This window comes from Sylvia atricapilla, chromosome 1 (assembly GCF_009819655.1).
Source record: "Sylvia atricapilla isolate bSylAtr1 chromosome 1, bSylAtr1.pri, whole genome shotgun sequence".
In the NCBI taxonomy this organism is placed as follows: Eukaryota; Metazoa; Chordata; class Aves; order Passeriformes; family Sylviidae; genus Sylvia; species Sylvia atricapilla.
Genome location: NC_089140.1, coordinates 45,644,215 through 45,716,081, shown reverse-complemented (window position 1 = coordinate 45,716,081; position 71,867 = coordinate 45,644,215). Strand labels below are relative to the sequence as shown.

Here is a 71,867-nt window from a genome sequence, read left to right as displayed (position 1 = left end):
TGGAACAGAGGGTTTGGCTGGCCTTCCTGTCTGTGAACCTTTCCCCATGAAATGGTGTTACTAGGGCTGTTGGTGGCGAAAGGAGAGTCCCAAACCCTTTCTGACTGGTGTTTGCCCTGTCTGTGCAGCAGATGTGGGTCTGTATGCCTACACCAGGGTTGGGCGGAGAGGGGTCGGGAGCCAGGGATCCTCCAATTTTTTCTGCACAGCTCCACAGACTACGGCTTTCTACTCGGTTTGAGGTTGGGTGGCTTCAGTCCTGGGAAGATGAGGCCCGCTCTGAGTTGTGCTAAACTGCGTGGGGCAAGTCTCTTGACTTCCTCAAAGTTCATTCCTCAAAACCAGCTTAGATGCAGTGTATTTGTTGGAGACACAGTAATACTGTACCTCTTTTTCATCTACCAGTCTGCAGGGTTGCTCACAGCAAGTCTGTGGGGTGAGAAGGCAGGAGCTGCCAGTCCAGAACTAGATGCCAGCTGCTGCTGTGCAAGCATGCAAAGAAGAAAGATTTCTTCTCTCTTGTTTGAGCAGACAGTTGTGTAGCTTGAAATATAATTTGTTGTATACTTTCAACTGTTTAGCCTTATAAAAAGTTGTTTCATTTGCCTTAGACATGATTAGTCCAGCTGAAGTTTCTAAAACCAAAATATGAGCTCAGTGACAAATATTTGCAATAGGAATTCCCATTTTTTTTTGTCAACATCGATGTATTTAATTTGCTAGGAACGCATGAATTTGCTTGGGGCTAATTTGGTGTATTTGTCATGTATGGTGGAAATGACTGGATGAAAAGTCCGGAAGGATTAAATTCTTAATATTCCCATATTTTTTAATTGACAAAAAAATAAAATAAATGCATGCTCTATGTGTATGCCGTCTGGACAAAAAGACAGGGAGAAAAAGATTGACAAACAGCAGAAATAAATCAAGATTTAAAAATTCTCCATGTTACTAAGCTGCCTCTACGCCCACTGTTTCTCCTGTTAATCCTGTTGTTGTGGTTGTCACTTGAGTAAACATTGCAGTTGCACTGTTTTCAGAAAGTAGAGGATCCGGTCACTGTGGGAACTGTTCTCTTGACCTGTTGATCCAAAGGGCACCTGCCCGTGTACACCTAGTTTAGAGAGCCCCTGTTTTCTTTCCTTGATGTGTAAAGCAGTGTCATTTCTACCTTGTGCAAACTCTTGTCAGACGCTTGACATGCTGGAGAGCAATTCTTTGCCTATCATGTCCTGTGTGACAGAGACACCTTTTCATACTGAAAGGCAGGGCTGGCAGGAAAGCATGAAGATACTGCTGACACCCTCTCAAAAGAGAAATGTTCTACATATGAAATAGAATTCATAAAAGTTGCCATGCTAGGGAATAATGTCATCTTTTGAATGAGATGTATTTAGGCAGAGAGTTAACACTTTTTACCGGAAGTTTTTCTGGCTTTATTAATTCATGATGTATAGTCCTCACTGTGGTGCAGGTAGCCTGTGCTTAAACTCAAGGGTGGAATCTCCTTTTTGCTTATCTTTGGTTCACCAGTGATGTGATATTGGGTTTTTTTCCTGAACTGCATCAACATAAACAAGGGAATGGTGTTAGTGTCTGAAACAGGCAGCTTCAGTTATTAAAGGCTTATTATTTTGCAGTTCTTGCTGACATGTAGCAGGTGGCACCAAAACTGGTACAAAACGGCTTGTTTTTCTAACTTCTATCAATATCAGCTCGAATAGAAACTTTGTGAATAGATAGTGGGACACTCAGAATATTTTGCTTTTTCGCTTAAAAAAACATGACACATGAGAGAGATTTTCTCACAGTTACTCTATAAATACACTTGTAACTGGAGCTATTATTAAAAATCTGCTAAGACACAAGTGTTTAGAACACAGGGATGACATTAAACAAACTCCAAAGGCAAATCTTGTCCAGAATACAAAAAGCTGCAATGTTTTCAGGGAGTGTTGATCTCAGACACAATGTGCAAAGAGCCCTTGTGGGCTAGGGAAGGTGTTTCCTTAGATCACAGTAACGATGCGCATAAGCGTGTTCCCTTCGCAGAGACAGACCAGTCCGTGTTTCTGTGCCTTAAAGAGGAGTTTAAGGCACAGCAGGGGATCACCTGCTGTACAGGCTTTAGGCTGGATCTGACTCTCTGAACCCTCGGGTTTCAATGGGGTGGCAGCAGGGCTTCTGTAAAGAACAGACCGTGGGAATGCACTATGCAAACTGTGAGTTTTCTTCGGTCACTGTTACACCTAACATCAGGAACTCTGCTCCTGTAGCTGTGGCTGCTACTGTGACTCTTAAGTAAACTATAATTTTGAGTAACTTTTGCCTTCATCCGTGGGAATTTCACGTGAATGCAACCTGGAAGAGGCGAGCCCAGGGCAATGTGAAATGATACATCTGCACGCCAGCTAGTTTAGGATTGCAGGTTTAGACGCTGAAATGTCTATTTCTTTTCTTCTTGCCTGAGAGTGGAGCTTTATCTCTTAGCTGGAGTTAGTTCTAAGCCATTTTTGTTCATTTGGATTTATTTTTAAGACCACTTGGTAGCAGAGTCAGCTCGAGAGCAGACTAGTCACCATGTATAATCCTTTATGTACTCAGGGAAGGGCATATATTTGTATATATCTATCTACATATGAGGACTCACTGTAGAACAGAAAGCAGAAGTCAGAAAAGGGATGATGAGAAACAAATAATACTGAGGAAGTACTTCACTATTTGTTGGATCATGTTTCCTGGTAAGTTATCCTGACTTTATTTACATATGACTGTTTGTTGGAAAGCAAGGGATATCTAGGAGCAGAGGGAGTTTCTTGACTTACTTTTTAAAATGTAATTCAACCCTATTACATATTTTTGTTTTCATTCCAGGAACCAGGAACGATCTCAACATTCAGCATTAGAAGGTACTAGGCTTGTGTTCTAGTGTTAGACTGGTACAATTTCTTCTGTATATTCAGAACTCAGAATTTAATCTCTCACCTGTTTTCTTAGTTATGTTTCACAGATGTGTTAGAAGTGGAAGTATACAGAGGAATATGTGGTTTTAGCATGGACACAGTTTTACTGTTAGTGCCACATTGATTCCAATAATAAAAATTCAAAACTGTAGTACGGTGTAATAATAGTTATATATTATGTAAGCACACTGTTGCTCAGTAGGTTGTCAGTAATCAAGCATTTCTGTATGTCAGGAAGTATTTGGATATTTGGGGCAAAATTGCCATACTAGGTTAAATCTAGGAGTTGTCACTTATCCAGGTCTTAGTCCACCAGTGCTTTTGATGATTAATGCAACAACAGGACTATTTGTGCAGTGAATGTTACTCAATATGAGTAAGGGCTACTGAACCCGACCCTAAAAAAACCTAATTAAAAGCTCTGGTTGGCTGAATAAGTATTACTCATCATGACATCTGCCTGCTGAATAAAAGTATCTCCAGGGCTGATAATGCATGATCCCAGGGGCCGAACAAAAGCCTAGTGAAATCAAATAGTTAATTGAAGTTTTGTAGGACTGGAGATCAAAGGATTTATTTTGAAGAGAGAGATATATAGATGTAAGGGTGGGTATGATGTTCCTGTTCCTTTTTGGTTTTTATACATGTAGTTTATTAATCCAAAGCCAGGATTTCTCAGTCCAAAGTTGGGCCTTGCTAGTTTGAAAGTTGGCTTCTTTCTGAAGCTAGTATGAAAATGTCAGTTATTTTTCAAAAAATTTTACAGAATAAATGTATTTTTTTTCTCCAATCTATTTCAGGGAGAGGCCTTGACTTTGCAAAAAACATTTGTAATGATTCTGGGAAAACATGTAAATATCAAATCCCAAATGTATTCAGATTTCAAATGATAAAAAAATCTTTTAAATCAGTAACTGATTTTTAAAAGCATATTTTTAAACAAAACAAAAAAATCAGTTTCCATTTTTCCCTCAGAAGCTGAACATTTCAGTGAAGAGCAGAAGTGCATTTGAGTGTTTCATGTTGTGATTTTGTATGTAGTTTTTTTTGTGGAAAAAAAATTCTCTTCAGTGATTTGGAACTAATAACAGCTTTTGACAGATAAGTTATTGTACTTTTTGTCCCATCTTCATAATAGTTCTGGTTAAATAAGTTGTCCAAAGTAATTGTAAATCATCATCATAATAAAAAGTAGCTTAGCCCATTTGTTGTGTTTCTGTTCTACTGTGCTGAGGAAGAAAGCAGTCTTGTATAAAATTTAGGATATTAAAGATGTTTATTGGAAATATCTGGGTGGTGTTTAATTAGATCTGTGGATGGGCTTCAGTGTCACAATCACATCTCCAACTTTATAAAAAGTTTGGGTTCATAACTGCGTGTAGCAGTTTGAGCATTTATATCAGAGTCCCTGGATCCGCACATTTGGAAAACCAGGATCCAAAATATTATCTCTTATCTTGTATTATCTCCGCAGGTTAACAATGTCAGAACAAAACAGAGCAAAACTAGAAGATGCAAATATCCTATGAAACACTGTTTGTTTCTGCTTTTTTTACTTGTTCTTAGCTGTTGTAGAAAACATCAGCTTAATGAGACCTAAATAAAGTGATCAGTGCCATTCTGAGGAAGTGAATTCACTAGGAGTGTGAAGTAAAATTATATTTGTGTTCCTTGTAAGGTGAGACTTGTTAGTGAGTGGGATTGTACCTTGTTGGTGTCATTCTGGGTGTTGCTAAGCAACATGAAGTGGTTTAAATGGAGATACAGCAGAAGATCGTGGAGGAATATAAAAAAAAAAGACATAGAAAAAGCACAAAAGGGAATGAATGTGCCAGCACATCCTGCAAAGAAGTTGCAAAGTACCAGCTGGGAAAAAGACAGCATTTAAGATCATAGAGAAAAAAGAAAACTGACACAAGGTGAATTAGGAGCTTGATTACGTACTTCCTATTCAAACTTTTAATTTCTTTGCTTGAACAACTTATAGCACTTTCGGCCCCAGTGGCACACCAGTGGCAAAAGAGAATAAAAGCCTGGAAAGAAACGTGAGGCATAAGAAAAATTAGGAAATGACACCAGCATACCATTAATAAAAAGATATTTCACACTCTCTGTTGCTGGGAGCTAAAAAATGAAATGGCAGGGCACTTTCATGGATATGTTTTCTATCCTACCTCAGGGAAGTGGTCATGGCACCAAGCCTGACAGAGTTCAAGAAAGGTTTGGGCAATGCTCTCAGAGACATGGTGTATTTTTTGGGGTTGGTCTGTGCAGGGCCAGCAACTGGACTTGGTTGTCTTCCTGGGTCCCTTCTGCCTGAGCATGTTAGGTGATTCTACTCTAATTTTGCTTCCTATGTTCTCTGAGGTTGTAAGGAAAACATGCTAAAATACCATTTTTATGGAATGGCTATGGTTCTTCCATCACATCTTGCACTATCCATACCAAAAATATGCTTTTCATTGTCTAACACGAGAGTGTCCATCATAACTGTACAAAGGCTTTCCACCTGAACTGAAGCAATGCTGGTTGTGACTGCATGTCCCAGGCTGGGTCAGGTCACTGCTGCAGACAAGACTGTGTGATGGAATGCTGTGGATGGCATTCTGATTTATATTGCAAATACCTTCTCGCTCAAACACTTTAATGACTGCCTACAGAATGTTCCCCTTTTTTGTTTCTATCTTCATTGTTTCCAATGTTTCTCTACATTTGTCTTCTGTCATTGAAAATTAATCACTCTTTAGATTTCTTCTTTCTCACTTGATTTGTCTCTCTTCCCTTTTCTTTTTCCATAGCATGTATTTATCTTGACCTTTTCTGCCTCCAGATTTCCCACCTGTCTTTCCCACAGGTATGTCTTTTTTTATTGAGCCCTAAAAAGTACTTCAGGAAACTGTGCTGTCAGTTTCTTCTGCTTTTCCACTCTGCCTCCCACACGTTCAGACTGTACCTCTCATGCTTTTGGTCTGTGACACTTCTAGGGCAAAGATGAACAGGAAACCTTGTGTTGAAGGTAAAGCTCAAGTGTATAGTTGTCTCTCCCACCAGTCCTGTCATCACAGGACTTCTTCCACACATCTGCCCCAGACACTGAGCAAGGGACCTAAGTTATTTTGTCTTCTGGTGAGCAAAAAGTAGACCTATTTGAAGAGTTTCTTCCTCCTTAATTTCTCAAAGTCCTGTCTCTGAATCACCCTCTGCTACCTGCCCAAAACCCTATCTCGTGCATCATGGGAGCCCTCACATGTCGGTTTTCCCACGTATCTTCAATTGAAATATTAGGACGTGTCTCATCCTGCCTTCTGCTCTAACCAAAGAGCTCTGTCTCACAGCCGGAGCAGAAATGATCTCAGGAGTGGACCAGCATTGAAAGTTACACTTGGGTCACGTATGCAGCCACAGGGCCAAAAAAACATTACTTTTCAATTAATCTTGTATGCTGCAGAGAGTGATCACTGTTGCCCTGGATTATGGGCGATGGGAAAGTTGTATGAGCAACAGATCTGACAGACTTTTCAAGTGTTGGTCTAGTAGCCTTCTGGCTTTATTAGTAAATGGCTGAGTGGCCAGGCTAATTCACCACAGCCCTCCTTTTATTGGATGATAAATGTGTACAGCTCAGACAGGGGCTTGTGAGGTTCAGGCCTTATGAAAACTTGTCTGTGTCCGTTTAGCTGTGGACAAAATAATATTTATACTTTTCATACTGATAGTAAAGGATTAATGAGGTAAATCCCATATGGCATTTTGAGCATGTGAAGCACAATAAAAATGCAAAGCCTAAACATGATTTTATCCCTTCTGTGTTTGTTTTTGCACTGAAGGGCATGTATAGAGCCTTGTGTTTTTAAATTAAGGTATTCTACACAATTTTGACCACAATTTATCCAGGCAATAGCTGTACTCTGGAAATGTTTTTCCCATTGATAGGTGTTGCTGTGAGCAGATATATTAAAACAAATCATTACTAAGTGATGAATGTTACTGGAAGAGAGTCTAATTAATCCAAAAGAATATGAAAGAATCCCCCAAAGTGTAAGAAATGTTTTTTAGGACTTGAATGTATGAAAGATTTAGTGTGGAGGTAGCTGGTGGAGATTTAATCATGGGGCTATTTCATTTCTTTTCTTGCACTTTGTGTTTCATCACATTTTCTCTGGAGAATATGAGCTGTGCCTAATTATGCCAGAAATGTAGTTGCTCCTAAATGGAAACTGGAAAGTACTTTCTTCAGGCAATACTTAGTATGAATTCTTGATTTTTTTTTTTCCTTTCCTCCAGGACATGTAAAGCATTTAATAATGCAGGGTCGCATCATTTAGTTAACACAGAGAAACCCACTTTTGGGGCATGATGTTTATATGCAACATCTCATCAAGTCCCTAAGATGTACATTTCCCATGGCCCGTCAATTCCTGCTATGTTTATGTAGGGTTGCTTAGGGGCTGAGAACATGAAGACTGATGTCTTATCCCTTTGTATTCCACCCCAGCCACACATGACCTTTCCTTCTTTCCTGGAAACACAGTTATGGTGGATATTACTGTGAATAAATTTACAGCAAGCCCATGCAAGCAGCAGTTTCTCACAAAAAACTAAAATAGCAGTACTGGTAGCTCTTCATGGAGAGGACCACCTCCAGCAAACCTCATTCCTCTTGCTCAGTTGGTTGTATTCCATGCCTATGGAGTGCTCCACAGTGTGGTGGCTGTGGACCTTCCTTATAGGACCATGTGGGGAAGATAAAGAAAACCATATCCACTGTTTTGGAGGTGAAATAAAGCTTGGCCTAAAAGTAATTTTGAGCAGAAAAGATCTTAGCTGAGCTGCCAAGCAGTGTATGTGCATTACATGAGCCATGTACGGAAGTCTTGATCCTATACCCACAGTTTTGCAGGCTTTTTTGCTTGCTTTATTATTTTTTCAGAGTTTAACTTTAATTTTTTTTTTTCAGATTTGACTGTTACTTTTTAAGAATTTGTAGATACTACCTGGGAATACTTCTTTGCCCTGCATATAAAATGTAATTTCCTAGGCTTTGCTTTAGCTATCCTAATGTTAGAGTGTACTGCCTCTGACAAAACCCATCCTCCAAAATGTCACTTGCTTATCTCCATTTCTGAAACAGAGACTCATCTCCTCTCCCCATGAGATGCCTGTTGTAACACTTAAAGGCATCAGCCCATGCTGGGCTAAGACAGAACAAGACAACTCTTCTTTTCTTCCTGCAGCTGGAATTTTTCATGCTTATGACAATTCTGAGTTCTCTGAATTCAGCCAGTGAGATTGATAATGGTGATGCCCAATGCTAACTGAAGTGCCGTGGGTGGAATGGGTCAGAGAGATTTACTCTCCTCCCACACACGAAGTGCAGAAGGAAAACAACATTGGCTAATCTGTTTTCCTACATGTGCAGAGCACAGTGGAGCAGAAATCAGACACTTTACCCATGTAAGAAAAACAAACCCCCTGAAGCACAGACACTGAATGATCCAGTTATTCAAAAACAAAACAGGAGCCTTTTTTCTGTGCTTGTAACTCCTGCCGATTGCCATGAGAACAGCCCCCTTAGCTGCATGAACAGAAAGTCTTTTAACATAGTGACAGGAATATGATCACTTTTTGAACATTTCCTAATTAATTTCATCAAATTGCCTGTGATTCATCTGATAACTGCACTATCTTTAATATCTTTGTGTCAATCAAGTGGTCTCTATTGCTATATTTCTTTTGTTAAATATAAAAAGATAATGCAAAGCCTATGAGGATGAATAGTGTAAATTACATTTCTGACAAAAAAAAAACCTGCATAAAATCACAGTTAAATCCTTCTAACAATGATATTCAGAGAGCTCATGAGCTGAAAAACACCAAAGAGTTAATAAATTTCTGTAATATATTTTAAATACCAGAATCTTCAGTGTTGAGGGCTACAGGTTGACAGTAGCAATAGAAAGCATTCGCAGCAAGTTCCCAAGCATGTTTTGTGTGCTAATGCTTGGCAAATAATCATTGTGTGTAGCTGCTTCCTAATATCTTCCAGTCCCACAGTTACAGTAAAACCAGATGCTCATGACAATGCTCATAAAATATTTTCATATTACTACTCTGAGTTCCTCGATGATACCAACATATTTCATCTGCCTATAAGACTATCTTGATTATTAGGGTTTAAAAGGTTCAAAATGTTCCTTTGCTTTTACCATCTTCATTTTCTTGCCTTTGGTTTCTACAGCTGCTGTACTGTCTAGTTTTACTCAGCATGTTTATAGTTGTAGTTATTCAGGAAGCAGTGGAATATGTGAGCAATTCAGCAAAAACTTTCTTCAAGCAACACTAGGCTTGGAGTTAGCACAGGAACAGAGTGTGCTGGATGTTTCCTTACGCTGCCTGTTGTAAAAAGTGGAGTGTGACTTCAGAGAAAAATGAAATCAATGTTTGCTGCAATGATTTTAAGAAATTGATCTTTATTTGTCAGTTCAAAGCACTGAGCAGTCATTCTGGATAAAGCATAAGGCAAGGAGGATATATCAGCTCCTCTGTTTTGAATTTGAGGGGTTTAACTTTCCATATTTCCATAGCTTTTTATGTTATTTCAGACAACTGAAATGTAGGGGGTTGAGTTACTTCAGAGAAAATATAGAATACATATATATGTGCTGACAAAATGAACCCCATTATTGATGGGAAGTACCACACATCAGCCTGTGCCTTGTATTGACTCACCCCATGTGCTGCAGTTAACCACACTGAGCTGACACATCTGAGTCTTCTCTTGGAGGGGCAGAGGGTGAAACTTCTGAGAGAGGGCAGGCCAAGGGCTGAGGGCAGCAGTCACCATTGCTGAGGGAGGGTCAGCCCTGTGCCACCTCTGAGGCACAGCTCTATGTGTGCCCATGAGCTGTGGGCATGTAGAGCAGAGCGCTGGCACAGGTCTGAGGAGGTGCTTTCCTGGTGTGGCCGCCTGGTGAGAGCTGCCACATGGTGCTACCATGGCTGTCGGTGTGGGTGCTGCTTCAGACAAAGCAGCACAATCACCATGTGTTCAGGCTGGTCTAAAGAGGCACACATAGCTGCTCTGACTAACTCTAGTTTCCAGAGAATCATAGAATTGTTTAGGTTGGAAAAGACTCTTAGATCCTCAAGTCCAACCATTATCCCTGCATGTCCCCGTGTTCCTCACTACACCATGTCCGTAAGTGCCACATCTACACATCTAAAAATACCTCCAGGAGCAGTGACTCAAGCACTTCCCTGGGCAACCTGTTCCAACACTTAACAACCCTGTCTGGGAAGAAATTTTAATTAACATTCAATCTAAACCTTACCTGGTTGAGGCCATTTCTTCTTGTCCTGTTGCTTGCTACTTGGGAGAAGATACAGACTCTACCTGGCTACAACCTCCTTTCAGGGAGTTCTAGAGGGTGACAAGGATTCCCCTGAGCCTCCTTTTCTCCAAGATAAACAACCCCAGATCTTGCAGCTGTCTCCCATAAGACTTGTGCTCCAGACCCTTCCCCATCTTTGTTGCTCTTCTCTGGACCCGCTCCAGCACCTCAGTGTCTTTCTTGTGGGGAGGAGCCCAAAACTAAACACAGGATTCAAGGTGTGGCCTCACTGTGCTGAGTACAGGGGGATGATCACTGTCTTAGTCTTGCCATATTCAGTCATTGTTGTCATGTATTTGATTTGTTAGGTACTTGTGGGAGCCAGAATTTTTAAAAGTGTTTCAACTGAGCAAGATTTTCTGAAGTTGTTTGCACCTTAAGGTGCTGTGCAAGTGGAATCTGAATGTCATGGCTGAAAGACATTTGTGTTTACAATGTTTCAGTTCTCCAGCTTTCTTCCATTTTCAAGGTTGTACACTTCCTTCCCTAAGTTATTTTTCCCCATTGGGGGTTTGGCTGCTAGGCCCCACCATGACTTTGATGGTTTCCTGTTTTCCCTGACACACATATCAGAATATTCTCTGTACAATGTCTTTGAGTAAAACTATATTCTTGTAATGTATTTCATTGCATATCCTGAATTTTCATTTCTCTGGGCGCCTTTTGAAGATGATGGCAAAATAAACCAACTATCACAGTGTTCTTACAGAAGAATCCATTCCCGTCTCTAACTTTGTTAGAGGTGAGCATTGCTTGTGCCCAAAGGTCTGAGTGATTATCAGTGACATGACTGGTTTTTTAATTCAGGAGTACATCTGGTTATGGTCTCTGTGCACAATATTTATGCCTCATGTCATTAATAACCAGTAATAGTAATAGTGTTTAATAAGGTTAAGTTTATGTATACATTATACTGAGAATGGCATTTAAAAAAAAGGCTATGCCTTGTCTTAAAGGTCAAAGTTGTAATCAGATCGCCTTCTGCATATTGAGAAATGAAAAAAATTAATGTTGGAGATGGACAGCAAAAGCATGTGTTTGAATAATAATTGGAGGCAGAACTAATGAAAGCCCTGTAGGGAACTATCCAGTATATGATTGGTAACATGATTTACATGCAGTTGACCTGTGAGAAGATGTAGACAGTGCATGACTTTACTACAGGCTTTCCCATCCCAGCATGAGTACACCTTTGTGTAAACTTCAGCCAGCCCATTCTGATGTGCTGCACACATAAGCCAATACCAAAGCTGTGTTCCAGTGGCAAACTCTGCCCGTGGCACCTTGATGGTTCCTCATAGGAACCCCACTAAATCTTCAGCTGCATGCTTCCAACTTACCACAGTGCAGCTTAAGAGGTGCAGTGCCATTGCTGCGCTGCTCTGAAGGAGGTCTCTGACTACCTCACTCCTTCTCTTGCTCCAAAATGTCAGGGGTATTCTGAGCCAAATCTGTTGGTCCTGGACAGTCGAGCTGCAGTTGGTCACCAGCCCCTAGACTGTCCTTGGGGGATTGCTGGGATGCCCTAAGTTTGCTTAGCTCAGCTCTTGGCTGCTGTTGTGCTCCAGATTCTTGCTGCTGGTCGTTGTTTTAGTTCTCCTGCTTTTTGGCTCTGTGTGCTGCTTCTGCCTCTGAACACCTTAGCTCTGACCTGTCTCTCTGTTCTCAGCCACTTCACCTGACCTTGCTTGATCCCTGACTGCATCCTTCACTACCTCCTCTGGCCATCCCATGCTCCTGACCTGACCCTTGGGATATGAGTTTTTCAGATGGGAGACTTGAAGAATGGAAGGACTTGCTCCTTTAGAACAGATAGTTGTTCTCTTCTCTACCTCATCATGACCCATGATTAATTTTGAATGTAAATAATTCATGAAGTTAAAAGTAGCAAACAAGAAAATTCAGGTAGCTACTGCAATTAAATGAGTGATTTCTCTAAAGTACATCAGAGAAAAATGGGACAGTATATATCTTTCTTTCACGAGGGAGGCAGGGACAAAAATACAGGTATTCACAAGGCACATCTTTGTTTGCTCTACAAAGATGGGTATGTGCTTTAACACCAGCGTGATTTATGATGTAATCACAGTCTAATGATGCCATCGAAGACTGGCCTGTGCAATGAGCAAAAGTGACTCATTGGCAAGTTAAAAAGCAGAAAAGGAATGAAAATGTGCAATCACCACATTCACCAGTTGTCCCATTAATGCACAGTGGCGTAAAGCACCATCAACACCTCAGTGTATGCAGGCTCATCTTACCCAAATCAATTTTATTATCTCAGTGTGTGTGTGCTTTAGCCTGCATACCAAATCCCTGTGCCAGCTTTTCCCCCCCAAGAGCAGAGCTGTCCTGTCATGCTCTGCTGGCTGCTTCCCTCTCCACACACTCTGGCTGCCCACATGGCTGGGTGCCATCCACCCCATAGCCCCTGTGCACCTATCCATGATTATCCTGTTTCCAAGACAGCAAGAACAGTTAGGACAATAACTATGTCCAGAAAGTATCACCTGTTTGCCTTTAAAGACCTGCTTTTTAACTGTTTGTAGTGAATTAGGAAAGGATAGATGTTGTGTATTACAGTGCTATTAGCCTAGTAGGAAAGATGTTAAAAATTGCCATAAATCATTTGTTATGTAGTCCCTTAGCCTCTGGAACAATCACTACCAAACATTTATTTCTTTAATGAAATGTCCTTTCTTCTCTGGTTGACTCTTTGTAACACAGGAAGAATTGAATCCTCTGTGTGATCAATAAATAACAAGGAATTATTCCCTTGTAACCACTCTGCTTCTAATGCTGCAACCCCAGTGGTTTCAGCATCGTTTCTCCTGATTTGCACTACAGAAGTTGAGGTCAGGACCTTTTTGTTCTTTAGCAAGTAAGAGAAAGCTCTTCCAAATGTAAAATCAAGTACTCCTGGGTGTCCCTAGCAATTGGTAAAATGTCAGGGCACAAACTGGCCTGGCATCCTGGGGCTGGCCATGAAATCTAGAGGGGAGGAGGCTGGTGGGCTCCTGCAGCCACATATCCATTACCCTCCCACAGCAGCAGCTGGCTGACCAGGGCACCTCCATCTACAGGCTGGAGAAGGATTGGAGGCAGTATGAAATTACTCCTGGGTGCAGGCAGACCAAGCTGAGCTATAAATTAGTCTCTGCAGCCTGCCAGCATAACCTGCCTGCTGATAGCTTATAAATAAGTCAGCTGCAGAGCAGGGTTAATATTTACCTACATGTCTCAGACAGGTGGTGTTCTGAAGATAAAAAGTGTTACAGAAATGCTAAAGTAAGTTATCATTAAGCCTCTGCACTGGCATATTTACTCACCTCTAATAGCTTACAGAGTTGCAGAAATGCAATTAAAACAGAAGAGATCTATATTTTCTTGCCTCCTGATAACACCTCATCTTCCCATGTATTGATTTAATGCCTGTGCTGGTGGTGTAACATGTGCTTACTGTGTTTTACAAGTACCACTGTGCTGACCTGGTTTCTGTGTACTGCTTATGGCTGTTTCTTTGCTCCTTTGGATTGTGTTTATTTATTTATTGTTTCTGATGAACCATATGGAAGCTTACCAGAGAAAGGCAGGGTGGCTTATCCATAGCATAGGAGCATATCTGGAACAGAACTCAATATGTTGAAGGGAAGGTATTGTTTTGAGAGTAATTGAATTTATTATCTTCTGACAACTTAAGCTGTAATTCTTCTTTGATTATGTAGAACCTGGTCATCAGACAATAATTCTCCATGTCTCAAAAACCACAATGCTGCACAGACATCTGTGCTGCGCCTTCAGCTTAGAGTGCAAGAGAAAACCTGCCCTTCACCAAGGTAACATTCCCTCTTCCTTTCTTCTCCTTGGTCCTTATGAAAGGATTCATAGGAAGAATGACCCAGGGCCAATTCCCAGCACAGGACAAGACGAAACAGGGACATTTATATCCTTCATAAACACGTGGTCTTTCTAACATGGCCATTGGCACTCAGAGGGATGTACTACAACTGCAAAGTATGATCCTGGTCACAGCACTAATTGGATGCAGCAGTTCAGCCTGCTCCAGGATTTGCTCTTTGCCTTATCAAATGAGGATAAGGGGGGTAGCAGCCCCTGGCAGTTCATCCCACATATGTGGTTCATTTGCAAACTTTAGCCTTTATAGCTGCCAGAGCAGGAGCCAGTTTGGAAGAGCTGGATGCAAGAAACAGGTTGCTTTGCTGTGGATGAAAAGCACGAGGTGTTGTGAAAGCACTATTTTAGATGTCTATTTTAGGATGAGATGATCAGTGCTCTGTAAGTGACTCTTTCTTTCCACGGATGAAACCTAATAGAGTATTTGCATGGTAGATGTCTGTGCTTGCTTAGATGAATCCTACCCTTAAAGGCAAATCTTAATGTCACCAGGTGTAATTTAAACCCACTATTCCCTGTCCTTCTAAGCACACCCTTTCCCCAACCAAACAATCCCTTTCTCTGTCACTCTTCCGTGCCCTCTTTGGCTAAAAACCTTCCATTTCTCATTGCAGGAGGTCTTATTTTCTAGACTTTCAAATTTGTGTCCTCAGGATCTCCTGTGCAGGCTGGCCTTCCCAACCAGTCCATCCTGGGGTGTAACATGCTCTGGAGGTTTCCTGCAGAGCTGTGCTTACCCTGGTGAGGATCCTGCCACTGTACCTACCCCACAGCCACTGCTGCTTTTGGAACACCCAAGCAAATCCCTTGACCCTGACTGCCACAGGCCTCCCCCCGACTCTCTATGCTATTTAATATAATTATATGAAGAATGGAGTAGGAATAGATATAACAGGAATTATATCCTGTGAAGAACAAATCGCCTCCTACAAGCTCTGGATTCAGAAGCACGTTACATGGAGATATGCCTTTTGGAAATGAGAGGAGGTTCATCATCAGACACATAAACATGCAGAATATTCTGTTTTCTCAGCATCTAACTTTTGTTGGATGACCCCATCTTGAAAGTCCAGATTTTATCTCTTCTGTTCTAAAACAGCCTACAGCAAAGCACTAGAAGAAAATAATTGGTTTGGCAGGTCTATTTTCATGCCATACTCAGTTCTAGCATTTCCTGAAGGGTCTTTAACTAATAGTATCTTAATTTTATACCGATTACTTAAAAGGGAAGGAGCTGGGAATAGTGGGTGTCCTATTGGTGTGAAGTCCCGCAGACATCTAATTACTGGACTGGAGGTTTTCAGAGACCTATTGTTTGACCCATGAGGACACTGAGAAGTAATTTCTTCCTCTAAAATTTCACTGGTAGAGGCAGGAGCCTTGCTTGAACCTTGGAAACAGCACATGTAATACCTGTGTTAAACTCGTTTCCATGGTAACAATTTCATGTCACTGAACATCATTAAAGACAATAAGAAATATGAACTATTCCGTTTGCTTGTGTTTAGAGTTCTGTTGACCTCCCTTTCTGAATAACTGTTCTCCTGGAAGAAAAGACTCGGGGCAAAACAACGGATGCTGGAGGTGTAGTTGCTTTGCTGTCACATTATTATCAAGCCTTTCCTTTGATTTTTCAGCTTGGGATTTCAGAATAAACTCTAAATATGAGTAGGCATGGAAACGGGACACAGATATTTCTGTCTCTAACATAAAAATAAAGCAACTAAAGATGACTGCAGTTAAATGGCTTGTCCAGAGGGGAATAAAGGCAAAGCATGAGGAGGCTGAGCAAGAAACTACGTGCTGTGATGATTTGACTCCCCCATTTAGCCTCCTTGCCAGAACATGATGGTTCCACTTCATGTTAAAGATGGATAAACCACTGTCAGGTTCCTTTGCCACCTGCCCCTCTGGCACGACTTTAAAAATTAAAACCCTGGCAAATCTTGACATATGTGAGCAGCTTAACTCTTCTCACAAAAAGCTCTAGCAATAAAATGGAGTGAGATGCACTAGTAGGAAAATTCAGCAGTTGTCTGTCATTTTCCCTGTGCACTGAGTGGTTTGGGTTTTTTAGCTTACATAATTAACATTTGTTTTCTTATGCAATGATTTTTAGTGTACTACACTCTTCTCTCATGGGCAGCATTTGTCACTCTTTCTTGCTAGGGCAGGATTGCAGCCCCAGCAATGGAAAGAAACCATGTCTTGGCTCTGGGTCTAAAATCACACTGGCTTCTACATAAGGCTTTTCCAGCAGCCTGAAGATCTTCTGTAACACATCACCTGCAGGGACTTGCACAACACTGGGGAAAGACCCTCAAAAACTACAGCTGAGAAAAGCAGTCAATAAGAAGGATTTGTGAATGCTTTGTCCTCTACATGACAGCCATAGCAAGCTCAGAAGAGTCTTTCAAACTGGGAGGACAACAGTGAAAAAAAAAGTTTTTTGTGTCAGAACCAAGCCCACAGATTAAAATATTTCGCGTTTTTATATTTGCAGATTTGATATTTGCAGATATGATGCTGGCAGCCCATGTTACTCAGTATGTTAGACTGGGGTGTGAACTATATCCAGAAGGTGCAGAGTGTAGATTTCAGAAGACAAATGATTCACCATCTGAGATATGCATTCAGGATGCTGCCATCCTATGGCAAATAGCTAATTGGCTGCTATCAGCAGCAGGATGCCTGAGCAAAAATCAGAGGAAGGATACGTGTTTCATTCCTGCCTGGTGGAAAGCTGTTTGAGGGGGCATGAAATAATGCACTGTGTTACTACAGGATGATAATTCAATAAAAAAACTTCCCCTTTTGGACTGACCTTAAAATCAAGCATTGTTTTCCACGCCAAAAGAAAGGGCTGAGAAACTGTTTCAGGTTAAATGAAAAAAAATTATAAAGCTTTCAGAGAGGCCTTCAGCATCTTCTGCTGCAGTCTGAGCAGCAGGAGGTGGAACACAGCTGCAAGGGAGCAAGAGAAAAGGTGACATTCCTGTTTCTTTAAAAAGTTCCAAAATTATTCATATTCAGGTACAGTAACACACTTTTTGTTCTGGATACTGAAGACTGACAGCATCATGATAATTCTTCCCCCTTCCCAAGGAAGCCCAGCATTTTGGGGCATACACCCTAGAGGTGGGAGGACAAAGTTGCACTTCCTGATCTCTGAGTTGAATGCCCTGTCTCCAAAATTCACTTCCTTAAATATACACGAAAATATTTGACATTACACTAAGCCAGCAACTCCCTGACCTGGTGGTGACAGGCTAGGTGAGTGAAGGGCAGACGGGTTCCAACTCTTAGAGCAGTAAGGTGTGGATTTTCCTACAGCACTGCCAAATGTACTGAAGGATTTGACATTACCAAGTTTTTTCTTCTGTTTTCTTTAGCTTCACAATGCCACAGCAGAATGAAACACCAAAAATCTCAAAGTAAAATGAACTGACATTTTCAAAATATTTTTTCTGCCTGAATTATTCAAAACATTTAACATGAAACTTCAATAAGCATAGAGCTCCTAAACTGTTTCTCACTGACAAAGAAATATTTGCTACAATAATCAGTTTAGGTACCCACTAGGATTGAATGAGGCACAAAAAGTTCCTTACATTAGTATTCTGATTTGTAACATTTCAGGCATAAATCCCTAAAAATTTAGCATTGCAACTTAATTTTTTAAAATAACATTCTGCCTGCTGGAATGAAAGGAAATTCAGAGACTTTGAAATAAGGAAAACCTCAACCACAACCCCACTTCCAGCTTTTTTAGCTGATCCCTGAGTATTTTCCCAATCCCAGGGCAAGTGGTTCCCCAGGTTATTGAACTGTTTTGGCCCTGGCTCTGTCTACCTGATGGAGCTGAGCAGAGCTGCTTCCAGCAGGGATCTGGGGATCCTGGCTTTGAGACAGGCTCCTTTACAAGCTGCAATGCTGCTTGCCCATAAAATGTTTGGCTGAGCTGACAGAAGAAACCCAGGATGAAATAACATGCACAAAACTTTGGATTTCAATTATCAAAACGTTTTTCATCTGACTTCTTTTCCCCAATGACCTTTTAAAATGAATTCAGCCTTCTTGGCACATTTATTATCAGTGAGAAAAACAGCCTTTACCTTTGAGCCTACACATGATATTTTCCTTTCCTTTTTTCACTTTCTCTGCCTCACTCTCTCTTTTAAACCTTAGCAACCCTTCTGTCTTTTTCCTCCTCTTGCAGCAAATCCCAAATCTGAGCAAAAATATGCCTCGTTCTGTTTGTACAACTTGGGACCTTACCATTTACATGGGCATGAACTATGGTGTCATCTAACACTTGCACTCATTTCAAATGAAAAAGTGATGCCAAGGAGGAGAGGGTGGGCATTGCTATTTCAAATGATGTACATTACATTAGACCCCTTTTCTTTCTTTTTAAAAACACAGTGTCCTTTCTTAGTCCTTAAAAATTTTTGTCCAAACCTCCTTTCTACTTTGAGGAAATTAAAAGCTGCGACTAAGGCATGTCTCTATCAACAGCTCAAATCGTTCTTTAATGAAGAGAACCAGAATCTTGTCTCTTTGTTTTCACACAGACTTCAGTTCAAAGGAACTTGCTTGAGGATAGCATTTAATTGACCTCTGTGATGGAGCACTTGCAGGATGCCTCTTGCCTAGCAACAACCACCAGGTAGGAGAGCTTTAATAACTGCTGAGATTTAAACACCAGGGAATGCTGCTGCACAGCTGTGATGGCTTCTGAACAGCCCAAAACTGAGCCAGGCTGGCTCCCCTAAAACAGCCTTAGAGCAGGGAGGCTGGCTCACAGGCTCTGAGCCGAGCATCAGGAGGTTGCACCTGGATCTACAGGCATGCCAAACCCCGCTCTGTCCTGCAAGCAGCAAGGGTTCCCACAAGCAGCAAGGGTTCCCATAAGCACACTGCAGTTTTCCTTCACCTGTGAGCCACTGCTGGGGCTCCCAGGCTCTCTGAGCCGTGTGGGTCAGGTGTGGTGGCTTTCAGCTTTGCACGCAGAGCTTGGAGGTCAGGCTGGCTACTCCACACAAATGGCTTGCAGAGAATTGCAGTGGAAAATTGAAATTTCAGGTGGTAACCAGAACTGTACCTCTTTGATAAATAAGCAGCTGTTACTTGGCCAGGGTTCATTTTATGCAATAAAGTATGTTAAGTGGCAGACCAACCAAAGGAAAAAACCACAGAAAAGAGGAGATAGCACTCAAGTTTAACCAAAACATTTTACCAAAGAACTTTTTTCTGCATCTTCTGTTCCTAGAAAAAGAAAAAAATTTCCAAAGCCAGCTAACAGACAGGATCTTCCTCCTACTAAGCACATGGTGGGGTTCAAGTCCTTTGTCTTTTTCTTGTCTGCATTTATAGGACACTTTGGGAAATGAAGCTGACAAAGAGAATTTTAGAGAACAATCAATATTTCCATTATCCTCATTCCAGGCAGAGTTTTTTGGGGAGGATATGCAAATAACTGTGCTAAAAAAGTCTTTGAGTGCTAATAATGAATCTTTTCCTACATTTTGTCTTACTGCCTTCAGAAGTGGCCTTCTACTAATATTCAGCAGTCTTTCTTTAGTCTTTTTTTGACTGCTTGAGAATTTTATATTTTATATATATATATATATGTCTGTGTGTGTATGTATATATTTATGTGCTTGTGTTTGTATACACCATTCTGATGGACTTTGCAGTCTCATCCCCTTTCCACCTTTTCTTCCCTCAGATCCATTGTTTTTCTTGGCATAAATCTTCAAACCAGCCATGATACCTAACACCAGAACTAGAGACAAGAAAAAAACCTGATAGTTACTGTTGTACTCCTAGTCCTCCTCTCTTTTCTTCCTTCTCCTGTGCATCAGCATCCACAACCACACATGGGATGCCACATGAGAGGTGAATACAGCCCAGCCTTGCCAGAGGCTGCTAAGAAAGAGAAGGGCAGGCAGATCTATACCACAAGGGTTGAAATGATCTTTCAGGATGGGCTAAATAAGGTAAAAGTGGATTGTTTGGACAAAGAGAAATAAAACCAGTAAGTTCCCTTCAAGTGCTGAAGTATCACATTTGGACCGCATCATATCTGGTGGTCTGCACTTGTTTGGTCAATGGCCTCTGGTGGAGCCATGCTTTGATGTTGGTAACAAAGGGAGAAGGCAGAGACAGCTGTTCACATCTTACCCTCCAGGGAGCAGGAGAAGTTTCCCACCTTATGCTTTTCTTTCCTGTGCTTTTGTCCAAGAACGTATCCCTGTGGGCATTTGTATCCTGACGTGACTGAGCTCTGAGAGTCAGCTACAAGGTGGAAGATGGAGAGCTGCAATTAGCATGGAGCTGAGTCCGGCACAGAAGCTCCATCCTACGAGGGGCTGTAGCTTGTGCAGGTCCAACACTGGATGAGCTATTTCAGTCTGGCTCAGAGCACTGCCAGGGCAAGCTGAAAAAAACCCATGTCATCCCATCAATGATTTTTTAGTCTAAGCCTCTGTTTCTGTAAAAACATGGTTTTTTGTATTGCATGGGTAACATCTGGAGTAGTTGGCCATGAGATTTCAGAGGAAGTTATATTTTCTTGAAAGTGTGCTCCTTTTGGTTTTATTCTGATGGAAAACTGAGGAGTGGACTTTGTTCTCTGCTGAATGAGAGGATGTTTGCAACAACATTATGGACAGTATTTGAGTTAGTCTCCATTTATAACACTTGGGAGTTAAATCTGGCCGGCAGTCGAGCCAGTGAGTCTCATGGGATCTTATGTACACTGTTTAGAAAACCTATTTTTAAAGAAAAACAAAGGCAGTTCCCTTAATTTGAAGGTCATTATGTTTGCAGTAATCCAGCTATACAAAACCAAATGCCCCTCAAATAAAAGTCCATTAGGCAGCAAACAATTTTTTTCCTGATACTTTGCTGCTCTGCAAGAAGAACCAGCCCTATTTTCTTCAGGAGAGAACACAGAGGCTCCAGTGCATGTAGGAGCTTTTCAGTCCATGGCTGAAAGGAAGGCTAGACTTGAGCTCGAGCAGATCCATACTCTGCTCTCATGCATGCTGCCTGGTTGAACTTGAGCATCGCTTTGCTTCTCTTCTCTTCTGTCAGATGGAATTATTGCTCCGCTCCAGCACTACAGGGATGGAGGCCAGGCTAGAGTCTGTAGCAAGAGGAAGGTTTTCTGAGCTTGCAGCTCCTGACATCTGTGCTGGTAACAAAAAAGGCCACTGGTGTAGGTGACTTTATGATGAGGAATCTGCATTGAGACCTGAAACAAACCGAGACCACTGGCTTCTTCATCTTAATGAAAGCAGCTGAACAGAGAGTTATTTCCAACAATTTTGATCTGTGAATAGGAATCCTGGTCCTCTGGGGAGTGAGGGTTATAATTTCCCATTAGTGCTCATGCTGCTCTACAATATTACCTTCCCTTGCCTTTTGCTTGCCGCCTTTCTTCCCCTTCCTCTTCGATTCTCTATTTCTATTTCACTGTTCCTGCTTTTATTTTCTTCCATCCGTCAGTTCTCAGAATTTTTTCAAAGCCAGACTAACTGTTAAATCACAGCCCTCTTTCACAAACTGCAACTCCTTATCTGTGCTTATATTTTAACCCAAAATGTACTTTTCCCATCCCACCTCTCTGTGGCTGTAATAAGCAGAATGCCTGAGCACAGTGAGAAGCACATTTCTATTGCATAAGGAAGGGAGATTAAGGCAAATCCACAGCCTTGAGACTCCCAGGAGTACTGGGAGTCCACTCCTTTTGCCCAGTTTTGCAGGTACCAAACTGCTGTTTTCTAATCCAGCTACTAGGTTTACACTGATGTGACAATGTCTATATTCACACTGTAATCAACATCCACCTCCTGGCTATATTTTAAATTGGATTAGGGCGTGAGTTTCCTTCTCATTTTACAATCAACATGAGCAAATGCTTTGTTTATCGAAGCAATCTGAGTGATGCATAATGGAAAGCATTAGATCTATCTGGAACAATCATAACCCTGGAGTAGGTGCGTTACAATAACGGGAAATCTATTCTGCTAAAAGCTTCCTTCAGGATCATTATCTAGAGACCTGCTAACCCTGCAATTGTTCCCACAGCCCCAGTACCTTCTTCAAAAACAAAATAAAGACCATAGCTGCCTGCTTCTGAGTATGAACAGCCCAGCTTGCTGGTGCTCAGATGGATGCAGCTCCCCATGTGGATGCAACGTTTCCCTCCCCAGATGATGAGAAAATGTAGACTGAGTGCTTTGAACGGAGGTTTCCCTCTAGTGCAAATCTTTCTTGTTTAAAGACCTTTAAGAGGGAAAGAATGCCTCTGTGTCTGATAGCCTCCTTGATTTTCTCTTTACTAAACAGGAGAGTTTTATGTATAAACCAAACGTATGCTTCCATTTCCAAAGAGCGAGGGCCTGATGTATCTGCATAAATCAATGGTATAAAGTTTGTTTGTATAAAGTTGGATATTTACAGTGATTTTTTTATAAAATTGTTTTTAAAAAGTTGCTTGCTTTCTTCTCAAGGTTATTTACTCACTGATACATGGATAAGAAATATCTCTGATATTTTGTGTGATTTTTTTTTCTGAGCTCAACAAATGATTCCTCTATACTGACTTTCATAATGTTTATACCATGTTTTATTCACCTGACTAATCTTGATATTGATAAAATAATTCATGTCAATACACTCAAGCTCCTTCACAAAATTTTTGCTGTGACTGTTGTCATATGCAAGGCAAAGCAGACTCACTCAGCCTAGGAGGGGACAGGGCTTGGTAGGAGTAGGGGAGGGACCAAGCCTTGGCTTTGTCTCCAGCTGTTTGGAGACTCTCCCATGGGCTCGGCCCCTCTGACTTACTGTGGAGGTCCCCTCTGGTCTGTCTTGGCTATGAGTGGACTGTTGCCTTATTATCACAGAAGCCTCCTTTAGTTTATCTACTTATAGCAGCATTAAGAGCTCTCAGCAAAGCTTTGGCACCCACAACTACAGATGCAAAAATAATGATGAGCCAAAATGCGGAAAAAAATTGGGGAAAAAAAAAAAAAGAACAACAAAAAAAAAGAACAAATAGCAGCAGGACACTCAGACTTGCAAAGGAGATGATGCCTTGCAAGGCTGTCCAGCTGATCTCCCATTATTAATCCCAGGAGGGACCTCAGTTAAATTGGATACCCTTGGAAAGGCAGTGCATGGTGAACAGCAGTTGGAGGAGGTGGAATCAGAGGGGAAATGCTTTATCAAGCGGATATTTGAATGTGTTAGCAATTGAAGGGAAAACAAAGGCAGGGCAGGTGAGTAATATCTGTGGAAAAGCAAAAATCTGCAGAGAGTGAAAGATAGGAAGGAAGCCAGGAGAGAGCTCTGTGCCAGTGGGGAAGGAGAAACTGGAGCCCATGTGAGAGTTCAGCACCCTGCGGCTCTTGCTTCAAATCCTGGCTTGAACACAAAGTGCCTGCCCCTGAGCTGGGATGGATTTGGACAGTGCATTGCACTAACCATGGCAACTCACCAGCTGGAGCTGTTAGCATCACTCCTTACCTGTCTGCCTGCACCTCCTGGTGCACTGCTCCTCTGGTAGAACCTAGCCCAGCCTGTCCTCAAACCTACTAATGCAAGTCAAAGAAATTAAAATAATTTTATAGCTGGCCTGGCTATCTGACAGTAACAAAGCCTCTCACCACTTCGGTTATACCCAAGGTTCACTAAGGCAGGTATATGGCATTTCTGTGGGAAGAATCATTTTGCAGAGATACTCCTTTGGAAAAGAGGTTTTCAGTGTGCAGAGGGAGGACTTGCCCCAACCACAGTATTTGTAGATTTCACACCAAAATACTTTTTTGGTGGTGTAATTTTGTGGTTATATTATGCGATATCATATTTGTTGTACTATTATTGGATTGTTGCATTATATTTGGGTTTATAATATTTTTTTTCAGTAATATCAAACATCTCACTGATTTAAAACCATGCTTCAGATTCTCACAAAAAACAAGGGCTGATGGCAATAATTATGCTTCACCTTTTAGGAAATGCTAGTCCTTAGGTTTCAAGTCACTGCAGTGACATTCGTTCCTAGGAGCTTTGGGCCACGATGAGAAGGGGTTTTATTGAGGACTGATAGAACATGAAAAAGCAACTGTCTCTTGAAGACAACAGAGACCTTGGGAAGGCAGGTATAATTCTCTCTCTGATAACAGCTGCATGCTGCTGCTAAAGAAATGATGATATTTCTGAGCAAAGTAACCATCTACTGAAAGAAGCCAGGATCCATCTGCCACTGAAGTCAAAAGAAAAGCTCACACTAAAGCAGGTCATTGCGACGCAGTACCAGGAAAGTAATTTTTATTTCTCATTACTGCTGTGAACTGGATAAAGAAGCTCTTAAATGCCTATCAGAAGTATAAAAGAATGCTGTTTATCTGCTGGGAATGCATTAGAGAAAGGAAGATGTCAGAACCTGGAGAGAATAATGTCTTTTATATAACAGAGGCCTGAATGTACCCGTTGCACTTGAAGGACTGGGAAAAGATGTATAAATAATCAAGTCACAAGTTAATACCCATTTGAATTTTAAATACATTTGGTATAGATGTGCTGCCACACCTTTTGTGCTCATTTGCTTGCAAATATGGAGGAAATCATCGTTTCCAAGCTCAAATAAACTCAGAAGAGAATTTTCAAAGTTCATATGCCCAGCTGTTCAAACAAACAACCATTGCATTCATGTTTATGAACGTTTGTACTGGAAGTGACTGCAGATGTATTCAACCAGCAAATAAAAATGACATAATTTGATTTATTTGACCAGCCACAAGAAAACAATGTGCATATTAATGAGTATGAATAATTACTCAAAATTAACATTCAATCTACAGAGCAGTAGGAGCATTAAGCTGTAGCAAATAAACTTACCTAAGGAATAAATGCAAAAGAGATTTGTGATCCTCTGGCAGTTATTAAATAAATGGGAGCAAAGACTGCATTAATTGTATAAATTATTCATTTTTAATTATTTGTTCAACAGTGGTAAGTATTGATAATAACTTTATGTCTCAGGGGGGAAAGAATGATGACAAAGAAACTTTGCTTAGTCTCCTTAACAATGGTAAAGTAAAAAAGTTGGCGAATGAACTAAAAAATCGGGGGGTGTTTTAAAGTGTATTGGGGACATCTTGTTGCTCATTGTTTTTTCTTCTGTCTACCCTTGTGCACAGCACTGGTGACCCTTTTTAACAGGCATGCCTTTTGAAAACTTGACTGATTAAAACGTTGGTTGGAAGAAGAATTACAAAAATAATGTGAGCTTTAATCCATGTAAAGGTTAGATGACAAATGGCTAATACACTCTCTGGAGAAGGTGCATGTGCATGGGGCTGCAAGTGAAGATTGCAGCAAGCCTGGTGAGCTGGTTTGATTCTCAGCAATGTAATAGCAGAAACATTGTGTGCCTTGGGGATCCATGAGCATGCAGCAAAAATAAATTAAAATTCTTCTACTTCTCAGCATGTAACCTGCAGCTTTTGATGGGTGTCAATACATAGTGGTGCTCCCCGAGCTCCTGAGACCTCTCTCCTGAAGCAGGTTTTGAGTGCAAAGAGCAGCAGGGATGGTTATCTAGGAAGTGCCAGCACATCATTCTCCAGGTATTTTCCTACCAGGACAGCCAACGCTTCATGACTTCCATGCCAGGTACCATTCTAAAGACAGAGCTGCAGATCTCCTCCTGGGCTCATCACTGGTTTTTGCTTTGCAATCTGGTTCGATGAAAATTTCAGATAAGACAAACTTTTATCAAAAATCTTGGTTCTGTTGCTTTAACCTGAGAGTGTTACCTTGACTTACCTGGACTTACAACAGCGCTGCCCTGTCTCTTACCTTGTCCTCTGTCTCATATCACCTCGGGTGTATTGCCTTCTTGTTCCCTTTCTCACATCTCCTTGAGAGCTTGTAACCTTAAGCTTCTTGGCTCAGCAAACTGGGACACCTGAAAACTACATGCCATCAGCAACAGAAGGCAAAGAGCTTTCAGACTGCCAGAAATTTTGGAGAACCCTAGCCAGACAAACCACCCTCATTTTATTTCTAGATTGTGCTCCAAAGCATATGAACAGCAGAGTTTTTTGAAAAAAGAAATGCTTTCCATATTTTTTTTGCCAGCAATAAAATTATGAGTTTATTGAATCAGTTAAATCAATTTGGCTAGAAGGTACTCAAGGAATTCAGGATGGATTAAATAGCATGAAAAATTTCAGCACCAGGAGTATGATAGGCTTACAAACAATCAAAAACCATTTTAGAGAGAGAAGCATTAGACAATCTTAACTAGAAAGTGCCATTCCCAATCTACAATGGGTGAAAACTATATATTCCATTAAATGCTACGTATTGTATGTACTTCCCATGGTACAGAGCTGTTTTCTTGAATGATGATGATGATGATGATGATGATGATGATGATTTTCTTTCTGTGCAGTTATATATTCATATATTCACTGGGGTCTTTTATGAAAGAAACACAATTCCCCTGTGCAAGGAATTGTGTTGGACCTTGACATATCCAGCATTAGTTCATACTACCTGTATAAGGTGTCTGCAAAGGAACTTATGTCCCAGTGAACTGCTGAGCACTAATAAATTTTTTCTACCTGTAGCTGTTGTCTATTGAGAAATGAGAAGCAGGCTTTCCATTTCACATTTTCCCTCTGAAACGAACTCACCGTCACTTTATCCGAGTTATTGCTCTGCTGAAATAACCCGAGGGCCATTCAGCCTCCACACAGTGAATGTGGCATTCAGCAAAGCAATCCATTGCAGCCTCCCCCACAGCCTCTGTTCGCTTCCCAGAAGGCTGCTGGCCTCGCCTGTATCCTGGGGACAGCGCGTGAGGAGTCGCGGCGGGATCGGGAGGTGCCGCTGGCGGCACGAAGGATGCTGTGTGCTGCGCCATCTTGTGTAGCTCCAAAAAAAGCCATCTGACAGCACGAAGATAGTCAAGAATATTTCAGGAGGCAATTAGCATCCATGTAGCAACTGCCCCAGAGCGGCTAAGCTTTAGGAAGGCTCCTTAGGGTTTTCAGTTTGCATCCCAGCTCTAAATCCAGGAAGTTTTTCTGCATTTGTTGCATGGATATCACCCAAGATACAGGTGAGGCTAACAGGCTTCTTGGAAGGAGGGGACAGCAAAGGTGAGTCAATTCCCTGTTTTTCCCTACAAACCTGCACCAAAGGCTTCTGTTTTGAATGCGTTACAGAATCAAATGTGCAGAATTTGAAGTCAAGAAAGTTTAAGCACCTAAGCAGGGGATAGGTATAAATATCGTGCCAGGATCTGTCCCTGCTCTCTTCCACGAATATGAATCCCCCCTGATGTAAAAAGCTGACAGAGGGCTCGATGCTCCAGCAGGGGAGAGATTCATGCAGATCTCTGCAGCAGTGACATTTGCGTCCAGCTGACTCTACCTGTGTAGAACAGCAGGAATATTTGACAGCACAAAAAAGAGTCAAATGAAACCAAGCAAGGAAAATAGCAGCATTTAAAGCATACACTAAAGGCTTATGCTGTGTCCTGTTATGGAATTAAATGGAGACGTTCTGCTCTTCTCAAAGTGTTCCTCTGAGATAGAAGATGTGAATTGGTGTCTTGCTAAATGTGGATTGAGAGCCAACTGACTTTCACAATTAATTCGTGATACAGCTGCAGGGTCCTAGAGAATACGCTCCCTCTCTCCTCCTGTTTTATACACAGGCTTTGCTAGGAGAAAGAGATAGCCGGCTCAAATGAGTCTGTAGGGGCTCATCTGAGAGGGCTTGGTGCTGTCTGCTGAGCTTGAATGCACAGGCAGGGATCAGGAAAGAAAAAGATGTTGAGCCTTTTAAGGCAGAAGGATCTTACATTGCCTCCTGTTGTCAGCATGTTCTCCTTGTCCAATAAATTGGACATTTGTAAAGTAATTTTTCACCGATTCTGCGCTTCTCCTAAGGATGATAAGTCTTTTTAGTGTAAAGTAGATGTTTTGTGAAGTCCAGCTCTGAAAGCCTAGGGAGAAGATCTTTTTGCTGGAAATATTATTTGCTCTTGGAAAAATCAGCATATGTGCCAGGTAAATACATTCTGTGGTATTTTTACAATGCCTATATTATACAATGCATGGCAATTATCTTCTGAGAAATGCTAATTTTCTAGTATGTGCCTTTCACTTGAGTTTTGGTCTTTAATAGACAGATGAGCTTTGGGATCTGTGAATGTATCACCTCTGTGGCAGAAGTACAACAGCATGCATTTTGAAGTTGGCACCCAAAAGAGCAGTGGATAAGCTGTAGATGCAAAAATAGAACAGGGGATAAGCTGGAGATGCAAAAATAGAGCTAGACCTCACCCTAGGCTTGTATGTTAACTGGTTCTACAGAAAGTTTCTGCTGGCTTTGGTGACAACTGGATCTAACCGCAGACTTTGGTTAAAGCAAAACTTTAACACTTCATGTTAGCCTGTTGGGCAAAATCTCACTCTTTTTTTTTTTTTTTTTTTTTTTTTTTTAAGAATACGTTCTGTATAACTTAAAATAGCTTCAGCATATGTTCACTTCTTTCTCATTAAACATTTCCAGGAAAGTCTTAGCAGTTTTACATGTGGAATAAGAAGTTTAGCTTCAGTTTCCTGGACAACATGCAGTAATTGAACCAATAACAGCACCACTAAATCTCATTTAAATCCACAATTGTGTTTAATCCTTGACCTAGTCCTTTTTTTTTTTTTTCCATGTCCACCTGAGATGGCAAATATTTTGTAAGAATAGGACCAGGAATGTGCGAAAACAGAAAATCTTGGGATGCAAGCCCCCTGCTTGGGAGCTTTAAAATTCCATGACGGAAAGATTGTCAGGGCCAGGCACAATCAGTGTCTTTGTGAATTGGATCATTTCAGTATGTAACATAACCCCTTTAAAGGCAAAGTATCATGCAGTAGGCACCTGGCTCACTTTCATAACAAAGCCACAGACCTTTATGAAGGCATGGGAATGCTAAATCTTGTGCACAGCCCGAGGAGGAAACGTCAGTGTCTCAAGCTCTTTTCAGCTTTACCATGTTTTTATCAATGTAGCTGATAGTTCAGCCACGTCACTGATAGTTCCCATAATAAAGGACCCATTTCATACTTGCCATGGGGAAAGGCTGGTTTCCCCTTGGAGACCCTGATATGACTCAGGCTGTCTCTGCTAAATACACATACAGGCGTATGTGCCATTTGGTAGTGGTATTCTATTCTACAAGTTGTTTACCACACATACTATTTATAGTTTTTGTTATCAGAGCTTGAGCGTCTGTACCAGAGATGTCTGTACAAAGTGACAGAGATCCATACAGTATGCAACAAATAACCAGAGCTGACATGATGAGGAATGTTCCTGCTGTTAAGCTGGTTTGTTAGGGTTTCACTTAGCGACAGATAAAGATGATGGAATACGAATTCTCCCTGACAAAAAATTGGGTTTCTTCCCAGCAGCTCAAAAATGCCAGAGCCTCAAGACTCTCTCTGCTGTCTCCTTTGCCTGTCTGTGTGATAGGTGATGAACACTCCCCTCCTATGCAAGCAAGTTATTTACTCCTTTCAAGCCACAGTGTCTCATGTGGGAAGGCAATACTTTTTTTTTTTTTTTTTTTTTTTTTTTTTTTTTTTTTTGTTCCTGAACCACCCCTGACCCCCATTTGGGAGCAGATGGATACAAACCAGCCAAACAGACACTCTGGGTTGTTGGTATGTTTTTTCCTTCCCCTGCATTTGGCATAGCACAAAACAGAAGTGGGAAAGGCTGCCCCTCGTGAAGTCCGGCTTGTTTCCCTTCCTGAGTAAAATCCCTTTCAACTGTGATCAAGAAGAAAACAGTAACTTTATACCAAGGATAAATGAAAACCTAGCAGAGGGACAGCAATTCTTCTCCCATTCTACTGTAACAGCAGCACATTCTTCACAGCCAGTTTCACAGGAAAATTACAAGCTATCTGTTCATTGAAGCGTGCTCGGGGTTAAATCCCGCTCGTCTTCTTTACGTGAATGAGTGAGCCTTACTGCATGAGAAGTTTGGCCAGGGGCAGAACTGGCTGGCAGCCTGTGCCCCACCTCTCCCGGGCTCAGGGCGCAGCTTTTCGCATCCCTCTCCGCTCAGCCGCTCCATCCAGCCCCGCTTGTGACGTCTCAGGCAAAGGGCAAAAGATGACAGGAGAAGACCTTGCACGTACAAGTTGCAATCTTTGCAGAAGTCTGATTGTCTCATCATTTTCACATCAAGGCTATGACGAGGAAAAAGCCCCACGGTAACTAATCGGCGGGAGAGTAACCAGTCAGCTCCGGGGCTGTTTGTTTTGTGGCATAAAATCATTGAATAAGCAGTAACAAATGTTTCTGCACTCCCTGTGCAGACCTGCCAAGTCAATTCAGAGATATCAACAAGAACACTTTAAATGTTTTGGCAAGAGAAAAATTTCTATAAGCTATTGAGGTGCTTTGTGCGTGTGCTTTCAGGTAACAAGCCTTGGCTCAAAGCCCTGCATTCAAGCATCACTGAGTATCACTCGTATTCAAAAACTAATCAGAATCAGCATTCAAGTGCTGTAAGCACTATGTTTCCTACAATTCATCTAACCACCATGAATAACTTGGAAATAATGAAGCTTTTGACCAAAATTATGCACTGCATAATTTCAGTCTATAGATTTGATTTGTTGAATCCAAAATATTCCGTGGATCATTATTATAGCTGGGCACATTTTTTAAAATTAATGATCAATAATTTATATATTGTGACAGATCATGCAGAGTTGTACTGCTTATTTAGCATCATGTGTATCCTTGATAAACACTGTAATAGAGTAGCTCCCAAACACCATTCAACTCAGGAAACTTCTTCTGATCTAATATGGGTTGCAATGTAAATAATTCTGTTTTATTGTGGAAAGTTCCATTTTATCCCACAGAAATGAACTTAATCCTGTGTCCAGAGGGTTGAGTGGACTAGATCCAGTGTCAGTACAACCCTGATCATGCTGATAACATGATTATCTAAGTATATACCTACATTTATCAGAAGGGTCCTGACTCTAATGCACCTTGGCCTTTTTGTTTATTGATCTCCCTTGCACCTCTTGAGTCACTTGCTTCCCCCAAGAAGTGACTCACCAGACCTGGTCAGGGGTGCAGGGGCAGACTTGGCCTGTGGAACCACTTCAGTAGAAGAATTGCTTTGGCAGGAGAATTGCTTTAAGAAGTTATCAAGGGAGTGAAATGTGCTCATACGGCTCACATTTTCACAAATACGTAAAAGACCATGTGGAGCTGTATGCCTGGCAGGCAATAAAAATCCCATCTCCTTCCTTCCATATTTGTTGAGACAGTCATGAGACTTCAGCTCCTTCTCCACACAACTGGCATGCACAGCAAAGAAGAGTTGCGTCCCACGAGTGCTGTGGCAGATGTGCTGTATCACTACAGCTGGATGTTCCTGCTAGGATTGAGGCAGAGGAAACAGTGTCTTTGGTTCCTTTGAACACAGATGAGAAAACATAAAAAGCTCTCACATCTTTCTTTAGTATTAGGAAAGCTAATATTTCCTTAATATTAGCTCTGTCTTAATTAGTCTGCCAGGGTGATGCAACTACAGTACAAGGGGAATTGATCACTTTCCTTAAGCATGGTAATAAAAAAATAAATAGGCTATTACATATTTCCATGCCTACCTCAGGAGGCAGCATATTCATTATATTCCAATAAGCTCTAGATAGAGATAAAAATACACCAAAAAGTTGTTAGGGTTGAAAAATGCATTTTATTCCTGTGCTCTTGCAGGAGATGCTGTACTTTTCACCATTTCCCTGCCATACTGAGCTGATCTTCCAGCCCAGGAAAGCAGATGCTGTGCATCATTGCTGTTCTCAACTGCAGCAGAAGTGAGGAGCCAGCACACAGCAATTTCCCCAGTACTTCAGCCCCCCGTGATGTGTAGCTGCATTCACCCCTGTCTGGTGTGCACAGGCACCAGCCTCTGCTGCCTCTAACACATCCTCTTCTCTCTTATGGGCTTCTCTCACCTTTGGCTCATGCATTTCCAAGCTCTGTGGAGCAAGGCTCACTCTCAGAGCTGGCACAGTGACAAGACTCAAGCTCTCCACGTTAAGTAAGGTCTTCAACCATAACCATGGTATAAGGTCATAAACCATTTGCTTGATCTGATCTTAATAGAGGAGATTAAATACTTGGAAATTCAGCTGGAACACCCCATGAGTGCCCTAATTCTCACCAGCATGGGGTACTTGCCTGGTGCTCTTTGGGCAGATGGATGAGTGTTGCACAGCTGGCAGAAAGCTGCTTTGGTTTAACCAGTGAAAGCAATACTATCTCATACAGCAGCTGTGTTTCAAGCACGATGAACTGCATCTTGATTGCTCTCCTTGAGTCTGCACTGGCTCCTGTACCACCTGCCTCATGAACATCTGCACTGAATACATATCCCATCAGTTCAAGATTCACCAGGCTTGTTCTGGTCTTGAGAGTCAGAGCACAGCAGAAAGCACCATCCTAAAAATTACTCAAGTGAACATTCTCTCATTAGGACAAAGAGCACCTGTTTGTCAGTGTGAGGTGACCAAATATTTTCTCAGCAGAATTTTCCCTGGGCTGACCATAAAGGTCTATGCCCATGCACCTTTATGATTTTTATTTTAATGATTTCTTTCCAGGTTAAAAAAAGTAGGGAGCAGAATGTCTTACTGGCAACAACTGGTAGGGACAACAGTGTCTCAGTCTTTGAGGTGTCTATTTAGTTACACACACTGGATGGGGGGATAAGGAAGAGGAAGTGGGAGGTTTGCCCCTCAAAACCAGTATAGTTCAGAATTCATGTGCTTCCCTTTATAGATGTTCAGTGTTTTTTGCAACTTGTTATGTGCAATTTATAGGGCATTTCCAGGCAAAGGACACAACTCCATACTCAAAGTTAATTTCCCATAAACAAAGGATAGAAATGTTTTTGACTAACCAGCACATACATGTTTTCTTATGTTATCCTCTTCCCTGGATGACCTTGTTAAATTGACATGTCCCCAGTGAGTTATCCCAGCCTTTCCTCAGAAGTGTGTCGACATTACTGTGGTGAGCCAGTCAGCAAAGCTCACCAGTGAAATGCAGTATATGGCCCACGTGAAATGGCTGCTACAACACCCTTCAAGACTTGCAGAAGAAGAATACCATAAAAACAACAAATAATGTTAACAAGGATTAAACTGTATGATTTTCTACACCGTTTCCAGCTGGACCAGGGCACTTTGCATTAAGCTAATGAGAGGTGAAAGCCAAATTAGACGTTTCTGATGGAGGTTTCATTGTGTGTGGGCGCATGCTGACTGCAGACTCAATTATATTACAACCCATGGGAGCTTCAATCCGTAGACTTGCACACCACATCAAGCTGATCCAGTAAGTCTGGCCACTGAATCTGACCCAGCTGATTCTTGTTCTTTTCTGGGAAATGACTCTAGAGCAGGGAGGAAGAATGTAAAATTACACGTGCTGCTCTCACTCGGCTCCAGCCTGAGGGGGTAGGTTTGCTTACAAACACTTTCACATTTAACCTATATTAGAACTAAAAACAAGATCCTTCACATCACTGCCAGTATAGAGGCATAATTAAAAAGAGAGGAAGATCAGAAATGTTTTAGGAAAGAAAGATAAAAATAACAACCAACCAAACAAAAAAGCCCCAAGACAGAACAATTAAAAAGAAATGATTTATCTTCAATAAAAAGACAGACTTAGGGAATTGTTCATCAGTTGCAATAGCCACAACAGACATGTGAATGAATTGGCAGGATCACAACAGTGTTCACCTTCTCAAAAAAGTACACTGAAGCGGAAGTTGATAACTATTTCAAAGGAAAGTTTGGTTAAAAGGTACATAAAAGGAAAAGAGTCTCTTACTCTTTAAATTTTCATTCCTTTTCATCTTCAAAACAGAGGTGAAGCTATTAAGGTCATAGCAAAGCAGATAAAGTTACTTTTATGCTTAGCAGATCAACTCTTGTCACTAGAGTGACCGTTCTTCACCTGTGGTCCTCACTTTTTGCAGAGGGGAAAAGTCTGATTTTAGCAGGGTGTCTATTTAACAGCATTCACCTTTGAAGCATGCTTTCTTACCTCCTAGATGCTCGGATAGCATCACACAGGATGATGTACCTCCATTTGAACTGCACTCTGAGGGTCAGGGTGTTTTGGGGTAGAGGTGTTGGATTTGTTTGGCAAGGGTTTGGTAGCAGGGGTGGCTTCTCTGAGAAGCTGCTAGAACCCAGTGCCAGCCAGTTCCAACACAGACCCACCACTGGCCGAGGCTGAGTCCTTCAGTGACAGTGGTAGCACCTCTGGGATAACACACATAAGAAGAGGAAAAAGAAAACAACCTCCAGAGCAGGATCAGAGAGAGCAGCAAGAGTATGTGAGAGAAACAACCCTGCAGTCACCAAGATCAGTGCAGAAGGAGGGGCAGCAGGTGCTCCAGGCACCAGAGCAGAGATTCCCTAGTGCAGACCATGGTGAGGCAGCTGTGCCCCTGCAGCCCATGGAGGTCCATGGTGGAGCAGGGATCCACTCACAGCCTGGAGAACGACCCATACTGGAGCAGGGGTATGTGCTGAAGGAGACCCCCATGAGAAGCTCCTGGCATGTCTAGAAAAATGTATTATGGAGGTTGACTCCTTCACTGTTGCTGATCAGCAACAGCCACCAGGACTGCTGCCACTGTAAAAAAACAGATTAAATGAGCCAGCCTTAATGAAGTCAATGGAAAATACCTTCACTTTCTGTGGGTGATTTTTCCTCCATAAAATTATAAGTATAGAAGTCAATGTTTTTTTTACTTGAAGCGGTTGTTTCTGAATGCTTTCCCATGCCAAGTATTTTAAATGTCTCAATCCAGCTATCTACACTGTTTATGGAACAGTAGATGTCCAAATCTAATAGGAAGTGACTCTCATATGTGGCCAGTCCATCATATGCAGCTCTCTGGACCCTACAGGGGTGGAGCACTCATTCTCTTATCCCATCAGGAAAGTCGTACTGACTTGTCCCTCAGCACATCAGCTCCAAATCAGAGGGAACTGCACTTAGCTGTCTCACAGAGGTGATGTTAGCCTGGCCAGCAAATGTTCATAGAGCTTACAAAGGGATTAGATGGTGATGTTCTTGTTTGGAAATTCCAGCAAACCACTGAGGAGACTGAGGACAACATAAGAGCAGCCAAGCAGTGGGCGGTTTCTAGCCCTGTGTTCCTACAGAATTCCTTGTCAGAATTACAAACGATAGAGTAGTGTTAAGAATTGTAATGGACATAAACCCACATCCACTTTAGGGAGTCTAACTTCTCCGGAAGTCTAAGCTTTTTCCATGTATAGATACTGGGGCAGGGGGATGGAGGGGGGGAAGAGAGAAGAGGAACTGTAAGGTAATATAAAGCTGAGATAAGAATTACTTCTAGTGGAAAAATACCAAACTTTATGAAGATGTGAAATCTGGCAAGACGCAATTAACATAAACTAAATACCTTCCTCTTTCTCCAGTAGAAGAAAATAAAAGCTCTAGACTTCCTCTATTTTCTTAAATTAATGAAGTGGCATCAGATGTGATTTGAACCCCTCAGAATCTCTCTGTTCTTCCTCATGTGAATGAGAAACTCCTATCCATTTCTCTGCAGTCGTATAACCACTTAATTACTTTCTTATTAGCACTATCCTTCCCTAAAGGCTGATTTTTTTTCTAGATATACTTTCTTTTAATTGTGTATTCTTTGTTAAGATGGCTAAAAAGCCATACTATACACAAGATCACGGAGAAATAGATTTATTTATAAAAGAAGTGTAAAGATCTCCCAGGAGAGCTGAGTATCCTCACTGCCAGCTGAAATCAGCAAGAGCAAAAAGTCGCCTCCAAAGCTCAGTCTCAAATCTGTAACAGGCTGTGAATTTCTGATTTCGTTAGGACTTCTCTCCTTCTTTGAACATGAATATTCCTGAGTAAATTCCCATACATTCCTATAACAGCCAGGTGCTGCAGAGGGCTAGTATAAATGTACTGGGTTTTGTAATGATATTGCCAAAGAAACAAATGCTCCAAAGCAACTGCACGGGATTACTAGGAGGTGAGTTGTCTGACCTTAGTAAGGTATTTAGTCATTGGGCAAACATCTGCTCCAGACTATGTCATAATGGTTTCTGCTCAGTTTTCCCTTGCAAAGTCCCCAAATATTTGACAAGCACGATACAAACCGCTGTTCACTGGGAGGAGCCTACTTCTTTCTGAAAAGTGGCACTTCCAAACATAGAATGGTTTGGATCGGAAGGGCCCTTTAAGGGCCATCAAGTCCAAAGCTCTCGCAATGAGCAGTGACATCTTCATATAGATCAGCTTGCTCCGCGCCTTGTCCAACCTGGCCGTGAATGTTCCCAGGGATGGGGCATCCACCTCTTCTCTGGGCAACCTCTGCCAGCGTTTCACCACTGTCATCACAAAACATTTCTTCCTACTATCCAGTCTGAATCTGCCCTAGTGGTTTAAAATCATTGCCCCTCGTCCGGGTAAAAAAGTCTGGCCCCAACTTTAAGCTCCCTTCAAGCACTGAGGCGCGGAGATGCTTTACCCGGTAACACCTCCGAGGCGGAGAGGGGAACTTGGTGACCGACAGCTCAAACCTCTTTCGGAAAGTGTAAATGATGTCGGGAACGGGGAGGGGAAAGCTCTTCGGGCAGGAATGACACCCCTCCGCCAAGCACCCGCAGCTCCGGCGGCCCGCCAAGCGGGCTCCACCCCGCCAAGCCGGGGCCGGGCCGGAGGCGCCGCCCGCGCCGGGCGGGAGGAAGAGGAGGGATTTCACCTGCCCGGCCCGGCCCGGCCCTCCAGGTGCGAGGTGGAGCAGGAAGCGGCGGCGGTGCCGGAGGGGACCCGCGCCCGCCTCGGCGCCGGGCCCATGCGGGGAGATGGCGGCGGGCCGGGCGCTGGCCGCGCTGCTGGCCGCGCTGCTGGCCGCCTCGGCCCAGCTGTTCCCGCGGCAAGGTAGGGACAGGGACAGGGGCAGGGACGGGCCGGCTCCCCCCACCCTCCACTCGGGCTCCCCCGGCCCGGTTCCCCATGACGCCCGGCCGGGGCTCAGCTGCCGTGCGCTCCCCGCCGCCCCTCAGGGGCTGCCCGGCCGGCGGGACCCGCCGCAGCCCGGCTCGCCTCGCTCGGCGGCGCCGTGAGGGACTGCTGGCTCTGCCTTTGGGGGATTGGGACACTGATACCGTGTGCTGCTGCCGGTTTAATAACTATCGATTATGTAAAAGGCGTGGTGGGGTAGGATCGCACTCGTAATGTTTGTGCGGTGGGACATTTCGTTTTCAGCGCTTCCAGTCAGAACGCTCCCTTTTCTTTCTCTCTGTAAATGCTAACAAGAAAAATCATTTGATCTTTACATGCTCGCTTGCTGGAGTATTGATTATGCAAGTAACTTCACAAAGTCTTTTTCCCTGGACGCCAGAGGGGCAGCTGAATTCTCTGTAAAGAGCGGAAACTCCTTGGACTCTGTTCTGTGTGGGATCGTGCAGTTGCCCGGGGTTTTTAGCGGAGAATAATATCATTTATATAGAGCAACGGGTAAACCGTAGATAGCAGGGAAATGGAGTGGCTTATATGCCCAGCTGAGTCAGATGGTTTAATGCTCCCTACCAGCTCTGCATGTCTTGAAATTCCTGGATGGTTGTTGAAATCCCATGTCTCTAACCCTGTGTGCGACCCCAAAAGAATTCCAGTTATAAACACCGGGACACTGTGTGGTGTTTTCCTTATTTCCGAAACTGCTTGATTGCAAAAAAGTCCATCCTCAAGTCTAAACAGTCTGTTTAACTGCAGTCAGTAGTCCTTTTAAAGGCTCTTGAAGTATGAGTCCTTATGTACAAAATAACTGCTGATTTATTTGAAGTGACTGTAAATTACCTAAAGAGTCTGATGTGAAATTTGTGCCTTTTTAATATTTCTATTGCCTTTAACTGCACTGGTTCTGCTGAAGTGGAGTTCAGGCCATTATTATCATAAACAATACACGCAAAATGTTTCCTTTGAAATTGGGCAGCCCTGAGGTTTAAGTTTCAAGCTGTGAAGTCTTTTAAATAAAATATTTGCATTTAATGTATTGCCTCGGAGTTGAGTGAATAACAGCAATTTCCTTCTCTAAGCCTCTTGAAAGGAAAAAGAAAGGCTATAATGCTGTTTTATAATTGTGTTTTGTTTTCAGAGTAAACAAATATTGAAAACCTTAGATGGGTCAGCACTAGAAGCAGAGGAGGTAGACTGTCCAAGGATCTTAGACTGTGGGAGAAAGAGCTACCCAACCTCTGGCCTTGCTCTTTGGCATATCCTGAAGTTGCTCTTTAAAGCAAAGTTAGTAACAGTGAAGTCGCACACTACAGCACTGATAGACCCAGTGGTTTGTTGCCACCGATGGTGGCCCCTCCTCCTACCTCCTTTAGTCCCTTCCTTTCCAGCTGCAGACTTCTGTCCGCTGGTCTGTCTCCTGCACAGGCACCACCGCTCCTGTTTGCCAGGGCCTCTGTCATCCTCTCAAACTCTCTAACGTGGTGCCTTCCTCCTCTTTGAGAACCCCCAGGCCCCAAAAAAGAGGTGGCTCAGTGTCAGCTACCCTGGCAGCACGTGTTGGCAGACTGAAGGTTGCGATGGTGTGAGCTGGACGTGAGGCAGAGGGGAACGATGCCTTCCCAGGTTTGTTGGCATGTGAGATCTCGTGTGCCCTTCCTTCCAGTGGGAGAGCTGCTGTTGTTACTGCACAACCAAAGCTGTTGGAACATTTCCTTGGGCAAAGGTTTTCCCCAAAAGCCCAAGACAGCTCAGGTTAAGATTTTCCTCTGCACGCCCATGTGGTTTGTAATTTTAGGGAGTTCCTGTTGCTCTGGTGCTGACGTTGGTACTGCCTCTGCTGTTGCTGTGTTTTGGCTGCTTCTCTTCCCTCAGTTGCAGCTCCCTCCCTTTCAGCAAGGGTGGATTTAGGCTGGGTGTGCACATGGGGTGTATGTGAGGCACACGTGGCTTTTCGTGGGGAGTGGTGATGCTCTGGTGGATTGCTACAGATTTTGGTGTGCCTGTTTCTAAAGCTGTCTCTTGTCAATCTTGGTGAAGTTGTGCCTCATCTCATGCCCCTGCTCCACCCTTTCCCAACAGATACAGTATTTCAGCAGTGTTCCTCTAGGAAGGTGTAGGTCAAGCGTGGCTGGTCGCATTGTCCTCAGAGGAAGCTTGTGAGTTTTCTTGAAATGCAACTTTATGCGTAAAGTAAATTATCAAATGAAAGATTGATTCTAACTTATAGCTGGAAAACTACAGGAGAAAGTATTTGGCATGCTGGCTGTGCACAGACGTGGGAGTGTGAACAGAGTATTGCATACCTGACCTTTGTAAATGTGTTTTCCAACTAAAAGCAAGTTTCTTTGAGACACTAATGAAGTTAATTAGACTTCTATGCTGTCTATGAAACATAAACGTTTCAGGTTTAAAGTATCCTTACGAATGTGATAAAATCTGCATATGTATTCTGGGCTTTGTCTTTAGAGTGTCATTGTTACAATAAGTGAATTTAGAGATAGTGGCATGCTGGTTCTTGCTCTACCCTCCAGTTATCTTTTTCTTGGCAACTGACTGATTTGAGTCACACGTCGATCTTAACGTGTAAGGCTGCTTCATTTAATAAAATAAAAACCCCCAAGCTGTTAGCAGGGTCATTCTACTGCTCTGACAGAATATAAATAACTGCCCTGTTTGTTCGCCTCTGAAAGTCAGTGGAAACTGGATTATTTCCATTCTGAATCACCATTTGTTCATTCGATTGAGACCTCTGCTTTTAAAATGACAACCAATGTACGTGTAGTGTAAGTTGGTTTTTTGGTTTTTTTTGCTTGTCTCATGCCATTATCCGTCTGGAGTGCTAACTTTTTACTATCTAGAAACTAACGTGTTTATAGTAAATTATTTGTAGTGTGTCTCAGGTCTGGTACTACTACCTTACATTCTCCACCTAAGGTTAAGAAAATACCCTTTTTTTTTTTTTTTTTTTCCCCTCCACAATTCCAGAACTTTGTGTGCTTGAGATGTTTGTTTTTAAGAGGTGAGCCTTGTCTGTGCATGTTTTTCATTCATCTGTAAGTCTGAGGGGATATAGAGGTGACAGGAAGGCTGAGTGAGTGTGTAAGGTGGTGGGAATGTGAAAATATTTGAGGATTGATACACTGAGCTGAATTTATTGTCTACAGCAGCACAAATAACCACCAATTTGAGTGCCCTCCTACCCCCAGAGATCCTCAGTAAGGTTACTGTCCCTGGAGTTGTGTGAATGAAGTGGTGTACTCTTGGTCCTGGGCTTACTCATACACAAAACTGGAAGCACCGACGAATAGCAGCCACTTGGCTCCAAAGTGGCCCAGGAGAGAAGAAAGGGGAGGAAGTTGGATGAGCCAGCTTCTGAGCCTGGCTCCTTAGTGGCTGGTGTCTTTTTTGTGCCTGGGGTTGTCATTTCATGTGGTGGCTCATCAGCCAAAAATAATTAGGTGAAAGCATGCTGAAAAAGATTATTTCTTGGCACTGACTCAAGGCAAAGGAGTAGGCAAGGGAGAAACAAGGTGAGAGGATTGGAGGCTGATGAATTTCATGTCTAGAGTACCACCATGGACCTGGGACATGGAGGAAGTTATTTGTTGTTAACTAGAAGGTTGTCCTCCTCTCATTTTTATTACAATTCTGTGTGTTGTCCTGCTGTACTGCAATGAGAGTTTCTGGATAGAAATCAGGGCTTGCTCTATGAAATAAGGGAAGAACCTTTCCCTAGCCTGATATCAGATACCATTGGGTCAGTTGTGCTCAGGCTTGTTAATTGCTTATATGAATTATCTTATCAACAAATAACATTGGAATAGAAAAAAAGGTAGGAGAAAAACTACTGAAAAATATTCTGACTTCTTGAAATGTGTAATAGCAGCAGCAGTATTTTCACAAATAAATGTTGCTGGGGTTCAGTTTATTAATGTAGCCGTTAACACTCAGCCTAATTGATATTTATACCAGTATATATTAAATAACAAGCTTTGTCATCCACAACTGCCAAACCCTCAGTCTTAGGCCGAGGCTGAACAACTTTGCACTTAGTGCATTCCAGAAATATTTCAAATTGGAAATAGCGTGAGGAACCATCCTGTGCTGAGAGCAAAGTCAAGATACTTCTGGCTTTACCTGTGTTGACTAAAGCTACAGGGTGACAGGGGCATGGCATGTTTGCAGATTAGTGTGGATGATGGCTGAATAGCTCCTTTCTTTACCAGTTTCTTGGTATTGATCTCATTATCATTTGCTTTTTGTAATTGCTGATGGCAAAACATGACCTTCTTCAGGTCCTGGGCAAAGAGCAGTGAATGTGTGTGGAGTTGTAGCCCTTTGTGTTGTGGCTGGTGTGGGATCAGTGGTGATGCTGTGTTATTCCTGGGGCTGTGAGGGAAGCTAGGTGCTGCTTCCCACTGCCATGGGTGCAATGTGCCTCTGAGCTGAGCTGACCAGTAGTTCTCTTATGGCAGCAAAGTCCTCCTGTTCTCTTCTGGGTGCTCCTTGGAGCTCTCCCTTTGGATGTTTTCTGATGTTGGTGTCCTTGCAAGAGCTCCTAGAAAGACTCAGCTGCAGCAAAGCATTTATTAGCTAGAGAATAATGGGAAAACAGCCTTGGATGCCAGATTTTATCTAAATGAGCTCTTTTTTGGACTACTCTTGTAAGCTTCTGTTAAAATATTTTTTAAAATCTGCACCTTTAATAATTTCTGTAATTTATAAATCTTTGCTAGACTAGGGGAAAGACTAAGGATATCACTTTAACAAAGCACTTCCAGCAGTTTCTGGGACAGCATCCAACCAACTGATGCTGCTCAGGTGTTTCTGTCAAACCTTGGCTCTGGAGAGGACAACAGGCCCACTGCAGTAGGGGCTGGCTCCTTGGAACCAAACCATTAACCAGTTCCTGAAGAGCAGCTGCTGACTTTTGGTGCTCTCTTAGTAGGATTCAGCCATTAGACCCTCGTCACCATCCCTTGATTCCTAAACTTCTCAAATCGCTTTGAAGATGTTACTATACAGTTTCTTCTTGCTTCACGTCTGCTTGTGCCACCAGGGTGTGAAAGAAAGGACGTGGGCTGGGATGCACTTAGTAAATTGTTGGTGCTGGCCTTTACATCAGAGCAACATCTTGATTTTCTGTATTGGCTGGTGACAGAGGTGAGGGTTTGCTGCCTTCAGCTGAGCCTGCCTGGTGTGCATAGTATTGATGGGAGCCTCAGGAAGACTTTCAGGAAGACTTTCAGCTGAAGAATTGTGCCATAGTGTCTAGTAGACATGCATTTCAAGTATGTTTGTAAGATCTGGTCTGCCTTTGAGTGCCCGGGCTACCATTACTGTGGAAAAAGTGGGTTGTTTTTTTTAAAATCTATCTTCTGTAGCAGGGATAAGGTCTCTGCTTTGTCTGTTCTATTGGACACCTTTAAACAACCCTCCACAAAGGTGCCATGGGGCAGCCTGCTTTGAGCTGTACCCTTTGATTTCTTGGGGAATAAAGTGAGTGTGGTTACTTGATGACGGATCAAACTCTTATTTTGGGAGGTAGGATAATGCTGGCATTTTGGAGTTGGCCCTGGATTTTCTGAGTCGCTGGCTGTGAGACAGAGGAGAGAGCAAGCTTTGATGGTGGAGTTCCTCAGAAGTGAGAGATTAAGAGCTGACAGGAAGGTGTTTGGCATGGGAGGGATCCCTGATTGCGAAATGTGCTTTTACACCTTTGTTAACCAGAGCCAAGGCTGAAGAGCTGCTCAGACATGCTCTAAGATGTTGTCCTCTTGCTGGCTTAAATCAAGGTAGGGATAAAAACTGTGCAAGCAAACACGCCTTTGATCAAGGGAAGCTCCTGCAGGGACCTGTGTGGTGTCAATGTTTCCCGAACTACTGTGACATTTTCTCCTCAAGCTGTGCAGGCCCATGTGTTGAACACTTTATACATTGTATGCTGAGGGTTTGCTGAGCTCTCCATCTCACCTCTACATTTCATATCTGTAAAACAGTAATTAGGAAAAGGCAGCTGAGAGTCAACAGTGTCTCTTTCCTACTTGTGATCAAAGAAGTTTCTTTTAAAAAAATCTGTTACACGAGTTATGTTGCTGTTTTACTTATCTTCCACAAAGGTTCTAGAGAAAGTGGTGTAAGTACAGAAATGAATAGTTGTTGGGGTTTTTTTCTCAGTTATTTTAAATCTGAAGCTACTTTATTACTGTTAGGCATTACAAATTAGTAACTTCTGAGTGAGCAACCTTGTTGGTCTGGGGTGCTGACAGGTCTGGCCTGGTGACCTGTGCTGGGATGGCTTTTAACATCACTATGCCAGAAGTGTCTGCCCTTCCTCCCTGATGAGGAAGGAGATTTGTGATGTCTCACCTGCTTTGCATCCCCATCTTGGCTATCAGTTCAAACAATCAGTGAAGATGAGGGGGCTGTTCTGTGATGGGAATGGGTATTCTCCCCCAGGAGCCCTCTCCTGAGGTGTTGTTACCATGCGATGGGCAGCATCTGTCTCTTGAGAGTTTATAAGCTTTGCAGATTTTATCACTGGGGTTTTCTGGGTGATTCCCTGAAAGTAATCCTTTCACAAAGTGTGGACCTCGTATCCCATACCAATGTGGTGGTGGAAGACAGGTCCAAATAGGAGGAGATAATCATGTAATATATAGAGTAGTTAACATTTAAATGGAGAAGGGTTGGCTAGTTTGTGATGGTGCTTGTGATCTCTCTTTTCCTGCTCACAGCACTGTTCAGGAGGTGAGAGGAGTCCAAACAGTGTGTGGGTCCCTGACTAACCTTGCTAAGGGCTCGAAGACTGTGATGGCAGTCACCTGGATTATATTGCAGCTGAGAGTGGAGGAGTGGATGATGCTCGGGCAGTTGGGTGCTGCGGTTGAACTGGAGAGTTGGACTCAGATTGTCACAGATGTTAGTCAGGTGCAAAACACCTGAGTTGGCAAAGCAGGGAGACATTTACTCTTTCAAATATTCCTTGATGTGGTTTTAGCCAATTTGAGGGAACTGTGCAGTGAATTGTGTTGGAGGTGATGCACCACCACACTGAGTTACTGTGTTGTAACTGTTGTACTGTGTTGTACCCCTTGCTTCCCACCCTCTTGCCATGACTCTTGCAGCAGAATGTGTGTGGTGGAACAACCTCAGCAGGCTCTGAGTGTGCCTGCAGGTCCACACCCCTTCAAGGGCTTGGAAGAGGCAGTGACCCTCCAGGAGAGCCTGCCAAGCTCTAGAGGCAAACAGTGTCCCTGTGCTATCCTTGTCCCAAGCTGGTGGCATGATACACTGCAGGGAAGGAGCCTGTTCTCTGGAGAGGCATGTTGGTTGTGTGGGTTCAGATCCCCCTGGGGCAGAACAGAGTTTGGATACAAGTATTTCATAATCAGAGCAAGTTGCTGCTACTTGTCTTGAGCAGCCTGGCTCCTCCAGCTCGTGAATGGTGTCTGAGTCAGCCCCATCCAACTGGGTTTTGGTAAAAATGGCTGTCATGGAACAGCCCCGTGATTTAACTGGAATGAGCAAGCCAACAGTTTTTCTGCATAATTCTGGGATAAATTAACATCTGGTTAATTTCTGGTTTCATTGTAGGTTTTGTTTTCTTGGTCTGTCTGGGGCTTTTTTTGTTGTTTTAATCTATCCTGTCAAATCGTGTGGAACAATCCATAGATCCTAATGGGTAAAATACTGCAATAAAATGCAGCTGTCAAGCCAAAGCCAGTTGGACTCTGTTCTAGCTCCTGCTTTGTGTAGCAAGGCACTTTACATAGCCATAAAAACTGCTGTTCTGCCAACTCCTTTGCTTTGTGTATATGTGCACACACTCTGCGTGAGTGCTACTGCCCTGACTATTTGCCAGCTGTCTTCTACATTGCACTCCCTCTTGTACAGGAAAAATGTCCTTCTGACAGTTAGATATGCATATTAAAATTACTCTGAGATTGTCAGATGCAAACACAGTAAATAAATTTAGGCTCAACTCTCTGGAGTGATTGAACTTGTGTTTTACACTATGCAGTTTGCTTCTAACCCTAGTGAGAGAGCTCTGAGCACTAACCGAAAAGTTTGGAAATACTATACTCTTAAGAAAAAGCTGTTTTCTGTGCAGAGAGGGGCATTACTCTAGTAATAGAGGAATGCTGTGATGAGACAACTCTTATGAAGGCACATTATGAAATGAAGATGAGCAGTAGAAGAATCCAGTTGTGGGAGGGAGGGTGCAGATTGAGATTAGGGCAGTTGGTGAAATATCCAAGGGAGGCTACTAAACTGTAATTGCTTAGAGGAAAAAGAATAGAGTGAGATCAGCTATGAACCAGCTCAGGAGCGGAGGCTTCGCCTCTAACATCTTCTAGCTGAACGATTTCATTGTATAGACAGAGATGAAATCCAGCTTGGCAATGCTTCCTTATGTTGGTTTGGATATCCTGTGTGTCATCCGTGTGCAGCAGCAATAAGGCATGGAAATTGCTTCTTTTCAGGAAATGTGTCCAGTTACTGGTAGTCCTGTTAATACTGGTAATAAAAGGCATGCAGTGGGAGTCACAGACAAAGATTAGTGTGAGTCACGAGGAGACTCACTTGTGTTTATAAAAACTCTCCAATAAAGGTGCTCTTTAAGTAGTCTCTCTATTGTGCTGCTCATGTGTGGCTGTAGTTTGGGGAGTTTTAGCCATTTGTTCATTTATTTTTAATGACTTTGGGATCACTGCATATGCTTTCACATGATTCTTTTATTCTGCTTTTCCTGTTAGATTTGATAGTCTAATGCAGCTTAGCACATCCCTAGCAGCTGACTACTGTTGGCATTGCAGCTCCAAACTTATTTCTTGGCCAAAATTATTATCTGTGGGTTTTCATCTGTGCAAGCTGTTTGTTTATGCGCTGAAGGTGTATGTTCTCATGTGGGCTTCTAGCAGGCATCTTTGCTGGCCTAATTTAGTGTAGATCTGCATCTTTCTTGCCTACTGCTGTGATGATACATTGATCACGGAAAGCATTTCTGTGATTTTGGGCAGGTCCTATTTAGGAAAGCTGAGGAAAGGGATAAATCTATGCTGGAAAACGATATTGAGCTGACAAATATTTGATATTCTTGCAGAGAGATCAAATGAAGAATGATTACATGGTCATGAAGTCAGCAAGAGGAGGGAGAAGGAGGGAAGAAAAGCCTAGGCAGCAGAATTTGGGTCTTTTGCAGGCTGGGGAAGATGATACTTTGTGGTGATCCTTGTAGGAATGCTTTGCTTATTTCAAAATGTTGAAAATTTCTGTTCTTTGGTTTCAGCTCAGGGTGTGTATTTGTTTTGCTTTAAAACTAGTCATGTGCTTAAGGCTGTGCCTAAATGTAATCCTCATTACTTAAAATTAGAGCCATGTGCTGCCAGCCTGTGGAGGAGTGCTGGCTGTTGGTGGTCCTGGTCTCTGTCCTGCCAGGTTGGCTGTCCCAGGGATGGGGAAAGGAGCAGTGATAACTGTTTGAGAGTTAGAAACAGACTTTTCAGTCATACTTATAAACTTGAGTGTATGACAATTACCATCTGCAATAAAGAAATGTCTTTTGTCCATAGTTATTAATTATTTTGTTTTTGGTATTAATACTTCATATCTGGATGACCTAAACATCAGAAAAATGATAACCAACATGGTCAAGGGTACTTTCTGCACTAAGTGTTGTAAATAAAACCAAGAGAACCCCAAAAGAATCCAGAGGTATGGCAAATAGAACTCTGGGCTAGGTTAGAAATAGTTGTTTCACTTTCTCTTCTGGACGCTGCTTCCTCCTGAAGAATGAGGAAGAGCAGCACTGACTGCTTCCTTGGCTTTACTCTCTTCTTTTCCCCACCCCATGGACATTGCCCCTGCAATTGCCTTCTGCGTGCTTGGCAGGTCATTGTACAGGCAGTTCCCAGGCTATGCTGTCATCTTTTTTACTTCCTCAGGAAAATCCACATTGAAAACCTCTGTAAAAAGCATTTGTAAGGCAGAAACATGGACATACGGTGTGTGAGCCATTGGAAGAGGCAGCAGAATTCATTGTAGGCTCTCAGGTCAGAGAATTGTCCCGTCACTTAAAAGCTGTAGGAAAGTTACTCAGTGTCAAGGTATTCACTAATAGTATTTGAGGGTTGGTAAACTTATGGGTAAAAATATATGCTGCAGTTTGGCAATCCTCATGGTGTTCAAGATTTTAATTTTAAACCTTAGATCCTGGAGGCAAATAGGTAAGGCAGTTTCAAGGACTTGCTAAGTCTTTTGGACTCCAAGATTGTGTAGAAATGCTAGGAAAGCTGCAAAAAGGCTCAAGACCAACAAAATTTAGATAAACACATGATGGGGTATGTCTTTGAGTACTCTATTGTGCCCTACTCCCCCTAGCAGTGGGATTTTTGATGCCTGGTATTCCCAAACCTGGAGCTGCAATGTTTCCAGTGGCAGGGGCTGACCTTGCTGACTGCTCAGTCCCCAGGGCTTTTGCAAGGCATTGCAGCAAAAGTCAGGCCCTGCAAACCCATGACATTCCTGTAAAAATGAGGAGGTTTTTAAACCTCTCTTCCATAGAACAGATGGTTTCTGTGTGAAATTGAGTCACTAATGCAATAAGTTGCTTTCAGCAGCTGCACTGACTGAGGTTTTGAGCTGTGTGGGTATGTTTGTTGAGGGTCTCTGGTGTGCTTGTGTGCCATTAGAGGGCTCTGCTGATCAAGGGTTCCCATGGTGTGTTCAGCCCCGCTCCCCACAACCCCACCAGGTCCCCTGCGTGTCTGGTAAGGATCTCCAGCATCCTTATCACCCCTGCACCAGCAGCAGCTGCTGTGGACCAGACTGGTACTCGAGGGATGCTGAGCAGTTGGACAGAGCCTGAGGCATCTTGCAGATGTGTGTGAGCCAGCTGTTCTCCTACACCTTCCTGACATGCTGCCTGATAATTGGAATGGCTTCAGGGGCTCCCTCAGGGTGCTGCTCTGCTGGATTCGACAGTAAATCTTTTTTCATTAAGGTTAATGAGCAGGAGGATTCCCAGCCTGGCATATGGGCAGAGCTTTGTCATGCAGCTCTATGTGATGTCCCACTCAAGGCAGAGATATTTTTGAACTGAACTTGGGGTACCTTAATTTCTAGATCTCTGACTGGTTTTTATGTGCAGGATTTTTTTTCTCATATTCACTAAAAGCACAGGTGCTGTAGACACTGTGATTTTGTCTCCCATACAGTGAAATAAGACATGGAGAACAATGAAAACAAGCAGCAGAAAACTTGCTGTCTGTCCTGGCCTCAGATTTTCACCTGCGGCTGGGGTATGGTTTGAGTTCACTGCAAATCTGACTTATTTCAGCCAGGACTGGCCTCAATATTTGCTGAGCATCCAACTGAAGTTAATAGTAGTCATCTTGAATGTCCAGTCAGTACTCTCTGGTGTCTTATATTGTGTGTGTATTTTTAGAAGTCAGTCAGGTTTGAGTCTTTTTTTTTTTTTTTTTTTTTTTACAAACTGCTACCCGTAAAATAAAAGATTATTCAACAAGCAGTTTATTTAGTGGCTCCAGTATTTCCTGTGAGAGCTGTTCGTGCATCTGGCAGTACTTGAGGATAGGTTGAAATCTGTGAAGTATTTCCCAAAAGCTGTGAATCAATGATGGTTGTGTCAGAGATGGAGAGGAGGTGTCCGAGCACACACAGGCTGTTTCAGGCCACAGATGCCTCCTGTGCTCGTGAGGGGCACTGCACAGACATCCTGTACCTTCAGGGAATGAGTTGTGGAGGATGGGAGAGGGCCATGACTGTGCCTAAAAATATCTGTTGGTATGTTCTTTTGGTATTGCTGGAATACCTCATTTGGCCTGCAGTGATTGTTGAGGTATACCCAGAAATTGATCTGTTACTGTCATCTGTGCTTAAAGTTGAGGCTCGTTTTTTTGTTTGGCTGCTGAATAAACTTCCTGATTTGAGTCGTGACTTGATGAGTGCCTGCAGAGACGAAGCAGGCTGTGTGATAACAAGCTTAAAACAAAAATCAGGAGAACAAAAATTTGAAAGGAATAGCTGAGCTACTTTTATAATGTGAAATAAATGATGCTGGTGAGGGCAAATTGGAGCAGAATTGATTCTGCACGAATTCCCTGTATACCTCTCCTGGGCACATGCAGCAAGCATATTTTTCTGTTGTCTGTGCTGGAAGACAGGAGGCATTTTCTATACACCAGAGGCTCCTGAGAAGTGGATGCTAACATTGCTTGGGACACTGTGGCATCTGTGGGGCTTTGTGGAGAGCCTGGTGTTATTCTTACATGTTAGTAACAAAACACATGTATTCTATATATTTTCTCTTTCCTAGCTTCCTTTACAATCTCTCTTCATAAAGCGGACAACACCACGGTTACAATAAAACTGAGACCTGGTCTTTCAACAAGTTGTCGAATCCATGTGAAAAATGTCAACTGGTCTGAGCTCAAGATAAAGCCTGGGCAGAATGTGACTTTTATTTTCACCTGTAGTACTCCAGAGAAGTATTTCATCACAGAAATTCAGAAAAATATTGGTAAGATACAGATTTTTAATTTTTCCCCAGTGGTGATTTTCCTCTTGTAAAACCACATGCTTTTTTTCCTGCTGCTGTATTAAGCATAATACATGCCATAATCTTAGGTAAGAAGAAATCTTTGAGCACTGATAAATAACCTTGAATGACTGCTACTGCTGTACAAGCTGAGGAAGTCTGTACTGCAGCTGGCAGAATTAATGTTGACTTGGCTATATTGGAAACAGCTAGAAGGCAGTTTACTGCATCAATTCCTTGCTGCCTTTCTTTCCCCACAATTTATAAACCCATCAAAAAATCTTCTTGTTCCTGTCAAAAGCTTCTGAGCATTTATAATAATATATTATGTATTTGATGAACAGCTTGATTGTGTCTATAAGGACAACAGAAACATTGAAGATCTGCACATGTTTCTTTCTCTTTAATGAATGTTATTTAAGTGAAGAAAGTGTAAATTAAGAAGTGTAACTAAAGCTTCTTCTGCTTTGAATGTTATCCCTGGTGTATGTACTCTTTAATGGCATGAACATGTGCTACTTCTCAGCTAGATGCCAAACTTCATTGGGTATTCAGTCTTTTGTAACATCTTCATTATTTTGGGGGTGATGTTCAAGGATTATTCTCTTCATGTTTTGGAATTTTATTCATACGATATTCAACGGATAGTAGCACTTACTGTATCTCATGTATTTGCAAGATACACTTGATATTTCTTCTTTTAAGTCTAGAAGCCCAGACATGGATTAAAGTATACTTATTTTGAGTGTCAGTCAATTGTTTGGATTGTTCAGATAGAAGTTTTCTGGGCTCCCCCCAGAATCCTGCAGTGGCAGTTGCTGTTGTTCGTCTGAGCACCAAGGGAAAAAAAATACAGTTCATGGCAAGCATGAATTTAAAGATGAATGATTTGCCAGGAACTCTCTGGATGACATGGGATAAAATGGATTCTCTAGATCTGTGATTTCCAGCTCTCTTGACACTGCATTTCTCCCTTTTGCCCATTCAGACTCTGCCCTATTCACTAAATACCTTCTAAATTCTTCAGCAAACAAGACAGAATACTAGGGACAATGAATCCCTCCTATTAGTCAGCCTGACTAAAGCAGGTTTGTCCTGTCTGTTCTGTGGGCTGGGAGTCTTGTTTGGAGACAACCTGTGACCATGTTAGAGGAGTGTCTTTTAGTGCATGAAGAGGAAAAGATGAGTGCAACCTAAAAAATGTGATAATGGCAAGGAAGGGCAAGTATCAAACTCCTCATTTAATGGAATGCCTTCAGAGTGTATCACAGCTCTTCTTTCTCTGCATTTAGACTGTGTATCAGGCCCATGTCCCTTTGGAGATGTTCATCTTTACCCACCGGGGCTACCTCGCCTTAACAGGACTTATATCTGGGACGTAAAGGCAAGTACAAAAGCTGGACTTGAACTAAAATTTACTACCTCGTGGCTAAGACAGATTGAACCAGGTGAGACGTGCCCAGACTCCATTAGCTACAACATCAACAGCTCTATTGATATGGCCACTGTCAACATTGGCACCTTCTGCAGGAATGGCTCCGTGTCTCGTGTCAAGTTGCTGGGAGGAGTTGTCATGTCCCTGCACCTCCCATGGCACTCGCCTCTCACCACCTCTGGCTTCAACATAGCCAACAGGACTTCCATAAAACGTGAGTTACAGAGTAGTGCAGCTGTCTCTTGCAGATTGCAGCAGAATCTGTTTCAACCTTTCTTCACAGCTAACCTTCCAGTTTTGGTGCTGCTATCCCTAACTCCCTTTCACTTCATCTTCTCTGGAAACTACTGTTGTATGATTTTTAGTTTGGTTAGATGGTGCTCTTCTGGAGTCAAAGTATCCTAGTTTGGTCGATTGTTAATTATGGAAACTGTTACGTTGCTGGTTTTGGTGTACATTAATAATTTTAAATCTCTTTCAACTTCCTAAAACTTAAACATACCTGCTTTCTTGCTTTTTTCTGTTCAGCGAGGTGAGACTAGGTAGTATAATTATATAATTAGTATATAATTATATAATTAGTATAATTAGAATGATCCAAAGAGTTTTTTGCTGGTTGCAGTGTGTAGTTGGGCTTGTTTATTTTTTTTTTTTAAAGTTTCTTTAACTTCTGGAACCTCAAACCCATGCCTCTCTTCAGGAGAGGAATGTGGGAAAAGGTGAAGCAATGCCTGAAAGTCAGAGGAGGCTGGATGAATACATTTATCTGTTTCAACCTGCACGGTAACATAACCTGTTGTGTAATAATCCTCCTGAAATGCCTGGAATATTATACAGCAGTCAGTGGGTTACTTTGTGATCTCATGACAAATCTTGCTCTGTACTTGAATTCTAGTGTTGTTGCTGTCAGTTACAAAAGAAAGCTGGTCCAGGTTCGAGCTTCCAAAACATGAGTGTTTTGTAATTTGTGGCACTCCTCACAGTTGCACATCATCACTGGAGTCCTAGAGTGGGACCATAATCTCTATGTACCCAACTTCACACTGCCAAGAGTCATCCAAGGATAAAGCATCTTACACAGCCTGCATATTTTTGCCTTTTTGAGGCTCTTTGCTGGTGTGCTTTTGTTAAATTTAGGAGGTTTTTGTAAAGAGAGCTACATGCTGCTATAAAAGCTTGAATCTTTTGTTTCCCAAAACCCAGTGAAGCAGAAGCAGTTATCAGGTTGTGTATTTGCTCTTGCAAAGCCAAGTGTAGAAGTAGGAATTATGATCTTGCCTTTGCCAGTAATAAAGGCTTGTCTGTCCATGTGCTTGAAAGGTTAACCTGCTAAACTGAAAATGCAGTATTAATAGATTCCCTATCTTTTCTGTAATTGAAGACATAAGAATCAATTCAAATATATTTTTTAGTCTGAGCATTTTGTAATAAGCTAACCTGTAGTTGGAGTGAGTGATCTCCCTGTCAAAATAAAGACTCTGCTTCTAGGGTGCTAGATATGCCAGTGTATCTTCAGAAATTGGAACTTGTTTTGTATGTCATGATTCTCTCCCTGTTGTAGGGTTATGCATCATTGAATCCATTTTGAAGGGGGAGTCTTCAGTCACCCTGATGTCCCCTAACTACCCGCTGGGCTTTCCAGAAGATGAGCTCATGACGTGGCAGTTTGTGATTCCTCTCAACATGAGAGCAAGCGTGTTCTTCCACAACTACAGCCTTTCCAACTGTGAAAGGAAGGAGGAGAGGGTGGAGTACTACATCCCTGGCTCACCCAGCAACCCAGAGGTGTTCAAGCTGAGCGACAGCCAACCTGCCAATATTGCTGGCAGTTTCAACATGTCCCTGCAGGGCTGTGATCAGGATGCCCAGAATCCGGGCGCTCTTCGCCTGCTCTTCCAAGTCGTCGTTCAGCACCCGCAGGTTGATGAGAGTAAGTATCTGCCTGCCGCTTCTCTTGCTTTTGCTTGCAGATGTCTGGACTGAGCACCACAAGGGAGAGAAATACTCTTTTTTTATTTCCCTTGAACTTTGGTCCCTCTATGAGTTTAAGGAGGTTGCCAAGCAACACTGAGGCCTGTTTTATTGCCCAGGGTACCATTGGCCACCGGCAATGCTGAAATTTGCCATTTGCAATGGAGTATTTAGTGCTGCTGTATTTTTTACACTGTACCTTACAAATGGAGACTCTTTTCCCTTTCCAGCGCCTGAATCATGTAATTGAAAAATGCCTTTAACCGTTTTGCTTTCAGACATGAGACTCGACATTTTAAAGATCATTCTTAAAGTGTGAACCCAGTTTTTTGTTCTCTACACGAGCAGTTGTACTTAACAATGTGGAACCTGCTGTCATGGCAGGTAGCAAGATCTGTGGCATTAACTGGTAAAATGAGAGATGTAAAATTGTCTCTGTATTGCTAATGGCATCAATATGTATCTTCCCTTCTTTTCTTCCTTTGTGTTTTATTTTGCTTCCTAGAGGAGGTTAAACATCAACAAGTGTGAAGAAGTCACATTAGACACAAAAGCTGTCAGTAAGATATTCCACTAATAATATTCCCTGCATATTTGGATGTTCTTTACATTTCTTTCTCTATACTGAGAAAATACTCTTTTTTTTTGTTTTCTAGCCTCAAATTCAGGTTGGTTTAGCACAATGGCTTGTAATACCAGAGCAGTTCTCTAAAAAAGAAATAAAAGGCCCGTCAAGGTAATGAGCCATGGAATTACTGATTTAGCCTCTGACTTCACAGCTCTGACCTCAGTTCAAGGTAGAGGTTTATAATCAAGGTGCACTCACGGCAGAAGAGCAGGTGGAGGAAAGTCCACACTTGACTGCCATTGTGTCAGGAGCTACTTAGAGGCTTTCTAAGTAATTTTAGAGAGAATAGAATTTGAATGGCTTGTGCCCTTAAGTCACATATCCAGAAAGGATCTGTAGCATCTCACAGTTACAATGCTTTATTCTTTGTCTGTCTAGCCTGGCTCTGTTTTTGAACAGCAAATCCTCACAGAATTGTTTTTAACAAAATCGCGTTTGCTAGCGTTTATTGTGTGTTGCATCTTGGAAGCTAGACAGAATGAAAACATTCTATTCAGTTAATCAGCTTTATCTCCCTTCTTCTTTGAAAAGCAAAAAGAATTTTAATACATTTATGACCAGTAAACAAGACAGTAATCATGTAAAAAATTAAAAACAGGTTGTCATTCCGTGAGTGAAATGCAAGTAATAAACCATTTAGATTTAAGAGACAACAGTGGTTTCTCCAGGGATTTTATAGGATTTCATGATTGATTTTGTAGTTATGTAAGTTCCATCAAAGATTCAAATTCAGCCCTCAGGTTGCCATCTGCAACATTGCTCTTATTAAAAATGCATTGGTATCTGCATATTCTCAAAGCTTCCAAAACATTTGGGTATTCCACAGCTGTCTGTGGTACTTGTCATTAAATAAGAAGAAAATATAGCTCTTCCCAGTCACAATATCTTCTTGATCTAACTCTTCCTGTGTTTAGCTGCTGCAGGAAAAAACATTCTGAAAAATGATAACCTTGCAGTAGGAATCCTAGGTTACATGCTTGGTTGTGCCAGTGACTTGGATAATTCCATTTGACCACTTGCCTTTTTCTCTGCCTGATTGCCCACACAGGAGAAAGCTGTTTTATTCAGCCTTTGTGTATGACTTTGAGATCTGTAGCTAAAGCTAGAACCAGAAAATGAAGAGTAGTAATAGAGTATGTGTGTATGTAAGTACACTATTTTTCCTCCCTGACCTTGGTAGAATCATTGAATGCTTTGGGTTGGAAGGTGCCTTAAAGATCATCCAGTTCCAAACTGCCCTGCCATGGGCAGGGACAGTTCCACTAGGCTAGCTTGCTTTGACATCAGAGAGAGGTGCCTTATTAACAGCACCAGGATGATGCATGGATCCAAAATCTGTCTTTCCACGCGACAGTCAATCTTTATGAGCTACACTTGCATTTTTTTCTTTCTTTCTGTTTTCTCGTTCCAGATGTTCCAAATATTTGCTGTAACAGCAAATGACTGAGAGTGGGGTGAGAAGAGGTGAAGGAAGTTCTGCTTCACACTGTGCTTCTTGCCTGTAATTGTTCTGGGTTGTTTTTGTTGCAGATGTCACCCATTTGGTCGACCTGAGCAAGGAGAAGAACATGACTGTGACAATACACTCGGAAGGGTGGCCTGGCCACATCCCCCTCATGTCTGAACCCATATGCCTGATCTGCAAGGATCATCGCACCTGTGACCGTGCCTTGACTTTGACCTCTGGTGCTGTCTACAGGATTTCCTTTCTGTGCAAGGACTTGTCCCGGCTGAGGATCACGGCTGAAAAAGGCATAGGTACAACAAAAGTGGTTTAATGCTGTTCCTTAGGGAATGCTTTTGCATGTTTTTCCCCAGGGGTCAGCCAAACCTGTTTCCTTGGCTTGAAATGGTTTGAGGTTGGAAACCAGCTGTTGGCCAGCTGGGAGATGGGTGCAATGAATCTGGAAGTGACCTTGTTCAGTACATTGTTCTACCTTTAAGAATAGAAACTGCATAGCTGTTCCTAGAAGGGAAGAGACAGAAGTCACCTAAGTCACTGCAAATTATGGAAACAGAGCCAGAGAGCAATAAATCTGCCCATGAAAATGCAGGACCAAGGTTGTCATCAGGAGTGCATCTTGTTCTGCATGCATGTCCCCATGATGTATGATTTTTCCCAAATGCTTCCAACTAGAGGTAGAAAAGAGATTTAAAATATCAGTCTTGACTAGTCTGCAGCAGTGTCCCAGTCAGTAGGTATATCTTGAGTGAGGGCCTTTGAATATGTTTCTGTTTGTTTCTTTGGTGTCCTGCACCTGTTAAGGAAAGCTCTTTAAATACAAGCAATATGTGTTTGGATAAAGGTTACTAAGAGAGGATATTTTCTTAGGTGGATGCTTATCTGGGTCTGTAATGCCAACCTGAAAGTACTCTGTGTGTGCCCAGGTATTACGTCTGCAAAAAATACCCAACCCTTGGGATTTTGTTTTTGTTTTTGCAGGCTGTATGGATATTCGTTGGTGTCAGAGGAAGATCTATTCCCTTTCAGTGCCCAAGGCTATTACTCGATTGCCAATTCGACTGTATAAGTTTATTTGGAAGCTCTTGGCTACTGATATGATCAATGTAGAAATTACGTCTCCGTCCTTGAAACTTCAGCAACACGTCCCAGAGCAGAGGTGCAACACAAGCTACAGTTACAGTATTGTTAGTGCCACTCCAGAGACAGAGCTGAATGTTGGTGTATTCTGTCCTGGTGGATCTATTGAAAAGATTCAGATGAGGAATAATATCACCATATCGTTAAAAACATTTGGTAAAGGATTAATCAATGAGTCTGTCCCTCAGGATCTGAAAATGTCTTTTGTGCCACATATTAAAGGTAAGGTAATGGGCTTTACACTACTTTGTTGTGCAGTGATAGATCTCTCAGTAGGCTTATTAAAGCACGTATTGATACACAAAAATTAAGAGTTCAATCTTTTATGGATCGAAATGGCTCTAGGACTAGACTCTAGAATCAGTCTTTTTCTGAACTAGTGATGCAGTTTATTTTGGAAAGAGAAAAGGACCTTTGTATTCCAGGTAGTGCATAGTTGATTGTGGCAAATTCTGCAGTTATGTCTGTGTTTATTGTGATAATACTGATATGGGAAAGGACGATAATTATCAAAACAAAGTTTTGTTTTCTTCTTTCCCTTTGCTACAGATGAATGCATATTCACTGTGAGTCCAAATCCAAAAGCTAAAGTTTACCTGCAGACTCCCAGCTGGCCTTACGGTTTACCTCCTTATGTTTCTGTGTCCTGGTTCATCATTGTGCCCAGCAGGCAAACGGCCCGCCTGGGATTCTCCAAGGATCGCATGGGCATTGCCTGTGAGACGGGCCGTGCCTACATCAACATCAAGGAGGAGATTCTGGGAGCAGAGGAGATCGTGCGCCGCGAGGACGAGCTCCTGCCCCAGCCCCGAAACATGTACCACGACTTCTGGGTGAACGTCTCAAACTGTAAACCTGTGGATAAGACACAGCTGACCTTGCAGTTCTGGGTGACTTTTGCTGACAAGCAGATAGGTGAGCCCTGGGAGGTTGTGGGTGGTTTCTTTTCTGCTTGTTTCCTTGCTCTCCCTTGGGGTAATGGTAATGGGTGGTGGGAAGTTGAATGTGGGCTGTTTGTGAGATTCCTGCCTTTGAAAATGTCTGTCCCTCAAAAACTTCCAAGAGTTTCAGCTGGGTACTTCTAGGACCTGGGGAGGAGGGAGGGGTTTTAATGTGGTATGGTTTTTTGGGGGGTGGGAGTGTGTTTCTGGGCTTTCTTTCATTGACACAAGAAATGGCAAGGATCAAGGTAGTAAGACTAGATTTCATCTTTAAAAAAATTAATATAGCTTTTTTAATTGGAGATAACAGACAGAATGTGTAATAAGATCAAGTGATGTTTTTCCCTTCCAGGGTCACAGACCTGGTGAATAGCTTGGGATTTGATTATGCAAACTTTCTCATCCAAGTAGTCCTCACTTCATGTTAGCAGTTCAATTAGTCTCAGTGTTCATAGAAGCAAGAAATCCTCCCTAGGACAGGTCTGACCATTTAATGGAGATTGGGACCTGACTGCTAGCAGCAAATTCTGTGTTCTTGTTCTCTTTCATCTCCCTGAAACATAAACACTTAAAAAAAAAAAAAAAAAAAAAAAAAAGATGAGGGGGCATTTTTAGGGTAGGCTTTGCTTATGTAAATTTGCTTCACATTTGCAATTTCTAATGTTTTAATTTTTTTTCCTTCTTTTTTAAAAAATGTGTTCTTCTTTTAAAACATACAACATTTTTCTTTGCTCATGTGTGGACTTTCCTAATCAATTTTATGACTCCTAGAAAACCCCAGGTCAACAGAACCTGTGTATTTCAGAGGAGGGCATGGTTTTGAGGGGAAGCTGTGGAAATGTCACTATTTCTTCTTTTAAGTCCTTCTCTGTTTCCTTCTGTGCTTTCATCTCTTCCGTGCCTATTCAGCCAGAAACATGTGAGGTACTGTGGGTAAGTTTAGCAGTGCATGAGCTATATCAAAAACTCTTGGAGGTGGGTGGGTTTGGTTGAGTTTTTTTTGGTTGTGTTCCACTGCCAGAAGCAGGAATTTGTTGTTGCTTCACCTCCAATCTCTTGGAAATGGCCTGTGGCAAGCATGGCTTAGGAACTCCTGCTCTACTGGCAGCTGCTATGCTTAGTAGCTTTTGAAGGGATTCAAAGCCATACAGATGTTTTGAGAAAGCAAAAGCTCCTTCTTTTGCTCAGTGTCCTTGTTCCTTGTCTGTTTGCAGACCTTGGAATCATACTTGCTGTGGTGGCCGGGGCTGTAGTTCTCACAGTGATTGGACTGACCGTGTTCTGTGTTAAGAGGAAGTAAGTTCATAATTCAGCATGTGCAACTTAGCAGTTCAAGAAGCTGTTTTGGGAGAGCTGCTGGGCCCTCTGTTTCATGTGCTGATGTCCTTTGAACCGAGGTCTAAAGCATGAGGAAGGCATGGTGGAAGTAGCATGACCCTGGGAATGCTTCTTTACTCTAAATTGACTAAGTTCAAGAGCAGAGCAGCATTCCTGGAGTCACATTACTTCAAACTTCAGAGCACTGCTTACCTGGTATTAAGTGCAGGCTCTTGGGTGTACTGTAAGTCAGGTGTTGGTTGGACCTCCACAGCAGACCCTGCAGCCTGAAATCACAATGAATGTGGCTGTTGCATTCATGACTCCACTCAAGTCTTTGTTCAAACAAGCTGTGAACTGACGCAGATATACTCAGAGCTTTCATTCATCCACACAGCCTCCAGCAACTTCTGGAGTTTGCACAAGTGGGAGCAATTTTCTGTGACATGAGCCCTTGGGGAGACAAGTGGGTTGTGAAAGCTTACATGCATGGCATTGCTCATGAGCAGAGTCTGAAGTCATTGATAGCCTGGGCTTTCTGATACAGGTATGCTCAGTGCTGTCAAGGTGGTTGGGTCCTGAAGCTGTAGAGCTGGAATGAATTTATGCAATAGGGTGACTGGTGCAGTTAGGAGCCCATTTTCCTGCCACACAGGAAAGATTTTACAAATACAGGCTTAAAAGTCTCCAGTTCAGCCTTCATTCTTTCCAATTTGGGGACAGTCACTTAGGAAAGCAAAATTAAGAGAAATTCATTTGACTTTCATTTTGACCCACAACCTTGTCTTCAGTAACACAGCCTTGTTTTTGTGGGAATCTAATGGTCTCTGGGTCTTATTAATGCCAGATGGATGTTATGGGACTTGTTATGGGACAGTGCACAGCCAGGACCCTAGTGCTTGGGAGACCATTGGAATTAATCTTGAAAGCTTCAGGGTCAGCAGAGCAGCAGTGGCTAATCAAAGAGTGTGAAGTTGTTTTCTGCTCTGTTAAAAAAGAATGTCTAGTCTTGAGAGTTATTTGTCCCAAAATTGCAAGTAAAGCCTTTAATCCAGGTAGGCTGCCTGACAGTGTGTGGTTGGAACGACTGAACAGAAGCTGTTGTTATTGAGTTCCAGCACACCAGGCCTGTTGTTTTTGACCTGTTAACAATTTCACCTCTGTAACAGGAAGAAGAAAACCCAGAATCCCATGGTGGGAGTGTACAATGCTAACGTGAATACCCAGATGCCTGGAAAAAAAGGCTTGTTTGGAAAAGGGAGGCAGAACAATGAGTCTCATGTCTATGCAGTCATTGATGATGCTGTGGTCTATGGACACTTGCTGAAGGAGTCCAATGGCTCAGTTGCTCCAGAAGTTGATGTGTACCGGCCTTTTGATGGACCCATGGGTAGCTTGCCACCTTCTCCACCTCCATTCTCCTTCAGAAAAGACATTAAACACTCTTCTAACACTGAGGAGGAACCTCTGCCCCTGATGGACACAGACCAAGACACTTACACATTTGCTCATCAGAAATTAGGGCAGTCAGAGGACAATGGAGATGCAAATAAAAATGATAAGGGCGACACAAGTGTGCTCTTGCTGGAAAATAAGGAACGGGATGGTTTAGCAGAGTAATTTTATGCCAGGTATAGCAGTTTCCTGTGGAAACACAGGTGTAAGAACAGTGGCCTAGGAGAAAAACATACTGAAGAGGAGTGTTATTTTTAAATATGTTTTTATGTTGTTTTGTTTCCTGTGTGTGTTTTCAGTTGGTTTTTGTCCTTTTTTTTAAACTTCAGCTGTTGATAGCTTTCAGTTTTAAGGTGAACACCTAGCAAACTCAACACCAGTCAGGACTTTCCAGGACTGGTTGTGAAACAAATGCCAAAGGTGTGCTTCTGCTTTTTACTATAAGGGCATCAGGAAAGTTAATTCCTAACCACCAGCTTAAAACTGGCCAAAGATAGGGGGGAGAGTGTTCTGTCCAGTATTTCCTCCTCTTCACAAGCCATTATTTGTGTGAGTGGTGGTTGGTGACTCCTATAAGATGCAGACTGCATCACTGTCTCAAGGCAGCTCCAGGTTGCACATGTCCAGGTGATCTGCTAATACCTGACCAAAGGTGGGGACACCGTCCTTTCCATCACTTGCAGCTTGAAAATCCATCAGATTTAGCATGCCAGTGGCTATATGAGTGTACTGAAAAACCATGTATGCTACCTGGAAGAGCTCTGTGCCTGTAAATCACTGTCATCACTTGAGCTTGGGCTCTCTCCTTCAGAAGATAAGTTACGGGTTTTCTCTGATTTTTGACTGATGTTGTTATTCTTGGATTGCACCATGTGAGCTTACACCAAAGATTATTTTATTTGCCCTTTGATAAAAACAGTTTCAAAAGTCTAAACCAATTTGTGGTTCTGTTCAGGTGCCTGTGACATTCACGTTTTACGAATACCTTACACTTTTGGTTCAAGTGAGTGTAAGGATTCAATATAGAAATAATGATGTGGTCGTTCAGCTGTTTACTAGTGCTTTTCACTTCACCTGTTACTAAGGTTTAAAATACAGGGTAAGAAAATTGTTTACAGCAGCTGGTGTCTCTGAAATTCAAAGAATGAATCCATAAGAAAAGCTTAGATGTTTTAAAATTATTTTTTTTGTGTGTGTATCAGTCTGAATTTAGCAACCATGTTATGATGGTGGGGACAATTCTTGACTTCTGGCAGAACTTACACTGCAGTTGTCTAGCTGCCCCTGAAAGGTATCTCTTGATTTCAAGTCTTATTTTAAGTGCTGTAGTTACTGTGTGGTTGGGATGAGTGAACAGAAGCTGTTGTTATTGAGTTCCAACACACCAGACCTGTTGTTTTTGACCTGTTAACAATTTCACCTCTGTAACAGGAAGAAGAAAACCTCAGTTTCTGTGCCTTTGACAACACAAGGGTCAGATTCCTTGTGGGAATGAAGTTGCCTTTCATATCCAAACATCTGCCTTGTCCAGCTGTGCAGTTTACTGAGAGTGTTTGTAATTTTGTGTGCAGCACTGGACTCAATGACTGGAGAATTTCTCTCCAAATACCTTACCATGACTATTTCTGGCCTAGTGGTATACAGAGGTGACATGAAACTTTTAGACAAGTGTTGCATGCAGTGATGCTAAACATATAGTAGTATTTAAAGTTAAAATGCCTTTATTAGAAACCTTACTGTTTGCATTAAATAAAAATGTGGATTTCTTACTGTATTAACTATGCTGGCATTGCTCATTGACTATTTGGTCAAGTGTGTGTAGTTAACAGTGTGTTAATACTGCTTGGAACACTACACAATTCAGTATAAAGTCATACCTGACACAGTTTTCTGTAGCATATATCAAAACACATGCCATCCAAAAGTGCCTTTAATTGTTTCAGGTATCTTCCTGCTTGTTTTTATCACTTTCAACACAGAAATGTATATCCCTAGATCTCTGGTTACTCACTTGGATCACATATTTCACAGTGTACTGGATGATTTTGATGTCATTTGACAACTTAGAAAGATTTCTGCAATACTGGTGTCAGTTTTTCTCAGGTAACTGAATTGCCAAAAACATTTTTTATCAGAGTAGTCCAGTTGTGCACTTGTCTGGTCAATGTTCCTCACTTCTGTTTTATTGAAAAGTCTGTAAAAGAAATTAAAGGCTTTCTCATCCCTCTTGCTCAACTTCTGCCATTCCTTAGATGAAATTTTTACTTCATGTTCCTTGTAACCAACGTGAAGAAAACATAATGGAGGTTGGGCTTTTGTTCACAACCTCTTGATCCTTGAGAATATGATTCTTGTTGACTGATACTTTTATGTTCTATTTTAACTCAGCTTTTCATGAGGCAATATAAACCTTAGTTTACATATGTCTTCAGTGTAAGTTTGACTTTCAGTGTGCTTATTTGGTGTGTTTAAAGAAAGAGTTCAGGCACAAATTTTAGTTTGCTTTACATCAAGAGAAAATTGTGATTTAATTTTTTTTTTATTTTCAAGTAAGTAAATTATAATGCTATTGCCAACTGGAGCAACCAACATATCTCTTTTTTGTGTGTGTGAACTCAGGCTGAAGTATTTTGATTTGAGTATTTTGTGTGCCTTTTGGTAGCTATGCCATCACCCTGGACAACAGGAAGGGGTTTCTAGGGAACCTGGTTTCCTGGGATAATAAACTGCTCTCTGTGCATGTCCTTATCCTTACATAGCTGGTGATATGTTGTTAATGACTGTTTTTAAAGGCATGTGTTCAGATCACTGAGCAGAAGGGCTGTAAAATATTTGTAGATTTCATATAAAAATAAACAGTTCAGCATCTTCTCAATTGGGTCGAGATGTTTGTAATTTATTCATGCCCAACTGACACATACAATTGAATTCAAAATTAGTTTATTTTCAGGGATAATAGCACATTTTATGAACAGTCCTTCGGCCCAACAGTGACCCTTATGGAAATGTGTGAAGCCCATTTTGTTCTAAATATAAGCTCATGGGATCAGTACATACTGATTGCTCTTTTGGGGTATTTATCTATTTATTTTGGGGCAGTTTAACACTAAGTTTAATGCACATAGAAAATGATATTTGAAATCCTTACTGCTGGGGATGGATCCTAGGCTTGATAAATGAGATCTCCTCTTGAAAGGCATGGGAAATATGGCAAGGACCATCGAGTCCCTAGGTCTTCTCCAAAACTGCCACTTAATACAAATATAGATGCAAGTGCTTATCATTCGTATTTTTTTACTGCAATTGTGCCAGCCTGGAGTAATTCCCTGGCAGTGGTCTTTATCTAAAAATGAAAATGTCTAAGTCTAATTAGCAGTTAATTGAAAGGTGAGTGTCCATAGGAGGATAGTAGTTGCAGAATTCCCAGCCCAAATGTAATTTGCTTTTGAAGAGCCAAGAGAAGTTCAGGGTTCTGTTGCCCAAACCAGCAAAGCTGAAATGATACCTCTTGCTTCTTGGGCTTGAATTTTAGGGTTTGGGCAATCTTGAGCTATCAAAATACTCAGTAATCGCTTTATTTTTAAGCATGTTTCTGAATAGTCTAATTAAATTTCCAGATAGATCAAAAGCCAAGTTACTATTTTGTTGCATTAGAGCAAAACTTGTAGAGCACCAGTAGGAAATGAGAAAGTAGTTTTTATTGTCAACACCAGATGAACAGTGAGACTTCAACTCCTTGACCCTAGGTGGGGGAAAAAATCATGTTACTCTGAAGAAGCTATGCTAGGATACCTGTGAGAAAACATCTAAATCTATGAATGCTTTGTGGGGAGGAAGGAGAAAGCAGACCACTGACTATCACTCGTCCATGTGCACATCTTCACCAGGCAGCACCTAACTGCAGACTGTGATACACACAAAGGTGGGAACCAATCTGCCTCCCCAAAAACTTTGAAGCTGGAAACAAAAACACAAACAAAACTCCCAAACCAAACAAACAACACCCCCCCCCCCAAAAAAAAAAAAAAAAAAAAACCAAAACCATACCAACCAACCGACAACAACAACAACAACAAAACCAACCCTGGAGGCTATATTTCTTTAGTATAAACAGCTTTCTGCACCCACCTTAGTGCTCTTCTTTGAAACTGAGGAACTGTGGTGTGGAGAGCTAATCGAGCCTGGAGGAAGGAGCAGTCCTCTTACAAGGACTTTGAAACAACGTGCCAGAAGTTTCTTTGAAATAAATGAAGCATGGCAAATCGTTTCAATTAGCAACACTTAACACATAAAGGTGGTTTTTGTGGTTTGGGCTGTATCCATTTCTTGTCTTAAAGAATTGCTACACTTCCACACTACAAACCAGGCTTTATGCTTCTGGGCAAGATGAATCTTCAAAGACCCAAGGAACTGCTTTGTTCCTTGCTCCATTTGTGAGTGCATTTTGTATATAGATATGTGCATTTATCCTGGTAAAACTGCTGCAGTCACTCACAGCTGTAGAAAGACTGCCATGATGCATCCTGTCAAAGATACTTCAACAAAGCAGCACTTGCTCAACACACAGCACTTTTTTTAGATATGAGGCTAGAAAAAATGACCTCACTCTCTGAAAAGTGCTTTCTCAGAAGAAAACGAGAAAAAATGTTTTGGCAGTATCCTGTCATCTTTGCAACAGAATTATTTTATTTTTTTCTAACTGGAGACTTTGATTTGAGAAGGTATTATTTAGAGCCAACTAAATGTTTCATGTGCTCCTCTTTTTATTTATTTATCAATTTTTAAATAAAACTTTGAAATTCAGGTGCTTTTATTTCAAATTGCATATATTTAATACTTTGTTTTCTTTAATATTGAATTTATTAAATTGATTTTGTTAATTTATTTAAAATTTTATTTTTATTTCAGTTGTTGGTTGCTCTTGTTGGGTGCCATTTCTTTTGGAGGCTGCATCCTTTGGTGGGTTGGTTTGGGTAAATATGGAGAGGTGAGGCAGCACTTCCCTTTCACCTCCTTAAATTAAATGAAGACAGGCTTGGGTGTTCCTCTTCCTCAGGAACCCGAGGCATGGTTTTGCCTGAAGGTGATATAATCTTTGCCACTTGCCATGATGGGAAAAATATCCCATATTGGTCATTACCTTAAGGGCCAAAAATGACAGACAGAGCCCATATGGACACCTCTCTTCATACATGAGATTAATGGTGGCAAAGCAGCTGCTAATTGCAGGTGTAAATTTAATTTTCTGCATAGAAGAACCTGTCCTTAAATGATATTTACCACTTGGTCTCAGGAGTATGAACTGCAGGCTCTTAATCCAAATTGTTTTAGCATCTGCTTCAAATTCATCATCGCAAATGCTTTTTATTTAAAAGGTGGGTGTGGTTTTTAAAATAAAGGAGAAGCAAACTAGTGGTGTGTTTTTCCTCTCAGAATGCTACTTTTATTTAATTGCTGGCTTCTGGAAAAAGTAACCCAGGAACAAATGCTTGTTTGTAATGTTGTATGATGTAATATGTGTTGTAAAGGTGTTGTTTTGTAATATGGAGTTAACTACAAAGGGAAAAAACCTCTATTGCTCTGTAGCTTAACATGGTAAGGAGACTTTTGCTTATACTAAATTCTGCATGTGCACTGTGGGCCATGACAGCCTGAAGCTTTCAACTTTGAAGATCTGGACATCCACTGGCAGCTTCTCCTGAGGCAGAAACTATCAGAATTAGGCTACTTGGAAAAACGTTCCTGCTCCTGATATCCTCAGAAATGAGGGCTTTAAAGAAAAATGCAGTGATAAATGTTTTTGTATAAGAATTATAATTTTTGTAAGATGCTAGCTCAACAGCTTGAATCTTTTTAGATTTCACATTTGCATAGTAAATTAAGACTGTTCTACTTTCTGCCAAATCAAACCTGTTTAGATACTTGTTTATTCCTTTCGCAGCTGAATGCTTTACCCATTCAAAAGCTTATAAAGAGTTAATAAGTTTTCCCATAGTTTCCTTAAGTTAATGAGAGTTTATTTAACAAAAGGCAAACCCTAAAAGTAACCAAAGGTCTAATAAAATATTCTACTATGATTGTTTGGTGAACATTTTGTAAGTAATATTTCAGAGCAATAAAAACAAAACAAAAACAAAAATTTAAAAACAAACAAACAAAACCCCCCCAAAAAACAAACCCAGCAAGTGATTAGATCTTCCTCTCTAATTTCTCTTCTCTAGATTATAGAAGAGCAAATTTCTAAGTATCTTAAACCAGCCCAGCAAGGCATATGGGTTCAAGCATGTGTCTAATATCTCAGAAGACAATATTTTTACTTGCTAGTCAAATATCTTAGGAAAATGGGCAATTGACTATATACCTCTGACATTTTATACATTTGGCTGGTCAGTTCTGCTGGTCAAACTCTCTCATATTCTCCTTCGGTTTTTATGGTCACTCATCTGGGTTAAAGCGCAAGACACAGCTTCAGCTGAAAGGAGTTCATGAATTTCTGTAAGAGTGCTCCCCAATACAGCTTGTGGGGAGTCTGTGCCCAGGTTATGGCTGGGAAAATGGCACTTCAGGACCTAAGACAGCTCAGGCTCCAGAGGTTGAACCATGCATCAATGAATCTGCCCCAAAAACCTCTGAAAGATGGATTTTTGTCATCAACCTCCTTTCTTTTCTTACTGTTGTATTTTCATCTGCCTTTCTCCCCACGCTCCCAATCAACAAAATTCAAGACAGGGGCCTTTTTTTGGTGAATGAATTGAATTTCTCTCAATGTTGGTGTGAAATACTTATAAACCTCTGTCTACAATGTTTTTCTTACTCTAGCCTTGCCTGAACCTGGAATGCATTAAAGCTGCTGTGTGAAGTTTGCTGCAGCAAGGTCCTCAGGTTTTGCTACAGAGCAGCCACAAAGCTGCTTCAGCACTGCATGTAGTGGCAGTACTTGAAGTAGTTGACATCTCAAGTAGCTGGAGAGGTACTTGGGAAAGCATTAATATATGTAGGAAAAAACTCAATTTAGTCTGGAAAGTATTGCTTCTCTTGACCTCTTGTGTAAGTAACACCTAATTATACACCAAATTAGGTGGAAGAGTGCAGAACAATAACCCAGGTCCATGAATGCTGCAATGAATCATATCTCTGCCAGTGACCTTTTTCCAAGATGTTTCACAAAATCTGTACTTGTTTCACTAACAGTGAGTGTAGTAAAAACATCTCCACCAATTCATACAGTCCTTTAGATGACACAATAGTCACGACTTGGTGGCCTTCTGTCACTGAGGAGCAAAAAGAAGGAAAGACATTCCTCCCCTTCCTGCCACCTGGAAGGAGAAAGAGATGATGAGAACAGTGCATCCCTTCACTCTTGAAGGCTCAGATATCAATTTTAATCATCAAGCTGAAAACTCAGTGCTTGTTCTGAGGTTAGAGATTTTTCCTTTATGTTTCTTTTTGGGGATCATTCCACCTCATCCTGGTATCTTATTTTCCTGATTTTGAGGTCCAGAGCTTTACAGCCATAATGTCTCTTGCTTTTTTAACACACAAACTTAATGCAACTTCAAGTCCCTGTCTCTGGAATGATCAACTTTAATTCCCAAGGAGTGTGTGTTCAGGGCGTTGGGAAAGGCTAAGGAGAGCAGGAAAGGAGTGGTGGTGTTGGCCCTGCAGGAAAGGTGAGAAGATGGTGACCACAGGACAATATCTCACTACTGAGCTCTGCCTCACTTGATGCAGCCAGTTCCTGAGACTCAAGACCAAGATTTTTTTGGGACCTCCAGGGTCATCCCGGCTCCTTCATTAGCACATGAATCAAAGGCTGAATATTTGCTTTGCTCACTAGAATCTGTGCTCCTTTTTAAATGGACGTTTATCACCTGACCAAAGTCATGAGGTGGTTTTATATCTGGCTGTGAACACTACCCACGTCTGTAGTTTCAGCAGGCTTAAAAATAGGCTACTCATATGGGCTAGCAAATAATTCCTATGAAGGTTTAAAAGAAGGCAAAGTTAATTATGATTTCTGGCTGTTTTCAAGCTCTCCATATTTTATCTGTAAGGTGTGTTTTTCCCTAGTACTACGCTTTCAGGAGTGCTTACCTTTCTCCGGTGATACACTGCAAGTACTTGCTGTGTTTGCATTCTTTTTTGGTGCATACATTTTAATTTAGGAACAAAGCCCACTAATTGTTGTTCTTCTTTTTTGAAAGCAAGCTCAGTTTCCAGGCTGGGTATAAAACTTGTCAGTCACTCACTGTAGGTACACAGCACCCCACCCACACATTTCCTTCCAAGTCCTCACTCTTCAATGGAACCAGTTGTTTAACCCTGTTTATAATCAGTGCAATTCCTGGAGTGTTTCCTAAAATTTGGCTGGTTTAAGGTTGCTTGGGGGTTTGGCTTTCTGCTCGGATGTATTATGGAACAAAGAGTGAGAGCCTACCTGGATAAATGTGTGTGACAGAGTCTCTGTTGGTGCTCAGGCAGGTGGGACCTGTGCCATTGCCCATCTCCTGGAGTTCAGATCCTCCATGTCACCATGGCTTGACACTCAGAAGATTTGGATCAAAGCCTTCCCAGTGACAAAGCAATGTTCACATTGCACATGAATCCAGATTAAATTCTAGCTGCCCTTGTACTGTCCTGCTCTAACAGAAAGTAAATCTTTCACTGTGGTTGACCTGATTCACGTCTTCATCCATGCACTCCTGAATTCTGTATTTGGATTGAGCATTTAATATTAAAAAATACATATTTCCTTTGCTTTTTGGTGATTTAATGGAGTTTGTTTCCAGTTTCCTTCTGGTTGAATAACTAAATGAAGTTTCAGCTCTTGTCTGGTGATCACACTTGGCAGAGCACCAAGACCTAGTTAGTATCTAGAGCTCTGGCAGCACTACAGTGTAGAAATCACATCCCACAAGGGATTATTTTATTGGCTTTCTTGCTAACCTGCTTCTGTAGGAAGGCTTTTACATGACAGCTTGTCCATCAGGTGTCGGAGGTCAGCTGTCTGCTCCTGAAATGCCTGTTTTTCTCCTGTGACTGTAAAAGAGGAATAAGTTATGTCTGTAGGATGCCTTGCTCAGTGGCTAAGTTTGCACAAAAGTTGATAGGGACCTCTGGGGATCACCAGATTACACCTCCTGCTCAGAGCAAAGTCCCATTGGCCAGGGCCACATGTCCAGTCAGGTTCTGAATATCTCCAAGGTTAGAGGCTCCACAGCATCTCTCAGCAACCTGTGCCAGGGTCTGAATACCCTCACAGAGAAAAAGGTTTCTCTTCTCCTTCAGGAGAATTTTTTGTATTTCAGTTTGTGCCCATGGCTCTGTCTTCATTACCCTCTCCCATCAGGCATTTAAGATGAGATCCCCTGAGCCTTCTCTTCTGCAGGCTGGGCAGTCTCAGCTTGTGCTCTCTCCTCACACAACAGCTCCCCAAATCCCTTCTACTTCCCTGCACTCACTTCGCTACGTCCATGTCCATCCTGTACTGGGGAGCCCAAAACTAGACCTGGCACTCCAGATGTGGCCTCATCCATCCTGAGAAACATAGAAACAGGGGAAACTATTGAATGTCAGAGACCTCACTTTTGGGATCCATGTTATTGGGCATGATAGAAATAGAAGTTACTGACACTGCAGTGGGAAACCAAGCTGTGGGGCATTTCTGCAAAGCAGTAGGGGTTGTAGGTTTTATTTCTCCTCCTGCATTTTCTTTTACAAGCTGCAGTGATTCCCAGTGTTTTCTAAACACGGCTTCTTGAGACTTGTTCTCAGTTGCCAGGCTGTCAAAGCAGCTCAGGTGTTCTCTGCCTCAGGCTCGGGGCCAGCTTTCTAAAAGGGCTGAGGATAGAGCAGCTATGTTCTGCCATCAGCAGCTGGCCTCAACTCTTGGCAGCACAGCTTCTTGGGTTTCTCTTTCTGTCCTGGAGGGATGCTGCAGGCACTGGGGTGCCTTGTGGCTGCTGCCAGCTTGGATGGCCCCAGGCTCCAGCACAGCAGGACAGGGGAGTCACAGGGAGGTGATGCAGACACTGACCTGTCTGCACAGCATAGTGCAGAGTGGAGAGGCTGGTGGGTGTGAGGCTAAAATGGTTGTGATTTATTTTCAGCTGTATTTGGAACAGTCTCCAACTGTTACCTTTGGACTCCCTCTGTGTGCTTGTAAGTATAAAAGCAATAAACCATGTTTTGTTTTGTTTTGTACACCATAGCCCGATATCCTATCATTTCTCCCCAAGGAGTTTATTTTTATGCTCTCCATTAGCTTAGTCACCCCGCCCCCTCCACCCCAAGCAGGTTGATATTTATGCTCCCAGAGGTGTTTTGGCTTAGCCTTGTTTGCTGAGTCTCACAGATCTGCACTGCTTCTGTCCGTAGTGGCTTCTGAGATGGAGAAGTGTAACTTTAATTTATCTTTTTATTTCATTTGTAAAAGGAGAGACTGACAGTGGGGTTCAGTGCTTACACAGGAGCAGGAGCAAACAGTAAAGACAATAGGAATTACAGGACTCAGTGGTTCAGGAGCAGATCAGGTCCTTCCCTTTGGAGGTTCATTCTACCAGTGGTCTCATTCCTCAGCCACAGAGGCGGGAAGTGTGTTCCCTCTGTGCCAGGCAGGAGCAGAGGTGCTGAGGGACTGTTCCTTGCAAAGGATGACAGGGAGAGGGTGCACCTGATGGAGAACCTCTGGTCTGAGCAGCACCCAGGCTGGTGGACTTGCACAGGCAGCAGAGGTGTGGGGTTGGGTTTCTTGTGAGGACTACCAACTACCAAGTCCCACAGAGGTGTTCAAGGCCCAAACCAAGCTTTTGGCTCACAACTCCCAAATCCTTACCCACCTTTGCCTACCCAGCCCTTTCCCTGACTGACACCAAAAACATCCTGGCTGCGGATGTGTGTGAATACTGTGCTGTTCTGGCCCTTGTGCTGAGAGAGACTATGGAAAGGCAGTACCTATTTTATAGTAAACTATTTCACTCTGAACCATTTGTTCCTTTTCCTGCACCTTCAGGCAAAGACTTAGACCAGGTCCTGAACTTCTGGACCAGGGTGAATTGGGGTGGGGGCCATGAGTGGGGCGGGTTAGCACAGCTCTGCTGAAGTCAGCTGTGGATGATGTAGGGCTGAGGGAACTCCTTCTGTAGGCTCACCCAGTAACTTTTATTCTTTTGTTTATATAAATATATGTACATTTCATGCTTCATCTTTCCTCTGTTGCGTCACAGAGCCACAAGCAGCTGAGCAGTGCCACCAGAGGCACAAGGTCTTACACAATATCCTCTATTTTTAATAATGTGAGGTTCATTAGGGATTGCAGGCATCACAATACATTGGTTCAGACATGATCACTTCACATTTCCTTTTCCTCGGGGAAGAGCTGAGGTTTCTTTCCGTTAGTCTGTGTGCCTTTGGTAGAGACCACACTTTGTGGACAGCAGATGTTCCACTCTGCCTTGAGTGCCAAAGGATTTAATGGAAGATCAAAAAAGTGATGCTTGTTCTAGCCCCTAGCAGATGGACCA

The 71,867-nt window shown here is 42.1% G+C and overlaps 1 protein-coding gene across 1 annotated transcript; it reads left to right on the top strand.

Annotated features, from left to right (window-relative positions):
• Positions 1-37,215: 37,215 nt before the first annotated feature.
• CDCP1 (CUB domain containing protein 1) lies at positions 37,216-61,387 on the top strand. The gene is made up of 9 exons (XM_066321484.1): positions 37,216-37,356; positions 49,775-49,978; positions 51,289-51,645; positions 52,993-53,361; positions 55,561-55,788; positions 56,474-56,854; positions 57,182-57,547; positions 58,788-58,869; positions 60,060-61,387. Exons 1-9 carry the CDS (start codon positions 37,281-37,283, stop codon positions 60,508-60,510), a joined length of 2,514 nt encoding a protein of 837 aa, XP_066177581.1. The 5' UTR covers positions 37,216-37,280; the 3' UTR covers positions 60,511-61,387.
• The last annotated feature ends 10,480 nt before the right edge of the window (positions 61,388-71,867 follow it).

Bases quoted from the DNA above. Each gene is read 5' to 3' on its own strand.
- CDCP1 (XM_066321484.1), top strand. From the start codon at position 37,281: ATGGCGGCGGGCCGGGCGCTGGCCGCGCTGCTGGCCGCGCTGCTGGCC. The intron at 49,979-51,288 runs GTAAGATACAGA...CTCTGCATTTAG, and splicing joins AGAAATTCAGAAAAATATTG to ACTGTGTATCAGGCCCATGT. The intron at 53,362-55,560 runs GTAAGTATCTGC...TTTTTGTTGCAG, and splicing joins GCACCCGCAGGTTGATGAGA to ATGTCACCCATTTGGTCGAC.